Source organism: Microtus pennsylvanicus, chromosome 2, assembly GCF_037038515.1.
Source record: "Microtus pennsylvanicus isolate mMicPen1 chromosome 2, mMicPen1.hap1, whole genome shotgun sequence".
NCBI classification, from domain to species: domain Eukaryota; kingdom Metazoa; phylum Chordata; class Mammalia; order Rodentia; family Cricetidae; genus Microtus; species Microtus pennsylvanicus.
Window position 1 is genome coordinate 7712392 of NC_134580.1, and position 60948 is coordinate 7773339.

The 60948-nt window shown below is 52.3% G+C and overlaps 3 protein-coding genes across 4 annotated transcripts in view; all 3 read left to right on the forward strand.

Moving 5' to 3' along the window:
- Positions 1–340, forward strand: part of Cbx6 (chromobox 6) — a 9905-nt gene extending 9565 nt beyond the window's left edge. Inside the window, exon 5 of the mRNA XM_075959871.1 lies at positions 1–340. This exon is cut by the window's left edge and continues 4653 nt beyond it. The gene's annotated coding sequence lies outside the window, so the exon portion shown is untranslated.
- A 21266-nt stretch (positions 341–21606) lies between these two features.
- On the forward strand, positions 21607–39143 carry Nptxr (neuronal pentraxin receptor; the record flags this gene model as incomplete). Its single annotated transcript, XM_075959453.1, has 5 exons — positions 21607–22473; positions 31149–31368; positions 32879–33126; positions 34918–35097; positions 35462–39143. Coding segments are annotated over 5 exons (1740 nt in total), but the record flags the coding sequence as incomplete, so codon positions are not given.
- A 7449-nt stretch (positions 39144–46592) lies between these two features.
- Dnal4 (dynein axonemal light chain 4) lies at positions 46593–60595 on the forward strand. Of its 2 annotated transcripts, XM_075959872.1 has the most exons (4): positions 46593–46688; positions 56931–57119; positions 58386–58469; positions 59578–60595. In XM_075959872.1, exons 2-4 carry the CDS (start codon positions 57051–57053, stop codon positions 59740–59742), a joined length of 318 nt encoding a protein of 105 aa, XP_075815987.1. In that variant the 5' UTR covers positions 46593–46688; positions 56931–57050; the 3' UTR covers positions 59743–60595. The 2 variants fall into 2 exon arrangements, with proteins under 2 accessions (XP_075815987.1, XP_075815988.1); XM_075959873.1 differs by lacking the exon at positions 58386–58469.
- Positions 60596–60948: the final 353 nt, after the last annotated feature.

Consider the following 60948-nt stretch of genomic DNA (forward strand, 5'->3'; position numbering starts at 1 on the left):
AGGATGACGTGTCTTTGCCTTTGTCTGTGGTTCAACCATCCAGCTCCCAGCTGGCTAAACTTTGCCTCCAGTGGTTCATGGCAGGAATATGGTAAAGCTGGCCAATGGACGAAGGGGTGGGGCCCCAGTCTGCCCTGCCCCTCGGGGAGGACTTCCGGTGGGGAAGGTAGCTTCTTTTGGATGTGGTGTTCGGTAGATTCTGGGCCAGGGGAGGGCGGGCTCGTGCTGATCACTCTGTCTCGTTCGTTTCGTTCTGCTGCTCTTCAATATTGTATCGATGCCAGGAAAAGGGGGTGAGGCCTCTTTCGCCCCCAAATAAATTGTCACATTCCGAAGCTGATCCCAGTCCCCTGGAAGGGGTGTGTCTGCCTCATTTCTTCTGGTTCCCATGGCACTTGATTTCTTTCTTTGATGTAGTCTCTAACCCACACTGGCCTCGTACTCGTGGCAACCCTCCTGCCTCAGTCTCCTAAATTGGGATTATAGGCACATCAGATAAAGGCACTTGCCGTGAAACTTAGCAACCTGAGTTCAACCCCCGTAGAACCTAAAAGGGGAAGGTGAGTAACCAACTTCGCAAAGTTGTTATCTGGTCTCCACACTCAAGACATGACATGCTTTTCCCTTACATGTACTTTGTGCACACACATGTACATACTACGCATATAAATTGCACACACATAAATTAAGGGGCTGGAGATGGCTTAGAGGTTAAGAGCACATAATACTATTGCAGAGGACCCGAGTTTGATTCCCAGCACCCATGTAGGGTGACTTGCAATCGTCTGTAATTCCAACCTCAGGGGTATGAGCTGCCTCTGTCTCCAAGGGCACCTGCATTCAGTCACATGCACACATACATGCACATACATGTACCTTCTTTAAAAAACTGAATGACGGTAGAGAATCATCCATGAGGATGGTGTCGGGGCTGGTCAGTCCTCAACCCTCCTACTCCCCAGCCAGCATGAACTGTAGGCCTGCAGGGCACTTGGCTGGGAACACAGGTCTGCTGTGTTTGGAACTAGGGTTTTGACTGGTAGGCACGTGGTGAGGATGGAGGGCTGGGGACCAGCACTCACAGAAAGGAAGGGCCCCCTGGGGCTGTCATGTCATTCTAGAGCCTGAGGGAACACATGGCTGCCTTTGCTGCTGGTCCCCACATTTTGGCCCCATATGATCTGAGAGTGGGGTGTGGTCTTCCGCACTTCATGACCCTCCAGTGGGCTCCTCCTGTGGGCTCCATCCGGCAGCACGTTCCGTGAACATCTGTTGGTCAGGTGTGGGCACAATATCACTCCCTCTCCTCCCACCCCAACCCAGTGTCCCGATCTCCATGTCCAGTCTCCCATGCCTCCCCACCGAGCAGTCCTATGCTGCCTGCCCCGGTCCCTCTAGGAGCACCTTAGCCATGGGCTGCAGGTCTCTATTCTTGCCTGCATCCCCACAGGGGTCTGGAAATCTCTCTTCAAACTGCCATGGAGCTCAGTACCCTCTCCCTACCTCTTGTCACCCATTGACCAAGAGCCTAGCCATTCTACTTGACCCCCAGGCTCTGTCTTCGCTGCTCCTGGCATTGACCTAGGGTCTCTCCTGTCTTCTCCCATCTGCTGGTAGCTCTGAGAGCTCACCTGGTGCCCTGCAGACCCACCTCATCAAGCTCTGGAACTAACAGGACGGTATGTTCTGGAACAGCTGAGAGGCAGACCTGGGCTGGCTGTGTCTCCGTTTTGGTACTGCCAGTAACCTTGACTTGGGGCCAGCAAGACCAAGAGGACTGGCCCAAGACTGGCCGTGGAGGTGAGGGCTGCGGAAGGCAGGGGGATCACAGGAGTGTTGGCAGGAAGTGAGGGAGGAGTCCAGCCATGCAGGTGGTGCTGGGCCTTTGTGGCATTTGCTGGGTATCACTAACACCTGGTCACCATCTTGAGACCTGGCCTCACTGTTTCACTTCTGGGAAGCTCTCGACAGTGGAGTTTTTTTTTTTTGAAACAGTGTCGTGCAGCCCAGGTTAGTCTAGACTCACTAGGTACCTGAGGCTAGCCTTGAACTCCTGATCCTCCTGCTTCTGCTTCCCAATTGCAGGCATGCACCACTGTGCCTAGCAGTGGAACTCTGTTTAGAGCAGGCTGCCCTGAACTCGGAGACCCACCTGCCTCTGTCCCCTGAGTGCTGGGATTAAGGCATGTGCCACACTGCACCTTTAACCTCAGTACTTAGGCTCTTTTGTAACTCTTAGGAATTGCCTTAGCCTGAATCCCTTACGAGTGCCCAGACGTGGGAGTTGTATGCAGGGGCACATGAAGGGGCCAGTCAGTCCCTTTGCCTAAAAATTCCCACCTCTCTAGACCCATCATCCATTTGCACTGAGTTCCAAGCTGTCCTGGATAGAGGCCATAAAGCTGCCTTTTGGGGGAAGGGCAATAGTCGGTAGCTCTTGTCTCTTAACGCGCGCCTTGCCAGGCGCGCCTTGCTCAGAGGCTATGGTTGTTTATTGTTGGAGGATTAATGACTCCCTCATCTCTTGGGGAGGAAGGTCTGGTAGATCCCGGCACCATGAGCCAGCCGAGAGCAAGCCTACTCTAGGGCCTGATTTCCCGCCTTGTGTGCAGCAGGTGGGCAGCGTCCAGCCGGTCCCCATTCTCGTTCCTAAGTGCAGGGCCGCATCCCCAGGGTAAGTGAGGTCAGCACGTAGGTGAAACTCAGATTTGGGCTGGTAAGGAGTGGGAGTGGCCTGGGCTGAGAGTGACCGTTTGTTTGCAAGCCTGATTGGTTGATTCTGAGAAGCTGCAACATGGATGGTTTTTCAGTCTTTGTTGACATGTGTGAAGCAGGTGGTTAGAGAAACTACATAGAAATGTCATGTCCCACGGGGCTGTGGTGGCGCTCGCCTTTAATCCCAGCACTCAGGAGGCAGAGGCAGGCGGATCTCTGAATTAAAGGCCAGCCTGGTCTACAGAGTGAGTCCTAGGACAGCCAGGGCTACACAGAAAAACCCTGCCTAAAAAAAAAATAAAGGCACATCCCTTCTCCCAGTCGAGGTGAGGACCCTATGAAGCAATTCTTCATCCAGATGCTGGCTTCTGAAAAGACACACTTCAGAAGGTCCTTAGCCTGCAGAGGAATGGCCCACAGGCACCTGCTCTTCAATCGTGTGCCATAGAGGAAGTGACAGGAGAAAGGCTGAGTCCTGGCCTCCAGAGATCCCAGAAGAGTCCTGGTGTGTGACCAGTCACTGTAGGATGAGATGTGGATGACCTCTGTGGAGGTGATGAGGCCTGGCATGTGTGTGTGTGTGACCACAGTCACTGTAAGGTGGGAGATATGAGGCCTGGCCACCTAAGGCAACAGGACAAGAGGTAGCTAGATCCCAGGATGTTTGGAATGTGTGGGATTTGGTGCTATCTTTAGAGCTCTCTAGAAGAAACCTATAGAAAAGATAACTAGGTCACAAGGTATCGGTGACAAGGTAGGTGTTGGTGCTGCTCACAGGCAGAGAACCTGAGCCTACAGAAACCACTAGGTGCATGAGGTGTAGGCGAAGAGGTAGGTGTTGGCGATGCTCACAAGCGAAGAACCCAGTGAGGAGGGGACTGGGGAGATGACTTGGTGGGTAAAGCACTTGTTGCACAAGCAGAAGGACCTGAGTTCCAATTCCAGCACCCAGGCAGAAAGCCAGGTGTGGTTCTGTGCACCTGTGCTCCCAGGACAAAGGAGATGGAGCTAGGAGATCCACGGGGCTTGCCGGGTGGTCGGGCGGTCTGTCTGTCTAGGTCAGTCTCTGAGCTGGAGATTCAGTGAGACCCTGTCTCTAACACTGAGGTGGACAGCGGTAGGCAAACACATTTCGCCTCTACGAGGGGCATTTGGAGGAGATGGGTAGTATAGTTTGGGACACCTTGATAGGGAATTAGGCAGAGGGTACAGGGGGAGATTTATGAATGGATTTGGAGCTGAGCCAGTTTCTGATGGCCCGAGCACCGCTGAGAGAACCCTGAAGCTGTTCCTGATGCTCCTCAGCTATCTTGCGAAGACCACCGGGGATTTAGGCGTTTAATTCTAGAGGCTATGGGGAAACTACTTCAAGGGTAGTGTCAGCCCCTTGTCCTCCTTGTCCCCTTCCCAAGCTCACGCCTTCCATCACTGTGAACAGCCGGGTGAAGTGAGGTACATCAGACAAGGTGTATTGAGGGGCTCCCGAAATTTGTCCAGAGTGGTCTGAGGATGATGACTAGACCCCTCTGCAATCATACAAAATATCAGAGACACTAGGTAAGAAGTCACCTTTTTAAATACTCAGGCTTCTGAGAAAGTTTTTAAGAAAATCCCTGGAGATCAAAGAAAATAAAACATGCAAGCGGCAGGCAGACGCAGCCCTGCGGGCATGCTGTGGAGTGGCAGCTGTGAGGACAGAACTGAGGCAAAATGTTGGCCTCTGAGGACCTCGGCAGCTGAGGAACCTGAACTGTGCCTCTGTGTAGGGATGGGGCCCTGGGATGGGGCCAGGAGAGATTCGGAACCAGGACGCCTGAGCAGAACTGGGCCCAAGCCAGGGATCCACAACCCTGTGCAGAGAGAGGCAGTACCGGGGGACTCAGCTCATTCCTCGCTCTGCCAGAAACACACAAAAAGAACCATCTCTGGAGAAATGGTAACTCCAAACCTTTCCTGGCACGAAGTTAAAGTGCGAATTCGTGTTTCTCACACAGTCCCAGAACTCTCAAATTGAGAAATTAATTTAAAAAACCAAACAAACCCAGGATGGGTGACGCCATAGAACAAGTGGAATAGCAGACGAAAGTCTCTCTGTGCTGTGCCCACTGCACAGGACAAATGGGGTTCTCTCTGAGGAAAGCCCCCCAGAGCTATGAGGTCACAAGCCTGAATGACACTACATGGCAAAGGCACAAAGACAGACACAAAGGACAGTGGGTAAAGGGTTTGGGACCTAGTACTTCTGTGTGCAGGGCAGGGGGCTCCTGAGAGTCTGGGAAGTGCTCCGTCACTGAGCCACAGCCCTGGCCCAGTTTTGACACAGGGTCTCACGAAGATGCCCAGACCAGCCTTGAACTCACTCCGTAATGCTGGTGGGCTTTGCCGATGCTCCTCCCACCTCCCTGCCTGAATTTGAGACTATAGAGTCTACACTGCCATGCCTGGCTCCCAACATATTTTTAAGTATTCATTGAGAATTTCAAAAATTAGTATGTCTGTACCAAACAGAACATAAGGCAAATGCTGTGGGATAATCCTTCCGCACACTGTGAATATGTATTGTTCTCTTTGGTTAATAAAGAAGCTGCTTTGGCCCATAGTAAGACAGAATAAGGCCAGGCAGTAAAGTCAAACTGAAAATACAGAGAGGAGAGAGGTGGAGTGAGAGAGAGATGCAAGCCAGCCACCAGAGGAACAAGATGTGCTAGAGAACAGGTAAAGCCACAAAGCCATGTGGCAAAATACAGATTAATAGAAATGGGTTAATTTAAGTTGTAAGGGCTAGTTAATAATAGGCCTATGCTATAGACCAAATATTCTGTAATTGATATAAGCTTTTGTGTGTTTATTTGGGACTGGGCAATTGGAAAAGAAAAGCTCCACCTTCGTTTAAAAGCAAATCTGTTGTAATAGGAGCGGCGGGGCTGCGTCCCCAGCACCCTGGCGCGGGGCTGCGTCCCCAGCACCCTGGCCGCCTGCTAGCTTATGCCCCGAAATAACAACACACAAATTGTATTCTTTTAAACACTGCCTGGCCCATTAGTTTCAACCTCTTAACCCATTTCTAATAATCTATGTAGCACCACGAGGTGTGCTTACCAGGAAGATTCTAGCCTACGTCCATCGTGGGTCAGAGTTCATTGTGTCTGCCCGGGAGAGGGGAGCATGGCGTCTACTCCAGAGAGCAAAGCTGTCGAGTCTGAGCTCACTTCCTCTTCCTCCCAGCATTCTGTTCTGTTTACTCCACCCACCTATGTTTTAACCTATGAGAGCCAAGCAGTTTCTTTATTATAATTAACCAATGACCTTCCTCCATCACAAATCTCCATAAAAATTTTAAGAATTGGCATCACAGATAATATTATTGGATTAAAAGTCAATAGAAGTCAGTACCCAGGGCACTGTGGTATGAAGAGAGCCCAGACATAAGTGTTCATTTATAAGGTAAAATTATTTGTTTACAATTGTTTATTTATTGTGTGCCACGGGTGCTTGTGGAGGTCAGAGGACAACCTTTGGGAGTCAGTTCTCTCCTTCTGCCATGTGAGCCCTGGGGAACAAACAGGTCCTCAGACTTGCAAGACAAACACCTCTACTTCCTGAGCCACTGGTGAATCCTAGTCAAATGATTTCTTACCAAGGTGCCAAAACCAGTAAATGTCAAAAGAGCATTGTTTTCTCCTTTGAGACAGGCTGGCCTCAAACTTGCTGTGGAGCCAAAGATGACTGTGACCTCCTGCACCTACCACATCTGGTTTATGTGGCTCTGGGGATTGAACCCAAGGCTTCCTGCAAGGCAAGTGCCCTATCAGCTGAGCCACACCCCCAACCTTTTCAATGAATGAAACCGTGTGTTTGCAAAAGAATGAAATTGGATTTTTAAGAGGTAGACACATGGCACAGCAGGAAAGATTTTAGGGAGCTCCAGTGGTACAGTCAGCTAGTGCAGTGTTTAGATGAAATATTTAAAATCCTGGGAGCTGGAGAAATGGCTCAGCTGTTAAGGGTACTGGCTGCTTTTGAAGAGGACCTAGGTTCGGTTCCTAGTACCCACACGGTGGATCACAACCATCCAGAACTCTAGTTCCAGGGGATATGACGCCCTCTTCTGGCCTCTCAGAGCACTGCACACACATGGTTCACAGGCACACATGAAAGTAAAGCACTCTAACACATGGGCCTAAAAACTTAAAGTACTGTTGACAGTAAAATATCAACCCACATTTGGGCAATAAAAGGGGGGGAACCAAATATCTGATAAAAAAAAATTAATACCCAGAGCACACAGGAATGTCCTTTTTTAAAAATAATTCTTTTACTTTTATGTTATGTGCATTGTTGTTTTGCCCTCATGGATGTCTGTGTGAGGGTGTCGGATCCCCTGGAACTGGAGTTACAGATAATTGTGAGCTGCCATGTGGGTGCTGGGAACTGAACTCAAGACCTCTGGAAGAGCAGATAGTACTCTTAACTTCTGAGCCATACCTCCAGCCCCCCCCCTCAAATTCTTAAAACTTAATGACAAAACAAAATAATAATAAAATCTTGAATCAAAACTGGTCAAAAGTCAAGGTATGGTAGAATACAGCTGTAATCTCAATATTCCAGTGACTGAAGCAGAAAACGGAGAGCTGCAGGCCAGCCTGGGCTGTTTAGATATATTGTCTCCACAAAACAAACACAGATGAACAATATGGGCAAAGGACTTGAGCAGACAGTTCTCCAAAGAGCAAAAACTATGCAGAGGTCCATGAATCCCAGGATGGTCTGCACCGGGAGCCATTTAGGGAGATGCCAGGCACACCTGCAGCGAGGGGTGGGCCCGTGGTGCAGTGGGTAGAGTACTTTCCCAGTATAAATGACCCTGACATTGATCCCAGCACTCAGGGTGGAGGCAGGAGGACCAGAAGTTTCAGATCTTCCTAGGTTACCTATCAAGTTCCAGGCCAAGCCTGGGCTACAGGACACTCTGTCGAAAAAAGAGTATGTGTGTGTGCGGGGGAACCTCACTGAGACAAGTCCCACAAAGCAAAGCCCACACTTAGGCACTATGGGGCAGGAATATTAAATAGTGCAGTCACTTTAGAAAACACTATGAAGGATGCTTAAAAAGTTAAAACTAGCCCAGTGGTGGCGCACAGACCTTTAATCCCAGCACTGGAGAGGCAGAGGCAGGCAGATCTTTGGGAGTTGGAGGCCAACCTGGTCTACAGAGTGAGTTCCAGAACAGCAAGGGCTATACCATGAAACCCTGTCTCAAAAAACAAACAAAAACTTAAAACTAGAATTACCATAGGATCTGCAATCCCACTTCTGATTAACCTTAAAGCAGATCTTCAAGAGGTAAGTGTTTCCGACCAAGAGTGGCACAAATAGCCACAAGGGGCCATCAGTGGGTGGATGAAAATGTAAAATGTGATGTTACCTGCTACAGTAGACAGCTGTTCAGCCTTGATAAGGACAATTCTGACAGGAGCTACAACAGGGATGAAACCTTGAGGACCGGTTGCTACGGGAAGCAGGATGGTTACAGGGCAAAGTCTGTGTGGTTCCGCTTCTAATAAGGTAACTTTTGTAGTGTGGGGCCTGGCGGTCTTCAGGCAGGGAATGGAGGCAGTGTGAGAGCTCTGAAGGGGGTGGTGATAGGGCGTTATAAAAGCAGCCAAGTATGGTTGTGTACGCTAGGATCCCAGCACTTGGGAGGTAGCAGCAGGGGGAATCAGGAGTTCAAGGTCAGCCTTGGCTACTTAGAGAGTTCTAGGAAAGCCTGAGCTACTAAGGCCTCTAAGGCCTTGTCTTAAAGAAAACAAACAAAATCAAACCGGGGGCCTGAGGAGGTGGCTTAGGCAGGAAAGTGGGTGGTGTTTGAGCTTGAGAATCTGTTTCCACCCTCAGCCACTAGGTCAGTGACCCGACACTTGCAACTTCAGCTCTGGGAGTTGGAGACAGGAGAATCCCTGGAGTTCACTAAGTCAGTGAGCTTCCGGCTCAGTGGGAGACTTGTCTCAAAAGATCGGGCAGAGAACACAGCTGGAGAGATGGCTCAGAACCGTCCTTCCTGCTCTTCCAGAGGACCTGAGCTTGGTGTCCAGCACCCATATCAGGTGGCTCACACCACTTGTGACTCCAGAATACTCCTCTGGTCTCCACAGGTACCCACACACCTGTGACATACAGACACACACAGTGTTGGCAGAGGCTGCTTGTTTGTTTCCCGGCTGCCCAGACCCCAAATAATCACACAGAAACTGTATTAATTAAATCACTACTTGGCCAATAGCTTGGCCAACAGCTATTATCTTGTATTTTACCATGAGGCTCGTGGTTTACTGGTACTGGTGCACAGGTATCTTTCTCCTCCGGTGGATACATGGTGTCTCTTTGACTCCTCCTACTCTCTCTTTATATCTTTTTCAGCCTGGCTATATTCTGTTATCCCATTGGCCGAAAGCAGCTTCTTTATTAACCAATGACAATAAAACATATTTACAGTATACAGAGGGGAGCCCCACATCACACACATAAATAAAACAAACAAACTCTTTTCTAAAGGTTAAATAAGGTGAAGCACCAGTGAGATGACGCAGAGGGGAGGCGCTTGCTGCGCAAACCTGACCTCTTCTGAACCGCGTGAAGGGGAAGGAGAGAAGCCGTCCCTCAAAGTTGCCTTCTGACCACGCCATGGCGCTCGTGGCCCATCATGCATACGTCACACACACATACACAAAATGGGTGAAATATGGTATTTTAAAAATAAGGTATCTGACTGGACAGTGAAGGGACATACCTTTGGTCCCAGCCCTCGGGAGGCAGAGGCAGGAGGATCCCTGTGAGTTCGAGGCCAGCCTGGTAAAAAGAGTGAGTTCCAGGATGGCCAGAGCTGTTACACAGAGAAACCCTGTCTTAGAGGGGTGGGGGGAGGTAACAAATCATGGAAGAAGATGCCAAATGTCAATCTTTGGCCTCCACACATGCACACTCTCTAACATGTGTACACATACATAGGACACCAAATAGAAAACCCTCACAAAAGTCCTTCATACGGCTGAATCGCATTAGCGTAAGCAACATGGCCAATTTGTGTTGTGTATTTCCTACATTGGACCATTGGAAACAAAATCAATTCAAAAAGAGGACTGACAAGCACAGCTTCATCTATGCAGCCAGCCTGTCCCTGCTGTCCCTCACAGCCCTTGCTGCCTCCCCAGGTGTCTGTAATCTCGGTGGGGCAGTGAGATCTAAGGAGAGCCGTGACAAAGCCTGCCAGAAGGCAGTCACCCAGGAGGCCCACATCTGATTTGAGAGTTGAAGCTGGATAGGACCTGGTCCCCTCCTGTCCCTCAGCTGGAATGGAGCCTTCATTAGAGACACTTGGGACCAAAGTCTTTTCTGCCCTTTCTAAAGGCTTCGTGAGCTCAGAGAATGATAAAGGCCCGTGAGGGTCGGCAGTGGCCTTTATGAGTAAGTGGACCTGGGGTGCCATCTACAAACCAGAGGATCGGTAGAAGCAGGACAGGCTGGGTGGCAGGGGTTCTGTGTTCTGGGAAATAATGACATCCCCTGCCATGTCCTTTGGTCATCCTTGCTTTGTGGTCTAAGATGGAGCCATGAGCAACAGCCTTTGGGGGTGGACTTGGTGTCCCAGGCATTCTCTGGCACAGCAGAGGCTCCCGACTATTCTCAGGGAGCCAAGATGTACTCTGGAAAAGGCAAGCGAGCCTCTGTCTGATGGAGAGTCATAAGCTCCCTTGGAGACCTCTGTCGCACTCGGCTTGCCTTCTAGACAGTGGCCCCCCAGCAGGTGGCTTGCTGTGGTGAGTGCCTCTCGCTCATCACCGCCTGCTTTTTAAGCTTAGGGGCCATGAAGAGCTCTGTCCAAAACTCATGTGGCCTGGTGGGCAGCTGCTTGTCACCTCTCACCAGGCCTCCGTATTCCTTTACCTTGGAGGAGAACAGGTTGCCCTGGTAAGCTGGGTTGTCTGGGAGTGTGGAAAGGAGGTGGTGGCTAAAGAGGAGACATCTTCCAGGTCTGTGGTCAGATGTGGCAGCTCCTGGCGTCTGGCTCAGTGTCCCAGCTGCTTGGGACCAGCTGACATTGCCCAACACCACCACAAACAGCTTGAAGACAGTAAAAAGACAGGCTGGAGTCTCTGCCCTCAATCAGGCCAGTTACCCAGTCTGGGCTTCGTGCTTCACCCAGAAAACAGGGACAGGACTTGCCCTCATTAAGTCTGGTGAGCATGTGAGGAGTGGGGTCTGTGAGGGACGGCTCACTATGAACTGCCCAGCACACAGCTTCTTTAATGCCCAGAGAAGTACCAGGCCCTGCCAAGCAGGTTTCTGAGAGACAGCCCCAAGCCTGGGCCCCAAGCAATCCTGCTAACATTCACACCATCTTGGTACAACAGCATCATTGGAGCCAGACTGCCCAGCTGTACGGAATCCATGGAACGCTGTTGTGGGTTGTTGTTTTGGTTGTTTGGTCTGTTTGTTTGCTCTTTACTCTTTGGGAGGCACACCACCCAGCCCCCAAATAAACACACGAAGACTTATTAATACTTACAAATGTCTGGCCTTAGCTTGGCTTATTTCTTGACCACTTTTCTTAAATTAGATGATTCCATCTACCTTTTGCCTCTGTGTTTTTACCTTTTTCTATGTCTGTGTGTCTTTTTCTTTCCTTATCTGTGTCTTGATGTGTTGCTGTATCCTGGCCCCCTTGCTTCCTCCTCTCCTTTTCTCGCCCCTCCTTGAGCCTGGATTTTTCCTCCCATTTAGTCTCTCTGCCTGCCAGTCCCACCTATCCCTCTCCTGCCTAACTATTGCCTGTTCAGCTCTTTATTAGACCAATCAGGTGTTTTCGGCAGGCAAAGTAACACAGCTTCACAGAGTTAAACAAATGCAACATAAAAGAATACAACACATCTGTGCACCACTAAACAAATATTTCACAGCATAAAGGAATGTAATACATCTTAAATTAATATTGCTTGTCCTTTGACTATGCAAACAGCCCAGCTCTTGCCCGTCCAGTGCCTTGGTTTCCCTGTCTATATAAAATGGGGAAAGGGTCTGGAGAGATAGCTCGGTCTATAAAGTGCCTGCCTAGAAAGCATGTTGATCCCCACACTCACAAAAGGGCAGCCATGGTGACACATGAATGTAACCCCAGGGTTGACCTGGAGCAATGGCAGAGAGAGATAGGCCTTTGCAGATTATTGATCAGCCAGCCTAGATGATTTCGCAAGCTCCAGGGTCAGTGAGAGATCCTGTATCAAAAAATAAAAGTGGAGCAAGATGTCTCCGTGGGTTAAGGCATTTGTAGTCAACCCTAACTCCCTGAGTTTGATCCCCAGGGGTCTCCTGGCAGAAGAGAACCAACTCCTCCAGCTTGTCCTTTGACTATGCAAACATGAACACACACAAATAAATAGGTGTAACTTATAAACTAATAAATAAAAGTGGAGAGTGATTGAGGAGACGCCGACAGATGACATTTGGCCTCCGCATAATACACATACCTGACGCGTGTACCACACACACTAACATGTATACACCCCTATTCCCACATACAACCAAACAGGAAAGGATAGTGAGGGTCCATTCTTCACAGGGTTGCTGGGAGCCAGGCTCTGACTCTGCATTTGCGTCTTCCAGTAATTCCCAGGGTGTGGCCATTGAAGCTGAGAGAAAGGTGGAGCCACCTGCCCCGGCGACAGCATTAGTAAGTTGTACAGCTGGGACTGAAGCCAAAACACTTGACTTTAGGGTCCTCGCTCTCAAATTCCCCATTCTACCTCAATCACTCCTTAGGTCCCACATTCAAAACAGCTCCTGACCACATGCGGCCTCCCGAGGCTTTCTGACTCAGCCCCTTTCCCTAGGAAACCCAAATGCTATTCCTGCCTCTGACTCATTCTTTGCCAGCCAGACAGCAGTGTCTGTGACCGAGCAGACCCCTGTACGGAAATGTCACTCTGATCTATCTCTTCCTCCGCAACCTGCTGTCCCAGTCCAGACCTCGCTGTACCCACTTCAAAGTGTGGACTTGCACAGGGTCAGGGCAAAATGTGTTTACTTCTTATCCCTTGACCTCACGTGACCCCAGAGCTAGGGTGTTGTGCATGAGGTGGGAGGCTAGAGACCTGGGGTCTTCTTAGGGACAGTTGATGCCACTGTTTCCAAACCCTCCCACGTATCGCATCCTAGGAAGAACCGAGTGCGTGGCAGGTGTCGCAGGTGTGGATGCGAATTTGGAAGTGAGGAAGTTGGGGCCAGAGCTCAGGATCTGCCCCATGTCTGAAACATCCCATGAAGCAGGGATGGGAGCTCTTATGGGCTCAACCCAGACTCCCAGTGTTTAGGGGTCAGTAAGGAACATGTTTTTCAGGCCCCTGGATGAACCTTGGAAAATGTGGCTGATTTGAGGGCTATTTTTTTTTTAAGATTGGAGGCTGGAGAGATAACTGAGTGGTTAAGAGGTTTACTGCTCTTGCAGAGGACCTGGGTTCAGTTCCCAGCACCTACAGTGTAACTCAGAAAGGTCTATACCTCCCATTGTGGAGGCTCTGATGCCCTCTTCTGATCTCCAAGGACACTGCATGCTTGTACTTCACATACATTCACAAAGGCGCACATGTATACATACATAAAGACATTAAAAACTTTTAAATGTTTATTATAGCTGTGTGTATGTGTCATGTGTGGGTCACTGAAGGCTTGTGCATGCCATGGCATACATGTGGAGGTCAGAGGTCAGCTTTGTGGCATCAGGTTCCCTTCTTCCACTGTGAGCTCTGGGAACCCAGTTCAGGTCATCAGGCTTATGTGGCAGGCACTTCTACCTGCTGAGCCACCTCTCCAGTGACAAGAGCTATTTTGAAGTATGATCTGAGCTAGATGCTCCAGAGGATTGGGGGACCAGGAAAGGGACACATGTTCCCATTGAAGGAACTAAAATTAGATGGACTGCATACACACACACACACACACACACACACACACAAGCCCCATCTGGAGGCCAGTTGTGATGGGAACTCACTGTAAGCAGGCTGCAGCCAGAGGAAGTTTTGCCCAGCAGGGACTGCTGGCAGTATCCTCTCTGAAGACTCTACAGAAGCACCGTAACGAGGAGCCAGCTTCTGGCACCTTCCGGGACATCTAAACTCTGGAGAACCAAGCCAGGTGGGACTCCCCATCCACCCTCCCCAAACCCAAACTCCTGTGCTTGAGAGTGCAGTGGCATCTGGTGAAGGAAGGGCAGATTGGGTTGCAGTCTTTCTGCTTGCTTTGTTTTGCTTTGTTTTTCAAGACAAGGTTTCTCTGTGTACCCCTGGCTGTTCTGGAACTCTCAAAGTAGACCAGGCTGTAAAGCAGCCCTGAGCTCACACAAGACCCTCTTTCTCTCTCTCTCTCTCTCTCTCTCTCTCTCTCTCTCTCTCTCTCTCTCTCTCTGTCTCTCTCTCTCTCTGTCTCTCTCTCTCTCTCTGTCTCTCTCTCTCTCTGTGTCTCTCTCTCTCTCTCTCTCTCTCTCTCTCTCTGTCTCTCTCTCAATCTCTAATCCACACTGTAGCCAAGGACGACTAACCTGATACTCTTGCCTCAACCTCCCACGTGGCTTACAGCCAGGCACCACCATGCCCCTCTTATTCTGCGTGGAGACCAAACTCAGTCCTCATGCATGCTAAACGAGTGCTCTACTAAATGAGCTACTCGGCCTGCTTCAGCATCTGAAGATTCCAGTAAAGGAGCCTGGAGAGATGTCAGTTGGTAGCATGCCTGCCACACAAGCCTGAAGGCCTGAGTTTGGATTATAAAAACCCAGGCACTTGCCACTAACCCCGATGCTGGGGGCAGGGGAGCGGTTGGGCAGAGACAGGCAGATCCCTGAAACTCATTGGCCAACAAGCCCAGCCAAATCTACGAGTTTCACAGTCAGCAAGAATCTGTCTCCAAAGAAGGTGGGGGGGGGGTCAGAAGACACTTTACAGTTGACCTCTGGCCTCTCTGTGGATACATGGATGTACACACGCACCCCACACATGAGAGAGCCTAGTAAAACCCAGAGGTGACTGAACACATTGAGATGACATCAGAGGAGGGAAAGATGGGCGAACTGACTGGCTTAAAGAAGCAGCCGCTGGGCAAGAGTGAAGCCTTTGCTGCCTGAAGTGAGCCCAACACAGCTCTTCCTGAATCTCCGTGGACACCCTTGTTTCGTCTTGTGTTTTAGAGAAAAGATCTCACTAATGTAGCTCTGGCTCTCCTGGAACTCACTATGTAGACCAGGCTGGCCTCGAACTCAAAGAGATCCACCTGCTTGTGTCTCCCAAGTGCTGGCATTGAAGGCGTGTACCACTATGCCAGGCTTCTAAGGATATTTTTAACAGGCCTTTCATCCATGTCCTCAGATTCGGCCCCAGGTACTGGACTCAGGAGGACCAGATAAGACACAGCGTATTCCAGGAACTTGAGTTTCAGTGTGGGGATTTGAGCGAAAGCTCCTCAGATTAACCATGGAGCAACCTGGAGCCCCTTGCATAAGCTCTCTGCACTTCGTTATCAATGTCCGCAACACTGGAATGGTGGTGGCCACACTGGGTCCCCTTGGGGTTTTGTGAGGCCCTAATGAAGCACCTCAGAGCAGTTCCTAGTCCGGCAGTGCCATCTCACAAAGGCGTCCGTCCTTGTCACATGCCTCCTCCTGTTAGTCTTGCAGAAGTCCCTTCCCTCCATGATGCTTCCTGTTTTCAAGTTTGGAGGGAATAGCATCTGGGTGCAGCTGGCTGTGGCTGCAGTTACGGTGGGGATAAGTGGAGTTTAGATAGGAGATACCCACGGCTGGAGTCACCTGACTCGCTAGCTCAGGGACAGAAGCAGGAAGGGCCTGGCTCACAGGGCTTCTCACTTGCCCTGCCCTCCTGTGCTGTCTTATTTTCCTGCCAGAGAGCTTCCCTAACCTGGCCCCCGCTTTCAGATTCGCCCTGGATACAGGAGAAACCAGATGGCATTGGGAACTGCTGCCAGGCACATATGAAGGGCCACGCAGGCAAAGTCCCGGGGCCCTCCCTTGCTGTCGCCAAACCAGGACTGTTCAGACCCATTTCACTGACAAGAAGGGACGTCCCCAAAGCCCTAGGCTCTAAAGACAGCATCTGAAGAACCCCAGGGTCCCCCCCCCCCAAATTCCCTTTGAGTGGAAAGGAGATGTACCTGGAGCTGCCCAGGGACAAAAGACCCACATGTGGGAAACCAGCTCCTGGACCTCAAAAGTACATGCAGGGCTCAGTGGGTAAAGATCCTGCCATGAAGAGGGATGGTCTGAATTCAATCCCTGAGACCCACTGGCAGGGAGAGAGCCGACTCCTGCATCTTGTTCTCTGCCCCCCACATATGTTTACACTTCTGTCTCCCTCACCCTGAAATAATGTAAACAAATTAAATGTCCATATAAAGCATAGATTAGTGCAAGAGATGCTGCCGTGGGGCCACTAGCAGGAAGGGAGGGGCTCAGGGGATGAAGGAAGAGGCCCTTTCTCAGGACATCCACGTAGGACGGGGGGACAGGTGGTAGAGGGAGATAAAGAATGACAACTCCTGAACTCAAATGCCAGTGTGGGCACCCATTGGCCATGGGGCCCCAGGACAAACCCTGAGCCTGAGTTCAGCTTCCCCAGGTGTGGAATAACCACTGGATAGCATGTACCTGCAGTCTGGCTTTGGATGAGACCCCACGAGGCAAGACTCAGGAGGAGGAAGAGCCAGTGTCTGGGGGCTGCCGGGAACCCAGCCTGTCCCTCAGAGCAACAGATGGCAATCTTGCTGGCCCTGGTCCCACTGGCCTGGACTCTGCACAACTTGAATGGCCCTGCCAGCAGGATATACTCTTCCTCCTGCATTGGGGCTCCTCCAGAGCCTTTCTGCCCAAGCCTGTGGCTGGGTTAGCTTTCTAGATGCTTCCAGGAAGCAGAGAATCTGGGTGGAGATCTCTTGGCTTCCTCGGGAGGCATGCTGACACCCCACTGGCTTCTATCTGCCTCTCTATTGATTGGCTCTCCTCATCCCAGCACCCACTACAAATGTACAAACATTTGTTGGCCCCAGCAGGGTCTTGCTTCCCTCTGAAGAGGCTGGATTGTGTGGAGCCAAATTTATAAATGAGTTCTGGACTCAAGTCTTACAGCGGGCAAGAGAGCACCAAGGAAAGTAACACTGAGCATCTAATCCATGCTTAGGAACACACAAGGAAGCAGGGAACGTTTACCAGTCACCTTCTGAATGTTAGGCATTGTCTTGTGCCCTGGAAATTCAAAGCAGTGTGGTAAGAAATGAAGCCTGGAAGCTGGAAGATTGCTCAGTGGTTTGAGGTGCTTGCTACCAAGCCTGACCTGAGTTCAATATCTAGTACCCACATGGTAGAGGAAAAAGAAAACCAACTCCTGAAAATTGTTCTCTGTACAGGTATGTGTGCAGGCATAAACACATGAGATAGATGATAGATAGATAAATAATAGATAGATAGATGATAGATAGATATAAATAGATAGAGATAGATGATAGAGATAGATAGATAGATAGATAGATAGATAGATAGATAGATAGATAGATAGAATAAAACAGTAAACAGTAAAGAGAAAAGAAATGGTGCCTGCACCTACCCCTGGGGGAGAAGTCTATGCAATGTCTTTTACTCCTCATCCATCCTGTCTGTAGGTATCACTGACTCCACAGCTCTGATGAGGGAGATGAGATTGCCTAGCAGAGACCAGACAATGCACGGTCCTTACAATGGAAAGGCGACCTCTTTCCCCATGTCCTGGGAGGAAGGGGCTGCTTTGTTCACAGACACACCCTCTGAGGGAACATTGGCTCCAGTCACTGGGAGTGTGAGCACCCCGTGTAGCCGTGCTGGAGATAGGAGATGAGGCTGTGAGAGCTGGTCCCAGCCTGTGTGCAGGAAGAAGGCACCATGACGGTGCTGCAAGGGAGGGCACCCCGGGGCTGAAGGGACAGCACCCAGAGCTGAAGGGAGGGTACCCGGGGCTGAGGGGAGGGCACCCAGAGCTGAAGGGAGGGTACCTGGGGCTGCAAGGGAGGGCATCCAGAGCTGAAGGGAGGGTACCTGGGGCTGCAAGGGAGGGCACCCAGAGCTGAAGGGAGGGTACCCGGGGCTGAGGGGAGGGCACCCAGAGCTGAAGGGAGGGTACCTGGGGCTGCAAGGGAGGGCATCCAGAGCTGAAGGGAGGGTACCTGGGACTGCAAGGGAGGGCACCCAGAACTGAAGGGAAGGCAGCTGGGGCTGAAGGAAGGGCACCAAGATGGACCGTGACAGACCACTCCCTGCCAACATGGAGGAAGCATGGCAGAATGGCTTGGCTTTGGGGACCGAGGGGGTGCCACATTCATGGTTTGTCCAGGGCTGAGAGATTCCCGGGGTTTCAGGACACTCACCCCTAAAACTGGGGAAAAGCTCAGGCCATCTGGTGAGAGTCAGTGGCAGCCCTAAGCCCCACATTCAAATCCTGCCTCTGCTCTGTGCCTGCTGTGGAGACAACCGGTAACCTATCTAGCAACTGTTCATGTTTAAAATTTATTTATTGGAGGGGGCGCTTGTGTGGAGGTCAGAGACAACTTCCCAGAGTCCATTCTCTCCTTTTATCACATGGGTCCCAGGGATTGAACCCAGACTGCCAGGCTTGGCAGCAAGCACCTGTACCTGCTACGCCAGCCCTGTATCCTGTGTTTTAAAAGCCATGGAATTACATTTCTTGCACTCATTCCATCCTTTCCATGCTCACTCCTTTTAAATTAACCATAGTGTGATAATAAAAAATAATTGAGCAGAACTTTTATTTGTCTGTTTACTTTATTGTATTTGTGGCATAGGTGTGTGTAAGTGTTCATGCATGTTCAGGTGCACATTTATGTGTATGCTCACATGTGCAGAGGCCAGAAGTCAGCATTGGTTTCTTCTCATTTGCTCTCCATCTTTGAGATGGGATATCTCACTGCTCCCACCATTTTGGCTAGGCTAGCCAGCGAGCCCTTCGAGCTGCCCAGACCCCTATGGCAGACAGGTGCTACCGCACCCAGATTTCTGTCCTTAGATGGGGGTCTCACTATGTAACTCTAGCTGGCCTGAGACTCACTGCGTAGACCAGGTTGGTGTGGCAGTCACAGAGATTCCCCTGTCTCTGCTTCCCAAGTGCTAGGATTAAAGGTGTGCACTACCACATCCAGAAAAAAAAATTCCTAAAAAATGTTATTTTAAAAAAATTGTTATTTAAAAAAATTTGTTATTTATAACAAAATTTCCTTATCCTAGGGATGGAATGAAAATGAAGAAATAAAAGTCAAGGCTTTCTGGGGTGTATTCCAGTATAGAGCTCTTGCCTAACACGCACAGGGCCTGCATTCTGTGTCCAGCACCAGAAGAAGAGAAAACAAAAGAGATGTAGGACTTGTGATGGAAAATGGGGGTGCTATGACAGAAGGTTCCCCGAGAACACCCCTGACCATCCCTGCGGGAATTCATTGTTAGGAGAAAGGAAGTATGTCCCCAGAAAAGACAGGTCCAGCCTCAGCTCCTTGCCCATTGCATTTAGGGGAGCTACGAAGGCAAGTACTCTCTAAGAAGCAACTGAGCTTGGGGAAGGGGGCTTGTGCTGAGTGCCCCGGCTAGAGAGGAATGGAGGCGGTGACATTGCAGGCTGGGCTTCCATGGACCAGTGCAGAGTGGGAGGCATAGTGGTGCCTGGGGCATTTGCAGTTTGAGATTGTTGCAGGCAGCTGGCACAAGGATGGAAGGCCAAGTTATGCTCAGAGTAGCAACTCTCTCTCTCTCTCTCTCTCTCTCTCTCTCTCTCTCTCTCTCTCTCTCTCACACACACACACACACACACACACACACACACACTAAGCTCTCATGAAGCTCACGATGACCTGGTACCACACCTTGGCGTTACGTGGTACTGGGGCTTCATGCCTGCTAGCCAAGCCCTCTGCCAGCTGAACTACATCCCCAGCCCAGTCAGGAGGTTTTTTTTTTTTTTGTATACTCTCACAATTCCTCATTTTATAGAGGGGCAACACAGAGGATGTCAAAAATGGTGAAAGGCCTGGGCTTCATCTCACCTGCAAACTGGCAAGTTAGGGCCAGCTGTGATGGTGCTCATCTCTGTGAGTTTGAGGCCAACCTGGTCTATGTAGAAAGTTCCAAGCTAGTGAGGGCTACATAGGAGGACCTTGTCTCAAAAACAAAAGAGCAAAATAAATGTGACTCCTACCATTGCCTTAATAGTCATGCTAAACCATTAATAGACCAGATTAAACAAGATTCAATACCAGCCCCTGTACTCATCTGTTCAACTGTCTCCAAACTCTCGGGGTGGCTAATGACACCCAGTCACAGGTGACTGTGCCTCTCTTCGTAGTGGCTTCCTCTAGGCCTCTCCTGGCTTTCCTTCCATCTGGAAGAACATTTTCCCCTGGGGCTATTGCCTACCTGTCTGTCTTCATGGACATATTAGATTCGCTGGGGTGTTGTCTTCTGCATCCCGTAAGGCTGAAGGGGGCCCAAACTGTTGCCCTCAGAGATCTGAGGCTAGCTCTCCAGTTGAAGGAGCTTCCTCTAAGCCATCCTGCTTGGGCTGATTTTTAGGTTACTAACTTGCATGCACTCATACCCGGCTCTGGGGGTTCACGATGAGCAGGTTCGGCATTGGCTGGGTTCCCGTGCTTCTTACCACTCAGGTCTGGACAACAATCCCTGACTCTAGGAGGTGGGTGAGCAGAGGGGACATAATCCGCATTAGCGTGGAGGGGAGGGAGTTAGAACACATGCCCATGGACCACCCACAGGGTGCCAGAAGTCAGGGAGGGACCCCCAGGTTCATGGAGGCTAATGCCCCCTCAGGAACATCCTGGTCCCCTCCCAGTCATGCCCACACTGGCATTTGTGGGGCAGAGACTTTGAGATGGCCTTCCCATCAGGTCAAGGCTTGGCTCAGGTCTTAGTGAGCAATTCCCACCAGCCCCAGGCTGCAACAGAAACGATCATGGCCTCCCAGAGTTCTTTCAGCCCAGAAATCCACCCCAGACAGAGCCAGCCTGCAGAAGGATAGCACTGGGACTGGACTGGAAAGGGTGGCAAGGTTTTTAAAATATTTAGTTGCGAAGTTAATTTTCAACAGAGTATATATAGACATTTTAGACACGATCAAATAAAACCTACACGCACACACAGCCCACTCCTGCCTGGTCTTGGCGCCCACCAGCTTGCTTTCCACCTGCCATGCTGATGGAGGCTGCAGCGAACTAGGGGCTTCTTTTCTGGGAACCTTGAAACTTGCAGGCCCAAGGACTCAGATGGGGGTGCTTCTGATAGTTCCTGCCATCCCAGAGATGAAGAAAAGTGAACCCTCTTCTGCTAGGAAGTTTGAAGGTGGCAGGTGACACAAATCGCCTCGCTTCCTCACACCAGGGCGTTCTCTTTTCTCTCCCAACTTTCACCCTACTAGTTTTGACCAGGTAGACGTGGCTGGCCTCAAATGCTGCTCCAAATGACCCACTAGCTGTGTGACCTTGGGTTGCCACCTGGGCTCCAGGGTCTCAGTTTCCTCTTTGTATCAAGAGCTTGTTCACTCTGCGGCTGAACTACAACGGAGCCTGCATCATGCCAAGCCCAGAGCCCTCAGTTTCCTCATTTGTATGATGAGAATGTTCACGCTGAGTATTAACTGCAACCGAGTCTGCAGAGCCCAGAGCCCCGCAGGGGCTCAAATGTCCGCATTCTGGGGGACCCGGAGAAGACCAGAGCCCAGACAAGCAGGGTCGCCCTGGAACCCAGCCGCCAGCTGCCGCACAGCCACCCAGTCACCACCCTCCGTGTGAAATGAAGTCCTGGGCGTGGCGCACACACCCCGGCTCCTGGCACAGAACGGGTGCGGGGCTGGGCCTCAGCCGGCCCCGGGGGAGCGAGTGGGGCGGGGCCGCCGCGCCCGCCTTCTCCTCCTCCCGCCGCGCGGGCTCAGAGCGGCGGCAGCAGCGGCCGCAGCGACATCTTCGGCACCCGCTCCGGCTCCCACGCTCCCGGGCCCCGCGCCCCGACCCCGCCGCCGCTCCTGCCGGGGGCCTCGCGCGCCCCCTCCGCGCTTCACGCTGAAGTTCCTGGCCGTGCTGCTGGCCGCGGGCATGCTGGCGTTCCTCGGTGCCGTCATCTGCATCATCGCCAGCGTGCCCCTGGCGGCCAGCCCCGCTCGCGCGCTGCCCGGCGGCACCGACAACGCCTCGGCCGCCGGCGCCCCGGGCCCGCACCGTAGCCTGAGCGCTCTGCACGGCGCTGGCGGCTCGGCCGGGCCCTCGGCATTGCCCGGGGAGCCTGCTGCCAGCGTCTTCCCGCCGCCACCCGGGCCGCTGCTCAGCCGCTTCCTCTGCACGCCGCTAGCCGCTGCCTGCCCGTCGGGGGCCGAACAGGGGGACGCGGCGGGCGAGCGCGCGGAGCTGCTGCTACTGCAGAGCACGGCGGAGCAGCTGCGCCAGACGGCGCTGCAGCAGGAGGCGCGCATCCGCGCAGATCGGGACACCATCCGCGAGCTCACCGGCAAGCTGGGCCGCTGCGAGAGCGGCCTGCCGCGCGGCCTCCAGGACGCCGAGCCGCGCCGCGACACCATGGCCGACGGCGCCTGGGACTCACCAGCGTTGCTCCTGGAGCTGGAAGACGCGGTGCGCGCGCTGCGGGACCGCATCGAGCGCATCGAGGTGAGCAGCGCGCCGTCGGGGCCACGGGGTGTGGGAGGCGCTGCCCTGCCAGCGACGCGCGGGTCCCGGATCCCCAGGGCGGTCACCCGGAGCACGCTCCTGGCTGGCACTACAGGAGAGTCCTGGTTCGGATCCCAGGTGGGAGCCTGCCATGGTGACCGAGACACGCGAGTGGGAGAACGTGTCCACTTGTAGTGGAAATTGATTGAGAGGCAGGTGTGGCATGTTTGGCACATAGGAGGCTCTCCTTAGATGTCCTTCTACAGGAACTCGGAGCAGCACCCGCCCCACACTCACTACCGTTAGGAAGTATGCCCCTCATGCCCAAGAGTGCCCTATTAACACCAACCTACGCTCTTGCACCACCTCCCACCCTCCGGCCACGCCCAGCTTTATATACCTGAAGCTCTGGACTCCTGGGGGGGGAGTCAGCGGATGACTCTCCAATAGGGACCAACTTAGCTCCCTCCTCCTGCTTTTCCAGGTCAGATACAGGAAGCCTGGGCACTAGGGACCCTACTCTTGAGTTGTGTGTGATGCTAAGCCCATTGGTTGATTATACTTATGGTCCCCTTTCTCCCTGTTACAAATTCCCAGCCTGGGGATGTAGAGGTGAAACAAACAGATTGGGCAGTCCAAACAGCCAGGAAGTCTTGGCCATTCCCAGACATGGACTGATTCCCAGACACAATAGGCAGTTAGATCGGGGACAAATGCATATGGCTCCATGCTCAGTCTGGGGGTGCAAGAGGAGAAACCTGTGGGAAAGTTGTAGGCCGTATCCCAGAAGACCACCAGGAAGTCAGCTGCTCACACCCCCACTTCAAGGCGTCTGGACCACAGCCTCCCCACATCACCCCCAAGGCTTTTACTCCTCTTGTGGAAGTGAGAAAATCCAGCTCAAACCTCCTGAGCTGAGTGGCAGAGGGGGAGGCCAGCCAGGCCAGCACCTTCTTCCCTGCCCAGGGGTGAAGTTCCAAAAACCAAGAGTAGGAAAAAGACCAAGTCTGCAGGGAAGGGCAGCCTCAGTCTCCTTACCTGTACAATGGGCATCGTGACATCTATATCCCACCAAAGACTCCAAGTCCAAAGACACAAACATAATTGGGAGCAGACTCTCCCCTTACAAAGATTGTCCTAATGTGAAAATCATTTGTTTGGTTTTTTTCCCTTCTGCCCCAGCCCGGGCATCACAGATGGCACAGGTGGCTCCTCCCACGTCTGTGACTGGTGGAGCTGGGATGACCCTGGCCCTGCTCCCTGGCACCTGCCTCTTGGCAAGGTGGGCTTCCCTATGGTGGGCCTGCTGAGGCAGAGGGATCCTGGCGCCTGGGATTTGGCAGCGGGTCAGCCTCCCAGGCTTGGGGAGCCCCGGCTTCCCCACATTCTCCTTCCTGTGTTTGCTGACTGCAGCGGACATGGGTCTGGTTTCCGAGCCTGGCAGCAGCTAGAGTCAGTCTCCTGGGGTCCACGCTGCCACTCTCGGTGGGGACTCATGCGTCCCTAGGCCACTGACATCCGGATTTACAGGGTCTGCCGTCACCAAGGGTAGTCCTCCCGAATCCACTCTAGCTAATGTCCCCAGAGGTCATGACCTGAAGGGGCTTTCCAATCTCTGCCTACTGACTCCTTTTAGACCCATGACTCCTTCCCTTTCTGGCTCCCCGCCCCCTCTCACTGGACCACCGCATCTGTCTGCTTCAAGACTCTCCTTGGCTCTCCTCTCACGTCCCCTGAGTGGTTGAGCCACACCCAGGGGCTTCCAGTGCTCACTCCACAGGATCCACAGATCCTGCCTGCATCTGTGTATCCACTCCCAGCAGCCTCTTGGCTGGTCCCTTGCCTCCAGGCACATCTGGGAGTGTTCCTACCTTGGGGTTCCTTCGTGGGGAGCACACTTCTCAGCCTGAAGCCACCTGCTTGAATCTCATCTGGCTCCTCAGCTTTCTCTTGGGTCACCCCCCTCCCCCCCACACAAGCACCAGCTCTAGACTCCTTCCTCCCAGAGGCCTTCCCTGGCCACACCATGACCATCCCCCTCTCCCATCACCACCCACCTCTGCACCTCTGGGTCACCCCTGCACCTTCCAGCCAGACCTGACTCCAATAGGTGGAGACATCAGACTGACCTCCTCCTCTTATCCACCTCAGGTGGGGGCCAGCCGAGCCTGAGGACTTTAGAAAGAGCATTGGTTTGATGGTTTGTTTTAGTTTTTATTGTTCACTGGAAAAAGCCAACATGTTTGGGGAGAAATTTCTCAGTCTGACAATTCTCTTCCCCTTTTGCAGCTCCCTGATACTACTCCAGCAGCAGGCATCCTCACAGGCCAGGGCAGAGTTACCGTTTTCCCATCATCCCTAGCCTCTGTGCCCGGGAAGGAGCGCAAGTTGCCTCTGATTTCCTCCCTCCTGCAAGCTATGGCAAGGTTGTTTGCTTCCTCTTTAGTTTGTTGAATGGAGCCTTTAGCTGAAGTCCCTGGGGTGCCATTCCCAGATCAGAGGATGTGGCCTTCTCCTGACTATGGCCAAAAACCACCTTTCGATGGAGCTGGTCCACTTAGGCGGCATCCGGCCATGCCGGTGTGTCCCAGAGTTCCATTTTTGTGCTAACGTATGTGTAGGGTGAAGGTTCAGGATTGGTTTAGGCAGAATTTCCTTGTCATACGCTCCATCCTCCACCGCCCTGCCCCCATTCTGGAGCAGAGCCATGATGAGGAGCATCCTGATGAGAGAGAGTCCCAGCGGGTGCTGGGTTCAGGGAAGCCACTCTTTCTGATATACTAACAGTGATCGTCTGTATTACTAAGCACTTACTCTGCTTCGGGAACTTCATATCAACCCATTTAACCCTCCCTCCACTCTATGGAGGAGACCTTATGCCTCTTTCCCAAACAAACCAGACTCAGAGGTTAAAACACTGGCCCTAGGTCGCCCAGCATCAGAGCCTGGATCTGCCCTCTCAGTATCTAGCTCCAGGGTCCTGTCTGGTTCTTCATGGACCCTACGCCCAGGAATCAGACAGTGAGAGAATACAAGGGAGGGCAGTGCTCACCTTCGTCTTGGGTACGGGCAGTGTGATGGTGCTGGACAAGTCTGAGAGGTTGACCCTGCCAGTGTGGAGGTTCCCCTGGGCTGCCAGGAGCAGCTGGCCCCTTTTAGGTATGTATTATACATTGACTCTTTCAGCCTCTGTGACGTGAAATAGGCCATGTACATTTCTGTCCTGGGGGGAGGGGACCCGGAGGCTCAGAGTCTGAGGGATGCAACCCGGCAGACCTCTGCCCCTTGCCCCTGTCAGGGTTTCCATTTGCAAAGAGTCTGTAGGGAGGGCCTGGGATGGCGTTCCATCGGTAGAACGCTTGCCAAGCATGCACAGAGCCCTGGGTGCAATGCCTAGCACAAACTAAGTGGGGCTTACGGTACAGGTACACCTGTAATCCTAACCTTACGGTACACACCTGAAATCCTAACTTTTAGAAACAAAAGGATGAGACTTTGAAAGTCACCCTCAGCTACACGGAGAGTTCAAGGCCAGCCTGGGCTACATGCAACTCCATCTCAAAACACCTAACAAGCCTACAGCAGACCAGATGTTTCCTAGATACCCTACCAGCTCTAAATGGCCCCAGGTGGGCCAATTATATGGGACTTACTGCTTGGAATGCTCTTTCCAGACCTCAGTTTTCATGTCTGTAAAATGGGTGAGCTGGGCTGTGACAAGCCCTTCACTGAGCCTGTAAGTGGTAGACCTTCATCCTAGCAAGAAGCCTGGCTTTGTAAACCCTGGATCTGCTACCCTCATGCTGTAACCTCAGACCCTCCTGTGTCTGATCCTCAATGATCCCATCTGTTGAATGGGAAGGGACACCCCAAGTCCTTTGAAGAAGTCTCTTGTCCTCCCAGAAAGAGAGGCCCTTTTTTATTTCTGTGGCTTACCATACATCCATGGTCTGTCAGGGTTCACGCCTCATTTATAAAGGGCCCAAATTCCGAGTGAACAGGTCTGGTCAGGATATGTGGGCACTCCCAAGATAACGATTGCAGCCTTCTCGGGTCCTGAAGGCTCCCTTGGGACTCCCAAAGTCACTGGGGTCCCCCCATTCTGACTATGGTCACTATTAATGAGGTTTGTGTGTGTGTGTTCTTGGTTTTTTGAGACAGGGTTTCTCGTGTAGCCCTGGCTGTCCTAGAACTCACAGTTGGAGATCCACCTGCCGTGGCCTCCCCCGTGCTGGGGTTAATGGTGTGTGCTACCATACCCGACCCAGTAATGAGTTTTGCTTGTATTTGAACCTTGCACGGCTTTGTGCCAGTGCCATTACGTCAGGTGCCTGCGGCAGTGGCCACTTGTCACTGTTTGGAGGCACCATCACACGCTAGCCTGTTCGAGGATGGACCTTCGAGTTCTGTTTAATTCTAGCTTGAAGCTGCTGTAAACACTCTGTGGTCTCTTCGGGTGGCCGTCAGCCCTCCTTTCTGCTGGCCCTGTCCCCGGCAGTGGGCTGCCTGGGTGCCGGCAGGGACGTATATTTAGCATATGTAGGTACTGTGACACATTTTCCCAAAGTGGCTGTAAGCAGCTCCACACCCACCCGGGAGCAAGCCTCGCCTCCAGGCTTGGTCAACTGCAAGCTTCCCTGAGCAGGTGGGTGTAAAGGACTCAGGACTCTCATGGTTTAAATGTGTATGTTTCTGCTAATCCATGGCATCAGGCACTGCGCCACCCCAGAAATCTTTGCCCATGGTGGGATGAGGTCAATGGTTAGGCTGCTCACAAAGGAATGAACTTAACAGGGCGGCCCCAGGATGGTTTGAGTGTCTTATCTCTGTTGAAGTCCGAGGACAACTGATGAGCGTCCTCCATAGCTCTACCTAAGGGGACTAGGATCAGAGAGGGCAAGGCATTTGTCCAAGGCCCACAGCACAGTGGAGCTGAGCGAAGACTATTGCCGGGATTTCTGAGTAAAATGATCTGGGATAGGGAGTCCCTGTCTTTGCGGAGGACACCAGGGGAGGCTCAGCATGATCAGGACTGTGCACGGCTGTCTCCGCTGGCTTTTTGATCAAGTCACCCAGCTCCATTTCTCCCTCAGTAAAGATAACAGTAACAGTAACAACTGCTTGCGGGCCACACGGGACACGTCACCTTAGATCCCGCCTTACATCTGATCGCTTGCACCCCAAATGTAGGAAGTATTAACATACAGCCTGACTTTCATAGATGACCACCACGAGGGTCAGAGTGGTCAGGCAGCTTGCTCGAGGCCACAGATCCCGTCTGTGAGGAATCCAACAGCTGTGCAGACTGCTCGGCTAAGAGTTGGTGACAGTCAGTCAGGCACCGCGTTGCCAGGGCACACCGTGGCTGAACAAGTGAATGAGGGCTCAGAAGCCATGACAGCACTTGGAACTCCAATCTCTTCTCAGAGCATCTTGGCTTGGGCTTGAGGGAAGCTGCCATCTGGGAGAGCAGAAGCTCTCTCGGGTTAGGGTGGGGAGGGCCGGGAAGAGTATTCCTGGCAGAAGGAACAGCAGGTGCTGGAGTCTCAGGGTGAGATGGATTTAGGGTGTTGGGGCACGGGCACCTCATGCTGAATCAACCATCTCACCCTTGCCTTCTGCCTGAGCCGCCTCCTCCCCCAGGTGCCTGATGTCTGGCAGTGCTGACTGCTGACCGTTCTGTGCCTAGTTTTCTCTCAATGTAATAATTTGACAAATGATTTCAGGGTTGGGTATGGAAAATGTGGATCCTTTCAAAGCATTTATTTACTTATTTTTGAGATGGGTTCTCAGGTAGCCCAGGCTGGCCTTGAACTCAATGTGTAGCCAAGGATAACCTTAAACTTCTCACCCTCCTGATTTCATCTCCTGAGGGCTGGGGTCCCAGGGTGTTCACCACCTCACACGGTTTGTGCAGTGCTGGGGCCCTCTGCCAACTGAGCTGAGTCTCCAGCCCCTTTAAGACGTAGTGAGGTAGTGTTGGTGGCAGTGACCATAGCCAGCACTCCACCCAGCTCCCAGGCCTGCTCGGAGATAATACTGCCCTTGTACCAACAAACGAGTTTCTCTGTAGCTTTGGAGCCTGGTGTAGACCAGGCTGGCCTCGAACTCACAGAGATCCACCTGCCTCTGCCTCCCGAGTGTTGGGATTAAAGGCGTGTACCGCCACCACCACCTGGCAAGGCGCAGCATCTTTTGATAACCAGCCCCTCAGCTGATGGAGTAGGGGGGGGTGAGCTGGCAGGACTCACAAGATATTGGCACAGCTGAGTGGAGGGTTCTGCACCACTGTCCCCAGAACCAGCCTGAGCAGGCAGGGGTGGGCTGCTAGGACCCTGATGTCAGGCCTTTCCTCTACTCCTGTCACAGAGGAAGTAGCCATTTGCATGAAGCCAAGGCTTCTTTCCCAGTTCTTTCGACACCTCAGCCGTGTCTCACTAGCAGGATTATCCTGTGGGGCCCTCTATGAGCCTGACTTTCTCATGTCCACTGAGACCATTCCTAGCAGCCAGGGCAATGTTACATACCCACTTTGCAGAAGAACAAACTGAGACTCAGATGTGAGGGTTGGTACCAGGAGTGGGCACAGGATTGCTGTGTGACGTTAGGCAGGTAGCCCACCCTCTCTGAGCCTCAACACCCTGGTCTCTAACTTAGTCCTCAGGAGGTAGGAGCAACTGAGAAGTGTTTGTCTCATGTCTGGTATCAGCAACGCTGCTGCCCTTGGCATTCCCTGTTGAGTACTAAGGAGCCTCCCACCCCACCTCCATCCCCATTAGCTCATAATGGCTGGGCTGGACCTAGAACCCTGGGATTTGGCTCTAGGCCCAGATAGAATAAAGTTTACCACAGACTCTCAGCATCCCACCTGGAGTCTGGCCCTCTCTTCCTGCCCTATCAGGCACTGAGTGGGGGATAGTGTGACATCATCTCCGCTTGTCCCCCTACCATCTCAGGCTGGGGCCCACTTGGCACGAGGCCCGGAGCCCACGCCGCACAGCCTGCGCCTGTGGCAGATGGAAGCAGGGTGGGGGCGTCATGTTTCTCTGATTCACATGCTGGGGTGGGAGAGATGCTGCCTCCTAGCCTCTGAGCCCCCTCCTCCCTGGCCTCCTGGTGCCACCATACAGGAGCTTCAACAGAGGACAGTTTGTACGCTTACCCCCTCTAAGGAAACAGCAAACCCTGCAGTGTCCTGGTCACTCGGGAGGGGAAGGAGGAGGGAGGGAGGACACCACCCAGCTAGAGATAGGACAGTGTCTCTCAGCATCCCTCGAGCACCTTCAAGGCACTGGCCCTGCTCCTGGGGACAACTTAGGGACCCTTTCAGCCTAGGTGACCCAGCCCTGGCCTTGGTGGTCATTAAGAGTCATTGAACATGCCTCTTAGCCTTTCCTGTGATAGGGCACAGGTGTGTTCCCTGTGTGGATGTGCTCTGTGGCACAGGAGCTGCTGTGGTCACCAGTGGTGTGACCTCCAGGCTGAGGAGGTGCAGGGCCTCACCCTCACCACAGCTGCTGTCCCTCAGGAACAGAGTCGTAGGATGATGGTCCCCACGTGAGGACTGTGGTCAGGACTGTGGTACACAGGGAGAGAGGCCTGTAGCCTGGCTGGGGTGGGTGTCAGCCACAGGGCTTGGGGTGCAGTGGGACACAAGCCACACCCATCCTGTGGATCTGTCACAGCAGGGAAGCTCGGTGGGAGTCACACAGAGCCTGCAGTCACCTATGTGGCCATAGTCACAGGGAGCCTGCATTCAGGTTCAAACAACTCTCCATCCTGCTCACCACCAGCCGCAGGCTCCTGTCAGCATCGTGGCATCAATCCCCCTGGGGAGCCCTGCACCCTCCGTGTCCTGTCTGTTGCCAGCTCCGACGAGTGGCTCCCAATCTGGTCGTTGGTCAGTCCCGAATGAGGACCTGGTATACCCCACAAGCACCCACTGTGTGCATGAGCACCTACTGTGCGCACCAGAGAGTGAATGCCCTTTTCGGTCCAAACCTGTGGCCTGGCCTGCCTGCCTCAATTATGCCCACCAGGGTGTGAGACAGGACAAAGAGGGACTGTGCACACTGTCCTCATCCTGCGGTTGGATAGTGTCAAAGCCTGCCTTGGGATACCCTGAGCGAGATGGACTTTGGTGCCAGCTCTGTTTATTGGCATTGGCCACATAATCCTCCCCAGGACAGTTCCAAGATGACAGTACAATTGTCTCATGAGGAAATAAGTCCAGAACAGGCAATAGGTTTTCCCTTCATCATACAGGCGGTTAGTTCCCAAGCTGGGTTTGAGTCCTTAACTGTCACTTGAGTCTGGGATTCTTACCACAATTCCAAGATGATGATACCAGAGTCCCATCCAGAGGACCAGGCTGCAGGCATGTCCTGGGAGGTCACAAATGTCCTCCCTCCACTGCGTCCCAGCCCTTGCAGGGGGATTCGTGTCATAGGGCCCAACCACAGGAGGCTCTAGAAGCCTCCGGTGTGGTCCTTTTCCGCTATGAAACTGTGCTTGTTTGAGTTCACTCCTGCTGCCTACGGGCTCTGTGCGTAGGCTGCCTGCCTTTGCCTCACTCTCCCAGCTTTGCTCACTGGAAGCCAGGCTCACCTGTGGTGGCCGGCAGAGTGGTGGCATCTCCGTGTGACATCACGATCCTTTCTTTTCCTCTGGAGCAGCAGGAGCTCCCAGCCCGTGGGAACCTCTCCTCGGCATCGGCCCCAGCCGTGCCCAACTCCCTGCACTCCAAGATGGACGAGCTAGAAGGGCAGCTGCTGGCAAAGGTGCTAGCACTGGAGAAGGAACGCGCTGCCCTCAGTCACGGCAGCCACCAGCAGCGACAGGAGGTGGAGAAAGAGCTGGATGCCCTGCAGGGCCGCGTGGCAGAGCTGGAGCATGGTAGGTCCTAGAGTGCAGATAACCGAGCTGCAGAGCCCTGGTTTCTGGCTGCGACTTCCAAAGGCTGTGGAGCGGGAGAGGAAGGGCCCGCTTGGGGGATCGTTGTCACTCTCAAAGCCACTGCTAACAGATGATTGTTGTCTTCTGGTTCTGCTGGGTCCAGGAGCTGGCTGTTCAGTGACACGCTGGCTAACTTAATCGCCACAACTGCAGGGTTTTTCACAGGTAATGACGGTGAGTTTGAGAGAGGTCAAGGGACTTGTCAAAGGTCACACAGCCAGGAAGCAGGTGTCTAGACCCATGACTGGATCCTTCAGACTCCTGACCATGTGTTTAGCCGTCCACAACTCACACCTTTTGCTAATCTTCCAGCCTTCTGGCATTCATTTAACCCCCAGGCCTGGTGCTGCCGGGGGTCCAAGAATTGTAACAGACAGTGTGTAGGTGCCAGTTACCAGGACTCCTGGATTCCAAGGCTGTCACAGAATCGCTCTGTGACCTTTCAAGGTCATTTTCTTTCCTCAGGCCTCAAGGTTTTCACTTGAGAGATGGAGAGTGAGATTAGGGATGTATGAGCTCCCATGGCCCTTGTGAGGGGAAGTTGGGGAGACAGGGGAAGCTGGGGGTGGCACACGTGTCTTCCTGGAAGAGGGGTCTTAAGTCAAGTGGCCATGCTGGGTTCAGGTGTAGGGGAACAGTGGGCCTGGGGGGGGGCTCCAGGAAGGCACCCAGTTGAGTACTTGAACTGTGGCAGTGGCTTCTGTCCCTACTCAATCCAGCTCCTACCACCCACATACCAACACCCTGAGGACCAGGGGAAGTGCCTCCTTCTAACTTCTAAAGTCCTGGTGGCTCCCCTCCCCACTCCTCCTACCCAGCCCCCAGCCACACATCACCTCCCGTCCTGGGAGCTCTATGCCTATTTCTCTCTATACTGAGTTGAGTCTTTGACTCTTTGTTCAAATCCCAGCCCTGCCGCTTTCTTTCTGTGTGACCTTGAGAAAATGACCTCTGTGTGCCAAGGTATACCTGAAAAATGAGGGCTGTAGCAGTGCCTGCCTTGAGCGCTTGTGAGGAAGTGATGTGCAGAAGGCACTTAGACTCTGCCTATCACAGAGCACCACATAACGCTTAAGTTAGCACCAACTCTAAATAGCCATTATTATAGCTGGTATTTGATAAGCCTACCATGGGCCCACCAACCCTCACTGTGGAATGAAGAACGTGTCATTAGCCCATTTCACTGAAGAAATGGAGGCCGGAGGAGGTTGCATTTATCTCGTTGAGACTCATAGGTCAGAAAGTAGTAAAGGCTAGATTTGAACTCAGGACATCTGAAGTCCAGAGCCCCTAGGCCTAGTTTAGTCATACCTCTCAGCCCAGAAGCAAAATTAGAGGAGTTGAAATTCCTTGGCATTCCCACCCCGGTGCGCACACCTGCGCCCTAGTGGCCTGGAGCCATCATTCATTGTCGTTGCGCAGTGTCCAGACCTTGCCCTGTCCCTTCCAGGGTCCTCGGCCTACAGTCCCCCAGATGCCTTCAAGGTCAGCATTCCCATCCGCAACAACTACATGTATGCCCGCATTCGCAAGGCGCTCCCGGAACTCTACGCCTTCACTGCCTGCATGTGGCTACGCTCCCGGTCGGGTGGCACCGGCCAGGGCACCCCTTTCTCCTACTCGGTGCCTGGGCAAGCCAATGAGATCGTGCTGCTAGAGGCCGGCCCTGAGCCAATGGAACTGCTGATCAATGACAAGGTGGGCGGAGTCTAGGGCATGGGCGGGGCTTAGGGCTCAGGGGCTGGGGACGGGTGGGCTCTGCTTCCCAAAAAAATTTCCCCCCACTACCTCGGTGCTAAATGTGGGTTGACACTTTCCTTCTCCTGTTCACCATACTCAGCACACATTAAATACCTACTGTGTGTCAAGTTCGGTTCTGGCAATACAGACAATCCAGCTGCGGGCGGGGCTGACTAATGAAGGGGAAACAGGCTGACTTCCAGGTCATGTGGCTAGAGCCCAGCTTACAGGCATCTGCACCCCGAGCCCTGTGCATTCTCCTGAATAGAGAGAGAGGGGAAACGAACTATTAAAGGGCTTGTCTGGCGAGAGGCGGGGGCTGCTGGTGATCCCCAAAGCATATACCACAGGTCACACTCGCCTGGCATCAGCCCACAGGCTATACATCTGGAAGGTCCACTGAGCGTCCAGGAGACTGGATATAGTGACCCAGGAGGTCATTGTGTTGCCTTGAGGTCCTGAGATCACAGGAGTGACCAGATTCCACTTGAGAGGGCTGTCCTGACCCCTTCATCTTGGCCTGCCTCTGCCAGTTGGTAGAGGGCAGCACTAGGCTCCGGAGATGGAGAATTCAGCACCTTGGACAGGGCACAGCACAGTCATCTTTCTTCCTGGCTGCGGCTCTTCCCTCCTCTAGCCTGTTTCTTTATTCTGCTGGAAGCGCTAGATTTGCCGTCCCATAGCCGAGTCCATGTCTTTCTATGGGACTTTTGTCTTGGCCCACAGTGTGGGGTATACAGTCGGCCTTGGGAAATCAGGACAGCAGGAGCAGCGCTAGCTGTGAGGGCCCCAGTGTGAGGTGGCTGATCACATTACATCCACAGTCGGGAAGCAGAAGAAGATGAATGGGGTTCTCTGCTGGCTTCTTCCCTTTTATTCAGTCTGGGAACTGCGGCCCAGCAGCCACATTTGGCCTTCCTCCTACCAGATCCTTCTAGAAACACTCCCTCATGAGCGGTAATGCCCAGAGGCGCGTCTCCTGGGTGATTCCAAATCCAGCCAAGCTGAGACTGGAGGTGAACAGTCACGGGCAATGTTGTCCCTGAAGCCCGGCTGTCCTGTGCAGGTGCGCTTTGTCCACCCTCAGAGTCTGGAATGGGGCCTGGCACCCAGCAGGCACCAGAGACTGCCTTATGAAGTCGTGATCATGGAGCTTTTGTGAGACAAAGCCACAGATAAGTGGCGTTCACCTCACAGACCAGCGCCAAGCCATCAACAGAGGCTTCCAAAGCACCATGAGCAAGAGACCCACGCTGCTTCTAGGCTCATGATTGATGAACCATGTCTGCCTTGGGGGCAGGAAGAGGCAGCAACTGTGTATGCTGTCTTCCACTTTATAGATGAGGCATTGGAAGAAAAGAACAGCCTCCTCAAGGTCACATAGGGGCTGGTGGCAGATCCAGGGCCAGACAGTGGGACCCAGCCTCTGAGTCCAAGGCTCATTCTGGCATAATGGGCCCCACTGTGTGCTAGGCACTGATTTAGGTGTATAAGGGAAATGGGTTTGCGGACACTGTCCCTACCATGTGTGACCTCGAGGCCCTGAAAACCACAAAGATAGTCCCTGTGACCTGAAGGAAACTGCTTAGTGGGGTCATTGGAAGAGGGGGAACCGGGACAAGAAAGACAATGGATAGAACCCAAGTCAAGCCTTGGGTTCTGTCCCTAGAGCAAAGCTGAGGCTAGCTGCAGAGCCATGCCACTTCTCCAGCCTTGGGCCTCTCACCTGGGTTTGCGTCCTATGTCCAGGTGGCCCAGCTTCCTCTGAGCCTGAAGGACAGCAATTGGCACCATATCTGCATTGCCTGGACTACCAGGGATGGCCTGTGGTCTGCATACCAGGATGGTGAACTGCGGGGCTCTGGTGAGAACCTGGCAGCCTGGCACCCCATCAAGCCACACGGTATCCTTATCCTGGGCCAAGAACAGGTAAGGCTCAGGTGGCGTGTACCCCCAAGTCTCTACTGCACCCACTCTGGGGCCCCTGCCAAGGAAACCAGAGGAACTGAAGCAGAAGCTAGCATCTTGTCTGACCCACCAGTTTGCAGATGGGCAGCGGATAGCTAAAGAAACAGGTGGAGCTGAAACCTGGGAGGAGGCTGGAACCTTGGAGTGGTGTTAGGGAAGGGCATGAACCTTGGGAGTGAGGCTGGAGCCTTGGGAGGTGGCTTCCTTAGGTGGGGCTAGAACCTTGGGAACCTAGCTTTGGCAGGTACGGACCAGGTTGGATTGCCTCTGCCCTTCTTCTCTCACCCCATGTCTCTCTCCTTTCTTTGTTTCTCTCTTGGCCCAGGATACCTTGGGGGGCCGATTTGATGCCACCCAGGCCTTCGTTGGTGACATTGCACAGTTCAACCTGTGGGACCACGCCCTGACACCTGCCCAGGTCCTAGGCATGGCCAACTGCACTGGACCACTGATGGGCAATGTCCTCCCCTGGGAGGATAAGCTGGTGGAGGCCTTTGGAGGTGCGAAGAAGGCCTCCTTTGATGTCTGCAAGGGGAGGGCCAAGGCATGAGGGGCCTCCTTGCTCAGGGCCCCTCCCTTCCTGTCACTTTGGGGACCTCCTCAGCCTGTCCATGTGCTGGCCTTCCCTCCTACCACATTCCTGGCCATACCTTCCTCTTCCCATCACTTCCCACACCTCCAAAATGCCCTGCCCTGGATGGATGACCCCTCAGCCACCTGGGTAGGGACCAGTATCTCAAGTCATTTGATCTAGCCCAGGGGAGTTGCAGTCCCGCCTCCTGGCAATGTTTTGGCTCAGTCTCTCCTCTCACACCCTCAGCCTCCCACCAGTCACATCAGACCCCACTAATTCCAACATTCCCTGAGGGGTTATGGGTAGGGGTGGCCTTTGACCCTCTCAACTCACGCTTCAGGCCTACACCAGGCCATAGAAGAGATGCCAAGATGTATGAGATCAGACCCTCCTCGTCTGTCTTCCTCAGTTGCCCACCCACAGGGGCTATGGGATCATCGCCTCCACAGCCCCCTCCCCCGCCCTCTTTGCACCCGTTCCTTTGTGTGTTGTGGTTTGAATGTTGGTTTCATGTCAGTTCAAACCCCACCTCAATTTCCAGGATGTTCCCTTCCCAGCTTCCACCTAACAGCCAGGGACCAAGACCTTGGAGGCCAAAGGGCTGTAATTACTCCCTGTACCTCCTGGCAACTTTGCCTACCAGCATGGTTGACCACCCCACCCTCATGCCTATGACAGGACCTGGGTCATTCTAGCCTAGCCTGAGAGCATCCAAAGCAGAGGCACTGTAACCCAGGAGACATTTTCCTGCCAGAGCCCAATGGCTTAGCCACCATATGAATTCCTTCTGCCTGGCCCTGGAAAGACCGGAGGATACTGAGAGGACGGACCCTGCTGCTGACTTGCTGTGTGACCTTCTGTAAGAACCTACCCTTTCTGGTCCTGGCTTTTCTCCTTTGTGAGCTGAGGACATAATGTTGGTCGCATCTGAGAAGGCCGCATTTAGAACATGCGGTGAGTCATGATACCTGGTGGACAGAGCAGGCAAAGACAGCACTGAAGGCCCAGTGGCTTTAGCACAGAAGGTTCTGGACCTGGATAGCAGATGGGATCAAGCTAGGCCGGGGTTAGGATCACAGCGGGCTCAAAGGGTCAGGATCAAGGATAAGGTTCAAGGCAGACCAGACACACATAAGCATTAGCTCCCATTGGCTCCTTCATCCTTGCTCTTCTGAGAGTGTCTCAGCTAGTGGCTTCCTGGTCTCTGTCTATAAGCGAGTCCTTCTCAGCTCCCCCAGGAGCCCAGAAGAATGTCAGTGCTGAGAAAGGCCACCAAACGTGAGCTCCTGCTTGTGGAAGATGCGGAAGAGCAGAGAGGGCAATGAACTTGTCCATGATCATACAGCCCAGGACTTCTGAATCCTCCTCCATGTTCCTCCCTGTGTACCATACTGCCTGTCCTTAAGGGTCTTTGAGCCCAGCTTATCCCTGTGCAGGGAGGCATTTGAGAGGACACAAAATGCTTTTCAGAAGGGCACTGGGACATCTCAATGGGCCGGCCATCCAGCCTCGGGAGGTGAGGGAAAGAGCCAGGACAGACGGATGCCTGAGGATACAGTGCCCTCCTGGTCTTCTCCCAGGCACTGAAGCAGTAGCAGGTTGACTGAATCGGTGGGCACTGGTGCCCCCCACCTCTGCCTCTACCAACTTTGTCCCTGTCTGTGCTCCCCATGGCCATTCAGCCTGAGATATGACTCAGGAGTGGGAGGTTGCAGTCTATGCCCGGGAAGTGTGTCCAAGACTTGCCGCTGGCCTGCAGATCTGTTTCCATTTTGAGAGCAACTACACGGCTCAGTACCTCCATCCCCATCCCCTGAAGATAGTTGCAGCTGCTTCACCCAGACCTGCTGAGATCCCCGTTGCCCAGTAACAGCCAATGACATCAGCCCCAGTGCTGGGTCAAGTGTCTGTCGTTCAAGTTGTTGCTGGGTGACAGCTGGATTCAGAACTTAGACCTCAGGGACTCTGAGCCTCATCTGGCTTTTGCTATTGTTCTAGAAGAGGTAGCTTTAAGAAGACCTTGGGAGGACAGAGTCTTAGGAAGAATGTGACAGAAACTGCCAGGTCATTTGAGCCCACCAGACACACCATCCTGATCCTTTCTGCTTTGTCACAGTGGCAATGAGAAATGACACCTCAGCCACATTCTCGTGCTGGGTCGCCCTGGTTCAACTCCAACCACCCACCACCCACCCCACCCCCACCCCCCGCGCCAGGAGAAAGAAATGGAGGCATCGGGGCATGTCTCTCTCTGAGTGTGGATCACTAGGGAAAGGGCCGGCTCTCTATTTCCAGAGCCCCCACCTGCCCTCGCCTATTGTGTTAGAAACATTCCCTGAGCATGTAGACCCCTGTTTTGATGCCTTCTGCTGCTCCCGACAAGACAGCTATGACCCTGAACTGCCCCTGGGTCTGATGAAGATGGAGCTGGGCTTGTTAGGTAGCCTTAGACACTGGAAATCCAATCGGGCACTGTGTCTGCACTATCTGGTTTGTCCTCAAAGCACAGTTATGAGGTAAGGCTGGTCTTAGCCCATGATGTAGGAGAGAAGGGCACACTCTGAGGGTAAAGTAACTTGCCCAGACTCGGCCAACTGGTAACAGTGCAGTTTCTATTTGGAGGCAGGTTATGTGCTCAGAGGACAGTGCCACCTCCTTTAGGGTACAGGAGCAGCAGGGGTGTGAAGGGTCTCTCACGCTCAGGCCTCAGCCTCTACCTGGGCTGCAGTTTGCAGGGTGGGAAAGGAGAAAGGCAGGGCAAAGGTGGCTCCTCCTCAGCCTCCTGTTCTGGACAAGGCCTGTACCAGGTGCTCTAAGCTGATCCCTGCCAGCTTCCCCACCTCTGAGGCATGTAGTACCATTTCCCACATCCTAAGACATCACCTCGCTATGGTTAAACATGATTGGGGACCACAAACGGGCTGAGGATCTGTGGGAGGGAACTCAACCCTTGGCTTGCAGATGGGGAAGCCGAATCCTGGCTGGGGAGCTCACATGACCCTTGACCCCTCTGACTGAGCTTCATCTTCTCCATTTTCCCCCAAAACTGGGTCCCACCTACCCATAAGTCCCAGCACCCTTGACCTGAAAAAATTGGAGAAGTGTCTCCTCCCAGATAAGGGCCTCCTCTCCTCACCCTTTCACTCCAGCTATCTGCTACCCCCAGGCCCCCGCCTCCCAGGCTATCCCCTGCCCCTGCTGGGTGGGGAACCAGCTCCTTCCCAGACTGAGCAGCTAGCATGTGAAGTTGTCGTCAGACACTGAGATGAGTGCCCTCCACTGCCCTCCCTCCTCACTCTGCTCTATTTTGTATATAAATGACATGAGATATTTTGTGTGTGTGAGTGTGTGTGTGTGATTTGTGTCATGGTTTTGTTACCATTTTTGTTTTTGTAAATTTGAACGTTCTAAATAAACATGTGGTTTACTCGGAGGAGGCTCTTTTGTAATGTGGGAGTTGGGGGTACCCTGACCCCCCAACAGAGCAACAGCTGCCCCAAAGCCTCACCCATCTGTATCTGCCCCACACCTGGCCTGGCTAGTTCCGCTGAGCTAGGCTCAGACATACAATTTCCCAGGATTTCTAAGAAAGGCTACATAGAAGCGAGTCCCACGTGGAAAGTGCCCCAGTTCTAACTCGGCTTTGGCCTCATTCCCAACACCACTTCCCCACCTGTGCCCCAGTTCCAGAATCCGGGTCCCTGGTGTTGCTTAGGACCCAATCTTCCTAAGTCACATGCCCAGACCCCAAGAGATCTGCATCTCTTTGGGGGCCTTGGGAGGTGGTACAAGAAGGAAAAGACTATGGTGTCATAGCCCCTCTGCTTCCCGCTTGCCTCTTTCCTTCCCTCCCCAGGTTTTGTCTAGGCTTGACTGGTGCCTCTGATCTCTAGATTGGACTCAGACTAGCACTAAGTAGGATCCAGACCATCTTAGGCAGAACTTACCAGCATGGCATTATTCCCTGATGAACTTGACCTCAAGTGGTGACCTTTAGAAAATCAGGGTAGAGGGGCAGGGTTGACAGAGCTTCCCAAACTCCCAAGAGTGCATTTAGCCTTGGCAGACACACCTCACACGGGTAAACCACGTTTGGCACTACTGAGGCCTCTGAGCATCTCTGAGATTCCAGGTTTGTATTTAAAATACAATCACAGGGAGCTGTAGACAGATAGACCTGAAGACTGAGCTGCCGGCCAATGCGCCTTGTTTATCCCATCTTACACCACTTTCCTTGTGGACACCCTCTCTCCCTTTGTCCCACTGAGCTGGCAATGTCCTACCCACCCGGGGAAATCCCCTTCCACCTGTTCCACACCTGCTCAGACAAATGTAGCAGGCAAACCTGGGGCCCTGTGAACATTAACCACACAAATCCACAGCCAGAAATGGCCCAGGAACACCTATCCATCCCCTCCTGCCTCTGCTCGAGGTCTCGCTTTCCCAAACAGCAATATTATATCCTTTCTGTCCTCAGCCTACAACCCTCCTCCCCAGCCCTGCATGCCGGAGGGATCGAACGATGGGCCAGTCTTCCCTGGGTACCATCCCCAGGCCTGACGATGAACTGTGTCAGCCTTGTTCTCAGCTCCCTCCTGCCACTCCAAATGAACTATGTCTGCTTCTCTCAAGATCTGGACCCATCATCTGACCTTCCCAAGAACCTGCCTCCTGGATTACCGACTCCTTCCTTGTCATTGGCTCTGTCATTCCTGTGGGCGTGCAGGTGACCAAGTGTCTCCTCCCTTAAATAGGCCTTGTTTGGGCTTTTAGTTGCTGAGGTTTCCAATCCGTGGTCAGCTGGCTTCATTTCTGGGTGGTGGCTGAAGCAGAGCATCATGGTAGAAAGGTGTAGAGGAACAAAGTTGCTCCCTCTTGGGGGCCAGGAAGCACGCCAATCATTCAGAAAAACATCCCCACGGCTAACTCCTCCAAACAGGTCCCACCCCCAATAGTCCTAAGTGCAGTGAATGGTGGAGTCAGAGTCCTCCGAGCCAATCACCTCTCAAGAGCATCATCCGCGAGAGATCACCCATGAATCTCTCAGGAGGATACTTCAGACACCCACAACATCCGCTTGAGCCAATACCCTCTTTGGATCATTCCTTGTGTTTCTGTTCCTTCTGTTACCAAACTTCCTGGAAAAGTAGGCATGTCACTAGAGTGCCTGCCTAGCGTTTGCAAAGCCCCGGGTTCCGTCCCCAACTATAAACCAAGGGTGGTATTAGATCTGCAGGCCCTGGAGGAGCAGGGAGCTGGCCTTGGCTCTAGGAGTATCATCTGTGGGACCCAGGTATGCAGCAGGTGTTGGGCGGCACTAGCCCCAGCTGTCTGCTCCCACTCAACAGAGCTGGTTCAGCCAGCTTAGCTAGTCCAAGGTCAAGGGGCTCGCTGACAGCCTCAGAGCTGCAGTGAGGGGCAGTATCCCCTCTTCTGAGAAGCCTAGGACAAGGACTTGACCTCTGACCTCCCATTTCTCACCTGTAGGACAGAACACCTGCCATGCTGCCGAAAAGGGGCAGAAGGCAAAGCTGGAGACAAGGAGGGTTTAGAGGTGTCTGTCTCGGCACAGTCTCCAGGATGCCGTGCATAGGTTGTGCTGCTGAAGGTGATGTTTTAGCCTCTGTGTGTGGGGGTGTGTGTGTGTTATGGTTTAGACAGGGTCTCTCTATGTAGCCCTAGCTGTCCTGGAACTCACTTTGTAGATCAGGTTAGCTTCAAACTCACAGAGATCCACCTGCCTCTGCCTCCCAAGTGCTGGGATTAAAAGCGTGTGCCACCACTGCCTGGCTTGTGTTCCTTTTTAAGAGTCGGTTTCACTGTGTAATTCTGGCTGAAACTCTCTGTGATTAAAGGCATATTCCTTGGGGCTCAGCTGCCGCAGTATATTTAGCCTGCAGTCCAGACTTCCTCCATCTTCCCAGCCCTACAACTTCTCAGGCCTCACTCAGTGTCTCCCTTTGCTCATCACAATCTGGACATGCTGGGCATCCCGCTGGTCCCCAACATGTGCCAGACAGGAAATGCACACATGCATCTCTTTGGGTCTGAACTGCTCCTTCTCCTCGTTTCCCCACAGACTCACCTTAGCTTGCCACTTAAATCTCATTTGTTACACAACACTCACAGAAATCTTGCTGACCACTGGGCTGATTGGTTACCTGGCCATTCTGTCTTTGGCCTGCCATTTCATGTATCAGATCTAGGAACTTTCCACTCAGCCTGGAGCTAAATGTGCACCTGCTCAGGGGTCCTCTTTCCTGGTGGCCTCGTCATGTACCTCTCTTTGTAAACACCTTATTGTGGGCCACCCAGAGTGCCCTACTGAATGTGCATCTCCTCCAGAGCAAAGAAACTGGATTTACCTTTTTCGCTGTTATATATACACCTCACTTGGAGCAGATGAGGTGCTTACTAACACACATTAACTGGACACTAGCAACTGATAAACGCCGAGTGCTCGCTCTGTGCCAAGCGCTCGCTGCTCTCAGCACTTGGCATATATTAGCTTATTCTACCCAACAAGGTAGAATTCTAGACGGGACACACCCTTTAGTCAACCTCTGACACTGGAATTAACCACCTGAGATAATCCACTTCCAAAAAGATAGGGTTTGTTTTGCCTCTCGGAAGTCCTAGTCCATGGATTGGCTCCACTGTTTCAAATCCAGGGTGGCACATGATGGCAGGAGTGTGTGAGAAATAAAACCACTCACCTCATGGCCAGGGAGGAAGAGGAAAAGGACAGGCCCCACAGTTCCTTTTAAGGATATGTCACCGATGACCTAAGGGCCTCCTATTAAGGCCCTACCAGTCAAAAGTTCCACAGTCTCCCAATAGTGCCAAGCTGGGATCACACCTTAAACACACGGGCCTCTGGGAGACATTCATCTTCTAAACACACAAACGCTGCATGAGGTAGTGTGTGTGTGTGTGTGTGTGTGTGTGTGTGTGTGTGTGTGTGTGACTTAAGGCTCCCTTTGTTCCTTCAGGGACATCAAAACACATGTTGAAGAAACCAAGACAGGACATCCTTTGTAGACTCTCACTAAGAAAATGCAGAGACATCAAACACACATCACCCAGTAAGGCACCAGGCCAAAGTTGATAAAGGTCCCAGAGGGACACTGATAAAGAAGCATATGGGATTGCTCTATCTTTTAAGGTTTATTTTTATTTTTTATTTATGTATATTTGGGGGTGTGGAGATGTGTGGAGGGGTGTGTGCATGTGCACGATTCCCTGGAGTTGAAGTTGCAGGCAGTTGTGAGCCACCGTGTGGGTACCGGGAATTGAATTTGGGTCCTCTGGGAGAGCAGCCATCTTTCCAGCTTTGCCTTTTTATTTTTTATTTTTTTCTGAGACGGGGTTTCTCTGTGTAACTGGCTGTTTTAGAACTCACTTTGTAGACCAGGCTGGCCTGGAACTTGCAGAGATCCACCTGTCTCTGCCTCCTGAGTGCTGGGATTAAAGGTGTGCACCCCCATGCCCAGCATGTTGTTTTTTACAACTGATTGGGAAAAGGAAGGGAAACAGCCTCCCCTGAGACCTAAAAGGAATGCAGCCCTAGGGACACCTTGGTTTTAACCCCGTGAGAACCATTTCGGACCTCCAGAGCTAGCGATGATAGATTTGTGCTCTCAAGTCCCCAAACTCGTCGTAATTTGTTACAGTGGCAGCAGAAAAGTAATTAATATACTAATTCATAATATGCTCAGACAAAAAGCCAGTCTCAAAGACTCCAGAAACTCATACTGAGAATGAAAGCAGAGCTATAAATGATTACAAATGCTTGTAAACGATGCGATACACTTTCTGATTTTTCTTTTTTTATATTTGAGTCAGGGTCTTACTTTGTAGCTGCTGATAGGTTTTCTGTACCTTGATAACAGGAGGTTGCTCTGCCAGTGCAGTAAATCAGATCAAGTCAAATTTTAAAAAGTTTAAGAATAGGTTTAGTTGAGTAAAGTAACTCCCCAGGTGAGTTCTCCAGTCCCAGAGATCAAGACTGGAGAAGCCACAAGCCTGAACTAAAAGCAGGGAGATTATATAGCCTGTAGGTGAGGGGTGGTGACGTGCCTGCCACAAGCTAGGTTTGTGCCCAAGTGTGGTCAAACACTGGAATACCTAGGCAGGGGCGTGGGCTGCTGGCGCTGACAGGGGAGGAAAGTAAAAGATAAGAACAATCAAGAGCTAGGACAAGGGTGAAGGGAACTGTGGGCGTGGCTAAGAGCCCCTCAGTCCTAAAAGAGCCCTTCTCAACGGGGGCTCATATCAGGAGCGCTGCTTCCTGGAAGGACATTTTCAGGGTACACATTGCCCACTTACAATCCCAGGAAGTACTGGAATTACAACCCCAGGAAGTACTGGAACTACAACCCCAGGAAGTACTGGAACTACAATCCCAGGAAGTACTGGAACTCTGCTCAATGTGGAAGCAGTGAGAGAGCATTGAAGTGTGATTGTTGTCAGTGTGACTAAATACGGGCAGAAGCAGTTTAAGGAAGGAAGTGCAGCCCAGCACTGTGGCCCAAGTCTTTAATCCCAGCACTCGGGAGGCAGAGACACAGAAAAACCCTGTCTCACTGGGCAGTGGGGGCGCAAGTTTTTAATCCCAGCATTAGGGAGACAGAGACAGGAGGATCTCTGCAAGTTCGAGGTCAGCCTAGCTCTGTAGACCAGGCTAGTTCCAGGAAAACCAGGGCTGTTACATAGAGAAATCCTGTCTCACCCCGCCCCCCCAAAAAAAGAAAAAAGGAAAAAAGAAAAGAAAAGAAAAACCCTGACTCCAAAAGAAAGGAAGGGAGGGAGGGAGGGAGGAAGGAGTGTCTCTTCTAGCTCATCATCTGGAAGTATAGTCCATTATGATAGGGAAAACATGGCTCCCTTACATCTTGGTGACTCCTATAGCAGAGAGGAGAACCGGAAGCAGGGCAGGGCTATAACCCTCAGGCCTGCTCCCCAGCTGCCTGCCAGCTAGGTCTGATATCCCAAAATTCTACAACCGAACAGTGCTACCATCTGGAGATCAAAGGCAAAAACCACAAGCCTATGGGGGCATTTCACATCCAAACCGTAACAGCTTGTCAGAAGCACAGTTAAGTTAAGGAGCAAGGCAAGAGCCTAAGACAGAAGCCAAATTAATTGGAGACCTGGGGGACACAAGAGTGTGAGGTGCCCTGGTAGCCAGTGGCTCTCACTGTTAGTGTGTACAGGGCACACTAAGCAATGCTCCTGCCTCTCCCCATCCCATTGCAGGAGACCCTGGAGCCTGCATTGCAAAGCGATCTTCTGTGGTGGAGAATTGTGTGAGGATTCTTGTGGTTGGTGCGGCCAGCAGGGAAGATGGGTCCCTGTGAAACAGAGACTAAGAAAGTCTACCGGTTTCCGCTTCTCAGAAGGTCACTGCTAACCACAAGAGAGGAAATTTCCGCGGCATTGTGGGAGTGGAAGCCAGATTGCGGTGGGCAGAAGAATGAAAGGGAGGTGAGAGAGAGAAGATGGCAAACACGGACCCCTTTTGGGAGACGTTTGTATGGGAGACAGAAAGAGCATCCTCCCCCTCAAAGGCTGCCCGTCGTCTCAAGAGAAAGTTAGAAAAGAGAATGAAGGAAATTTGGAGGCTGAGTAAGACTTTCCACAGATCCTCAGAACTTTTCAGGAAGACAAGCTGGGGCTGGCACAAGCAGCAGAATCCACACTGTCAAGTCTCAAAACAGTCCTGGTGTGTCTGCTCTCAGCCTACAAGGTCAGGTTAGGGTTAGTGCAGCGTTCCAGATCAAAACTTGCTATCGCCTTCCTGGAAGCTTCCCACCAATGACGGTGCTCCATGTTAACCTCACACCAGGAGGCGGTTATGTATCAAACCCCTCCGTCTACTACCCTACTTCCCTCTGTGTCTTCACACACCACATTGGCTCTGCACCCAGGCCTCCTAGAGCCACTGCCTATTCCCAGGCAACTTATTGTCCCACTCTCATGAGCCTTCTGGTCATCTTGGGCTCTGCCCACTTAGGTGCCACACTTAGAAGAGCCAGTATCCTGCCCTCCATCTATGCTATAGAAGCGTGTGGAATAGAAGATTCTATATCCATTTCTTCTCGTGGTTCTCTTCCTGCTGGACTGTGGCTTCCCCGGAATCAGCACCTTCTAGCCAGGGCTGAGCCTCCTGTAAATGACCGGAGACCTTACAGTGGAGCTTCACTAATGAGCACGTTAAAGTGTAGAGTAAATGTTTAAATTATGGGGTATCCCGCTGACCCTTTAATCCATTCTTCTTCCTCGTCACCTTCCTCTCACCCAGCTGCACTAACACTTTTTGGTCATTTCCTCCCTAGAAGAATCAGAAGCAGTCACAGCTGCATCTGATGATCCAGACCCTAGGGCAAGATGACTCTGGAGGGTGTGCCCAAGGGAAGGAAAGAGGACCTGGGATCCTTCTTCGGGGCTATTCCTTGATTCTCTCCTTCCGTTTCTCAAGTTCTACGTATCAGTTCAGACAGGATTACGGATGCTGTTACCTGAAACTACTTTGTTGAGCCTCAATGAGGCAGTTCCTGAAAAGCATTATATAAATTCTGGTTGTTATCAGGTTCTTGAGGTCCTTGTAAAATAGAAGATCAGCGTCACGACACCAACAAACTGCATTTGTCATTTCCAATGACGAAAACTCACAGGGCAATATAGCTTTGCGAAACCTGTTTCTTTCCAAGGACAGCTCCGGCATACTTAAGACGACTATAAGCGAGGCCCCGCCTCCCCGGCCTCTAAGCCACGCCCCTCGAGTGAGCGCCGGTCTCCTAGGGCCCTCCGGAGTTAATTGGCACTTCTCTACACCAATAATAAGTGAAATTACTGTCAACGTCCGGCGAGGGGATGGGACTTCCGTGCTGGTTGCTAAGACACTCTTGTTCGCTCCTTGACAACCCTGGCGGGGGTGCGCTGGCAGCGGCCTCGGCTCCGGCCCCCGCGGGAGCAGGTGAGGCCGCCAGAGTGCGACGGGCAGCGCGGTGGGGAGGGCTGACCCGGAGGGATGGAGGGAGGACGCGCCGGGCGGACGAGGCCTGGCCCAGCGCGAGGCCCTGCCTTGATCCCCAGCCTGCGGTTCCCGGCCCAGGACCTCCCCTTGTCCCACATAGAGGACCGCGGAGCTCGACAGTGACATTGTGCCCTCCCACCCTCACTGTGCAGGCCGCTTCTGCTCACCCACCCTGGGCCCTGTCTAGCTCCGTGCCCTCGTATCCGTCCTGTTCTGGCTCCCGTAGCGCCTTGTCCTCGCGCCACCCCGCGGCTGGCTGGTGGTCACAAGCGCCTTGTCCTAGATCACTTGGTTTGGAGATTTGGCGACGTCCTGGGACTCTGGGCTGACTATTGCCCGTTGGTGGGCGGGACTCAGTTTCCCCATCTATGAAGGAGACATTAGGTTGAGTCGTCGCAAAGGCCTTTTGGACTCGGACTTCCTGAGATGATGTTCTTGGACTCAAGTGTCAACTCCCCGGAGGATGTGTTCTCCCCTTTTGTGTAATGCAAAGAACTTGGCAAACCGAAGTTGGATTCCCACTTGTACGAATCCTGGCAAGTTACCTGAGATCACTCTGGGCGCCAGTCGATAGATCTGTAATCTAAAGCTGTTGTTATTCCAAAGCCCATCTCCTTTGTACAAAGGGCCCAGTCAGTGCAGATTCAGTACTTGCTAGCTTTCTTTTCTTCTGTGTTCCTGTGTGTACACATTCATGTGAAGGCCAGGGGTGAACACTTGGTGTCTTACTCAGTCACTCTCCACCTTATATAATTTTTTCTTTCTTTTTGTTTGTTTGTTTTCGGGATCGGGTTTCTCTGTGTAACAGCCCTGGCTGTCCTGGAACTCACTTTGTAGACCAGGCTGGCCTTGAACTCACAGACATCCGTCTGCCCCTGCCTGCAGTGCTGGAATTAAAGTGTGTGCACCACAGCCACCTGCCTCTCTCCACCTTATTTTTTGAGGCAGGGTCTCTCATTGATACTCAGTATTGGGCTAGACAGCTAATGGTCTCTAAGGATCCTTCCAGTTGCCTCTCCAATGCTGGGATCATAGGCACGGTTGCCACACGCAGCTTTTACACAGTGCTGGGAAGAGAACCCAGGCATTCCTGTAGCAAGCGTTTTACAAACGGACCCATCTTCCCAGCCCCCCAGTTTCCTTCCTTTGTCTCTTACTACCTCACACTTTCCCTCCTGGGAGGAACCCAGAGAGATTTCCTGGGGAACCACTGAGTACCCACGGTCTGCAGATGAACTTCACATATGCTCTCCAGCTTTGATCTCTTCCCTGCACTCTGTGGCTGGAGATTCTTGGCAGGGGCGGAGAAAACTGGAAGAGGTTGATGTGGCGATGTGAGAGTTGGACTCATAGCTTCCCTTTCCCAACCATCCTTGATTCCGTCATCTCGTACTCCTGATCAGATGTCTCCATTTACATTTTGCCAGCTGCTAAAATCAAGCTGGTCTGCTTCTCTGCCTGTCCATCTGGTCTACCTGGCTTTCTCCATGCTCTGCCAGGCCTGCTTAACTTAGTTGAACTGAGTTATCAAATTGTCTTGATTCTGTCTCCATGGGGATTTCACATCCTTTCTGTTCCCGAGGCTGCCATCCTGGTCTAGGTCTTTAATACCTGTCATAGGGGTTATCGCTGTAGCTTCCTAACTGCTGCCCCTAACAACCCAAGTCACCACTGTGCGACCAGCCTCTAGGAAAGCTCCACGAAGCTAGGCACTACAGTAGTGCATCCTGCAGTCCTAGTGTTTGGGAGGCCTCAGCAGTTCAAGGTCATCCTCGGTTGCTCAGTGAGTTCAAAGCCAGCCTGTGTTACGTGAAAGCCCATCTCAATAAACAAAACCCACACTTTTTATGCCTGGGTTTTAGGGCCCTCTGCACTTCCACAGCCCAGACTAGCCCTTTTGTTCCCTTCTCAACTGTGCTCTGTCACCAGTCCCAGGAAACCTTGAACTTTCTCTAGAAACCTGTGCATTGCCTCTCTGCCTGGAGAGCCTCCCCATGCCTGCTTGGCCGGATTCTCTCTCGCCAGTGCTAATGTCTGTGCTGCCCTTCACTCTGAGCTCCTCTGTGCTCCCCTTCACTCTGAGCTCCTCTGTGCTCCCCTTCACTCTGAGCTCCTCTGTGCTCCCCTTCACTCTGAGCTCCTCTGTGTTGCCCTTCACTCTGAGCTCCTCTGTGCTCCCCTTCACTCTGAGCTCCTCTGTGCTCCCCTTCACTCTGAGCTCCTCTGTGCTCCCCTTCACTCTGAGCTCCTCTCAATGCCCTCCCTTCCCCCTCCCAGTTCTCTTCCTCCTCTTTCATGTCTTTCTGCCGTGGATCATAACTCCTGGGTCAGTTTTCACATGTGCTGGAAACCCATGATGGCCGTGCTGCTTCTTGCTTAGTTGTGGAGGTGTCAAAAAGCATAGTCTTGAAGTCGTGTGTACTTGGGGTGAGACCGGGTGGGACCCAGCCCTCACCTCTCAGCTGGGTGGAAAGTCACTCTGCTTTGCTCAGGCCATATGCTCATTGGTAACAGGGGGAATAGTACCTGTCTGACAGGGTTTTTTTTGGGTGGGGTATGAATTTTTGAGAGCCTGTACGTAGAATTTCTCTCTTGGTCTCTGGCTGAAGATGAGTAATAAGTAAATATATGTTTTCAAAATGTTGTGCGGGTGTATACAGGTTCATGTTTGGGAGTGCCTGTTTGTACATGTATATGGAGGCCAGAGATGGATGACATGTATTTTTCTCAATCACTCTCCACCTGGATTGCAGGCACACAACAGAGCATCCAGCCACCTCTGGGTGTGTGCACTTGTGAGTGAGGGGAAAGAGGGTGTGCGCATGCACATGCACCCCCAGTGTGGTGTGGAAGTCAAAGGACAATTTTTGGGAGCTGTGTCTCTTTCCACTCGGGTTCCGAGGATTTCACTCAAGTTGCCAGGACTGATTAGCAAGCACCTTTACCCATGGAGCATCCCTGCAGCGTTGCCAGCTTTTCCTGTAGGTGCTGGGGCTCTGAACACAAGTCCTCAAGCTGCTGCAGCAGACCACGCTGAGCCGTCCCAGCTCCAGTGTTGAGTATTATTGGATGGCTGTGAAAGGACCTCTCCCCTCCCATAGGGGGGGAAACATAATTTAATTCCATTTTGGTTATTTTTTGGACTTGTGCCGTGTGCCCGACTGCTCATTCTGGGACAGCAAAGGAGACTGAAGTCCCTGAGCTCAGGGTCTCTGGACTCACGACACATGGTGGAGTCGTGATCACTTGTAAGGTGTAAAGGCTGATTAGCAATTGTCAGTGGTTTCCTAGGAGATAAACCAGAGCTGCCTGTAATTCGAGCCTGTGATAATGTCACTTTTAATTCCTTACACTCAAATCTGTTGTGCTGAGTGCGGAAGAAGTGGGGAGGGAGCCTACGTAACCCGTGCTGTGGGCAGCTGTCCTCATGCTGTGGCTACCATGATTATGACTTTTCATTACTTGTCTCTTAACAAAAATGTTTGGGATTGCCTCTAAAATTGGGTATGTCCATGGGGGTGTACTATGTGAGTCACTGTCGTTTAGCACGAGGTATTGGACAAAGAAAATGTTGAGTCGCCTAGCTCAACAAGTCAACAGATGTCTCTCTTAATTCCACCTCACCCCCTCTCCATGATCAAAGCATAAAGAAGTTTTTGCTGGACTTCAGTGTAATTGAGAATAAGCAAAGACCTTTTAAAGCAAACGAGACAGCTTCTGTACGTGTAGTCCTCTTTTTTTATTTATTTATTTTTTTATTTTTTGGTTTTTCGAGACAGGGTTTCTCTGTGGCTTTGGAGCCTGTCCTGGAACTAGCTCTGTAGACCAGGCTGGTCTCGAACTCACAGAGATCCGCCTGCCTCTGCCTCCCGAGTGCTGGGATTAAAGGCGTGCGCCACCACCGCCCGGCTGTGTAGTCCTCTTTTTAAGGACTGCAGTTATCCCAGCTAACTGTCAACCCATCTCTTATGTAGAGCAGATGATGGCCTGCCTACCTCCATCCCTCGCCCCTTCCTTCCTTCCTTCTTTCCTTCCTTCCTTCCTTCCTTCCTTCCTTCCTTCCTTTTTTTCTTAAGTGAACATTTCTTAAGACGAAGTCTCATGCTAGCCAGTGGTGGTGGCAGTGGCAGCACACACCTTTAATCCTAGAAGATAGAGGCAGAGGCAGGTGGATCTCTATGAGTTTAAGGCCAGCCTAGTCTACAGAGTGAGTTCCAGAACAGCCAATGTTACTCAGAAAAAACCCTGTCTTGGATAAAACCAAGGGGTTGGGGGCAGGGAAAGACAAGGTCTCACTCTGTTGCCTTGTTTGATCTGAAACCCATTGTGCAGGCCAGACTGGCTTCTAAGTGCTGGGATTACAGGCATGTGCCACTACACCCAGCAAGATGATGGATTTCTGATGCCCTTACAGTCAAATTGGAGAATGGCAGCCCTGGGTTTGTTTTCACTCTAGCCTGACCTGGGTAACACAGGCCTTTAGGGAACCCGATCTCACTGCTCGTGTCCCTGAACCCTTCTCCTCCTCATCTTGTCAGCTTTGTTGTTTGTTTCCAGAGGCAGAGGGTCAACATGTCAAAAACAGGGATGTGATGACCAAGGTACACAGTGCATGTCCCATGTCCCTGGTGTGGCTGTATGGGAGGCACAGAGAAACCACAGGTTTACCAAACAGAGCTACTTGTAGGTATTTCTTGTGCAAGCATAAACCTGATTGCCCACAATTTAAAGCATATGTTGTTTTTAATGTGTCAGATTTTCTCACTATCAATGGTCAAATTAATAATCTGCATAAAGAGATAAATAAAATCTCAAGTGACCTTTGAATAGCCGTCCTGGTTAAAATGACTTTCCCCTTTCTTTGGTCCTCTGTGAGCTGTTCTTACAATTCTCTTATACTTGCTGTACTAGAAGAGCAATGCAGGCAAGGTGTTCAACCTTGGCCTCTAGTACAGACACAATTTTCTCCTTAAAACCTAAAAGAGGAGGAGATGTGGGAAGCACAGAGGTCTTCGTGCTCACAAATGAGCATAAGGGGAAACTGGGATTTTAAACACACAGGGTTGCTTCTTCAAAGAAAGGGATGCAAACTTAGTATCCTACCCAAAAGGCTGGGAGCAGATGTGGCTAATAGCCTGGGGACCTTCACGCTATCTGTGTGGCAGAGACCACACTGCATCCTCCCCAAGACACTTATCATGAGCTTGTCTTTCTGGAAGACATCCCATGTGCTTTGCAGAGAGTTTTGATATAGTCATGTCTTAAGCTTTGTTGTACACATGGGATTGAGTTAAATTATGACCAGGAAAATCTCACTGTCTGTGCTGTCCTCAAATATACCTAAAATATACCACTTCAGGTCAGACTCGAGAAGTTTGAACCAACACCCGGTACTTAGTTATATTGAACCTAAGTACTTTCTTACCTCCTGCAGATCATTACTCTGCTGGCCGGGGTGCTTGCAGAGACCCCCAAATGGGGAGAGGCAGGAGGCAGGCACAGATAGGTGACTGAGCTGATGCCAATATTGAAATTATTTCTTCCAAGGAATAAAGCATGATAAAGTCGAGAGGATGGATCTGGACTCAGATCCTGGCTCTGCAAATGCTGGCTGTTCACTCTTGGGCCAGCTACCAAGCCTTCCTGAGCACTAGGTGCCTGATTCTCCCCCTCCCCTAAGAGCTGGAAGCCAGTTCACTGGGGAGCTCCTTTAGTGTTGAGATGAAGCAATGAATATGAAGGTGAAGGTAGAATGTAGTCACGCCCCGACCACCATTGGCCAACCCAGGTTTCGCTGATGTCCTCGTGACTCTCTTCCTCCAGTGCTGAAGTCGAGGCTGACCCGCAGTGCGAATGGGGAAACGATAGTGTGTGACCCAGATGCTTAAATACATGATTGGCTCCTATGAAGAAAGATAGCAAAGTTCCTCTTCCTGACACCCCAGAAACAGGTGCTGATCCTTACTGGGAGGTAGAGCCTGCTCGGCCCACTTCCAGATTCAAAGTTGAGGCTTAGGGGCAGGAGTAGTAGCCAGGATCAGAACAGATGTGAATTCAGACCCACCCGAAGAGTGTCTTTGGAAAGACCATGACACACTCCAAAAGGGTCCTGCAGTCTCTTGGTTATGTAGTGGGTTATAAGACTAAGGGCCAAACATGTTCCAAGATTAAGTGTCAGCACATAAGCACATGCACACAGGTACATATATGCATGTGTGCTCATTCACGCGCACACGCACAACCTCCCCCCCCCATACATACATAGGCATGCTCATACACAGTTGGTAGATGCTTTTGACTTTACTTCCCAGAGACCATGTATTTTCCCCAAACCTCCCCCACACTCTAACCCTCTTAAAGATTCTCCTCAAATACTTAAGAAACAAAGTAACAACAACAACAAAAAGAAACAAAGAAACAAAGTACCAAACGGTGACTTGTTCTCCTTTCACAGCGAGCAAGACCTTCCAGACAGGCACACTGGCTTTGAAAGGCAATGGGGCAGCCCTGTGTGTACCTTTTGAATGGGGCTATGAAGAGCACTAAAGGAATTCTAGAGGGAGAGCCAGTTCATGCTGGGCCAGGTGCTGACCGTGGCACACTTACATTATTAAAAAGTGTGGTTTGGTCGGAGGAGCCTCTCTCAGGCACATGCTCATTCACATGGGAGATTGGTAAAGTTATTAGAGCCCCAGTTGTGCTATTTTAGGTAGCACCCGTTTAGCAGGGTGCGCTAATCATGGCCGAATGAGTGCAGCTGCACCAGAATGATACGGGGTCATAAAACTGCCTTCCCTTTCTGTGTGGAAGCCGCCATCTACAACACTTCCTCTTCCACTCTAAGTCTTCCCTGTTTGGGACTGCTGGGAGAACAGGAGGGGATCAGGAACGCTCGTGTGTTCGTGGACCATGGTCCAGAGCATACGTGGTTGAATAACGCTGGCTGGGTCCTGGCCGGAGGGACCGCACTCCTAAAGAACAGAACATCGGGAAGTACAGGGCACTGGGGCTCATACCACTCAGACAATGCTGTGTTAGTCTGCCAAGAATGAGGAAGCCATCTTCAAGAAGCCCAGGCCTGGCTGTGACCCCTTATTCATGGCTCCAAAGCCGAGGAAGTAGGCAGAAGTCTGTTGTAATGTAGAAAAGCAGTGTGCGAGAGAAATGTCATGCGACAGAGATCAGGTGGAGGGGTTTTTTATTGGGGGAAAGTGAATGGGAAATGAGGGGAGGGGAGAGGGGAGACTGGCCTCTGGGGACAGGAGTGGCAGAAGAAAGAGAAAGAGACAGGCAGACAGAGAAAGGGGGGAGATGAGAGGTGGGCAGGGCCCTTTTATTGTTTTTGTTTTTGTTTTTTTGTTTGTTTGTTTGTTTGTTTTTTGAGACAGGGTTTCTCTGTGGTTTTGGAGCCTGTCCTGGAACTAGCTCTTGTAGACCAGGCTGGTCTCGAACTCAGCGATCTGCCTGCCTCTGCCTCCCAAGTGCTGGGATTAAAGGTGTGCGCCACCACCGCCCGGCTTGCAGGGCCCTTTTAAAGGGGAACGTGGTGAATGTGCACAGGAGGTGCTCTTAGTGGCTACAGCTGAGGATGTATACCCCAAGGTCAGGCCAGCACAGATGCCTGAATACTAAGAAATGTTACCTACCCCTGGCATCTAGACCTCAGTGTTTCATTGATTTGTTGACTTATGTATCCATTTTGCAGCTTTAGGGACAGAACTCAAGACCTTGCACCTGCTAAGCAAGTGCTTTTTCCCTTAGTCGCCCCTGCAGCGCCTGTCTGACTTGGCATCCTCCACTCCATGCGCGGCTCCCTGGAACTATCCTAGGCCTTTCTCCCTCTTCATTCCTGAAGAGCAACTCTGGTAGCCTATCAAGTTCTGTGACCTCCCACAGATTCTGTTTTGAGGCCAATATAGATATGATTGCCTTGAGGTTGGTGTGCACCACGGGTTCTGTGTTCCCTCCTGTCCCCTCCTGGCAGCCTTTCTTAACTCTAAAGATGAATCAACTTGAGTTGAAACACTTAAGTGGAAGATGCTGGAGCAGCTGCTTCCACACTTTAAGTCGTTCCCACTTGGGATTCTCGGAGGTAAACAAAGTGGAAAGCCCTGGCACCCCCTGCCATACCGCCTTGGTGAAGGTGGCTGAGGAGGCAATAGCATGGTGTTACTAAAGCTAAGAACACAGGATGGGCTGGGCGACAGGCTTTCGCACTAGTGAGCAGAGATGAATGGCCCTTTGGATTTTGAGGAACAAGAAACCTGACCAGAAAGTGCAGTGAGACTGTGCTTGGTAAACAGCCAGCACATATGTAGAGACAAACAAAACCCGCTGAAACCCAAGTTGTACAAATGCCCAGACTTAGAAGATAAGTGGAGCCATCTGTCCTCTGGGGAATCAGAAAACACCAGTTTCGTGGAGTGGTGGAGTCCGTGCCAAGCTTTGAGCCTTGCCTGAGGATGCCCACCAATGGTGTGGCCCTGGGGTGGCTGCAGCATCAGGGAGGGTGTGATCTAGGAGCACAGTGCAGCCTGGAAAGAGTATCCAGAAAGCTCAGTGCTCAGCCAGGCCAGATGGCAGTCACCCTCGGACGATGAGCACTGGGAGGGGAGGTGCCACACTTGTCAAGTGTGCAGCAAGGGCCCATGTGTGTGCATGAAGTGAGGGAGTGGCTCTAGGGCAATGCTGTAGCCAGTGGCTCTCCTCTCTGCTGAGCTGAGTGACCTCGGGCCAGAGGTTGCAGCTCTTCTGCCACCACACCCAGGCTCTAACTTCTGCCACCATCACCTAAAGTTCTGCATAAAGACTAAGTGCAGGGAATGGGGGCTGGTGCATGGCAGTTAATCCGTATCACCTCCTTTACCACCCGTTGGCCAGGTGCCCTATTCCCAGCTATTTGTAGACTGAAGCAGGAGGATCATTTGAGACCAGAAACTCCAAGCAGGCTTGGAAAACCACTGTCTCATAATCTACATACCTCTTGGTTACTATGCTGACCATCTTGGGGTTCAGTGGCCATGCAGTGAAATTAAGTTTATTATAAATTTAAGAAATGTGGCTGAACCAGGCAGTGGTAGCACACCTTTAATCCCAGCACTCAGGAGGCAGAGGCTGACAGATCTCTGTGAGTTCAAAGCCAGCTTGGTCTACAGAACAAGTTCCTGGACAGCCAGAGTGCTTACACAGAGAAACCCTGTCTTGAAAAACAAAACAAAAAAAAGGAACAACAACAACAAAAAATTCTGCTGTGATGTGTGACCTCATTTGTCAGTGTAAATTGCAGAAAGATTGTCATCACAGTGATTTATACTCATGCATGTCAGGGCCTCTGAGAGAAAGCCCTTTGATTTCATTCTTGGGTGCATGAAACTGGGGTAAAGAAGCATCGTGACTTCTGCAGGGCTGGTGGTCATTTAGGGTGTAGTCCATCTGTTTGTGAAAAGCTCTGCCTGTCATTAGTTGCCTAGATCTGGTGGGAAGGGGCTTGTGTGTATTTAAGAGTCTAGAAACCCCGTCTCAAAAAAACCCTGTCTCATTGAGTCCCCTGTGAGCCAGAGGAAGGAGAGACAGCCACTGACCAGGTAACACCCCACATGCCTGGCTCTGTATGCTGGTCCACATGCCTTGTTTCGTTGAGCTCCCTGCCACGGATGTGGCTCCAGTCACTCATGAGAACTCCTGAACCAGTGCCTGGACCTCCCAGCTCCTGGACCAGCTAGACAGGATCTGGTAGCTCTGGGGAGAGTAGGCAGGGACTATCAAGGCACCTAGTGTGCCACGAAAGCTACCACGCAACATTGTTCCTATTCTGCAGATCAGGGTCCTGCAGAAGGGACCCCTCCCTTGGTGACAGGCCCAAATTGTCAGTGGTCACCTGTGCATTTGGCTTCCTTAGTACCAGACAGACTGTCATGGCACTCAGAAACTGTCCTTGCTAATTGGTAGCTGTCGGCTCCATCCCTGGCCTGGCCCACAATCAGTATCTGTCTTGACAATGACAGTGTGTTCTTGCAGCATCTCGGGTTGACTCACCCTCCGTCTGCAGACTTGCTGGCCATTTGGGAAAGGAGGCAGAGGCGTTGAGATGGGGAGGTGTCAGATTGTCACTGAGACATTTCTAATTTGTGATGTGTGGTTTTGAAGCCAACTCTTCCCTCCTGCTTTTCCTGTTCTTTGCAGCACCCCTTGGGGAAAGACATTTTCTGCTCCTGCTAAGTTGGCAAGGCCTGCTTCCCGAGCCTCCTGAGCAGCGTGACTGAACGTCCCACCCTCTCCTCCTGAGGGCACACTGGGAGAATCATGGGAGAGACAGAAGGGAAGAAAGAGGAGGCTGACTATAAGCGGCTGCAGACTTTCCCCCTGGTCAGGGTAAGCCTGGGGAGGGAAGAAAGTGGCCACTAGACCCCACAGTCTGCAAGGGGGTGGAGCTTGCAGTCTGCAGGAAGAGGGCTCTGCTGGCTCCAACCCAAACATCCTACAGTCACAGTGATTCATTCTTTCATCCATTCATTCATTCACCAAGTTAGTTCAGGCCACCTGCTGTCTGCCAAGCATGGTCTAGACACTGTGGAGATGATGGCAAACAAGGCCATGACGGTCCAGCCTGTGCAAAAGGACACAGCAGCAGGCTTTAAGTGCTGCAGAGAAGAGCTGCCACCGAGGCCCGCTCCTGCAAGAAATCAGTTCAGTGACCCTCATCAAGTGAGGTGGTAGGCCTTGCAGGAACCCGAGGAAAGACCTGCCCCTCAGAGAAGCAGGAGGCACAGGAGACTTAGTGGGACAAGTTTGGCATCATCAACTTGGCTGGCTTGAGCCCCTGAGGAGTGGCAGATGGGGGGGGGTCAGAGCGAGGGTGGGGCTAGTCTGTGCAGGCCTGGCTGGCAGCTGTGAGAGAAACCTGGTGAGGAATGTGGATTCTGTCCAGAGGTTCAGAGAGCCGTGAGGGGCAGAAGTTGTAGGTGACATTGTCTGTGTCCTTAGCTAATCACTTTCACTGTAGTTAGGAGAGCCAACCCAGAGGGAGTGCTAAGCCTGCCGGCGCCCGGTGATAGGAGTGGAGGCCAAGCTGCTCACTGGGGATGGGATCTGGGTGGGCCAGAGTCAAGAAAAAGTCCTTGTTCCCAAGAAGAGCAGGTTTGAGGGGAAACTGGGAGATGTTTGAGAAAACCAAGTGCGGTTCACCGGGCGGTGGGACCTGGGAGTCTAGAGCCCCAGGAGGGCGAGAAGATATGGAGCCCTCTCTCCCCTTTGGAAGGCACAGCTGTTGGAAGGACTTGGCTGGAGAGGGAGAGGATGAAGACAGGCCCGAGCGTCCATATGGGAGGAGGAGAAACCTGGCTAACTGCCTGAGAAAAGAACCAAGAGTGGCCCTGCTCTGAAGGAGAGCCCACTTCTCATGCTGGGCTCCTCCCACACATGTTCCTTGGTGGGAACATGGACCCTTGTGCAGAGGGGCAGGGGCCCCAGACCACGCAGTCATACAACACACGCGCTCCGCTCGATAAACCACTACCCAGGACTGGGCAAGGGAAGCCACCTAGTGTCTGTGCCTTAAGCTTAAGACCGAGAGGCTGGCCAGAAAGGCCAGGTCGCGGGCTAAGCCTCTCTCTGTTTGTCACCCTGCCCTGTCTCTAGCACTCGGACATGCCAGAGGAGATGCGAGTGGAGACCATGGAGCTTTGTGTCACAGCCTGTGAGAAATTCTCCAACAACAACGAGGTATTGCCATCAGTGCAGGCGGCCCTCGTGCCTCTGGTGACCCTGTGTGTGATAGAGGGGCTCCAGAGCCCTGTAGCCAGCTCCAGAGTCCTGCCAGGACAAAGCTAGAGCCTTGCTTGGGAGTGGTCACTGTTCTGGAAGGCCAGTGAGAGAAGAGGTCGGTTCTAGCCAGGGTACCAAGGGCCACACCAGCCCCAGAGGGAGGGAAGCCAGCAGGGTCTCATACCACCTCTGTCCCCAGACTCAAGTGGGTTATTGGCTAGGGCATCTTTCTGGGCTCCATCCCAGCCATGAGCAGAGGTCTGCCAGGCATTCATCCATGAATTCATCCATCCATTCCGAAAGGGTGGAGTCCCAGCTCAGCCACAGGTGTTGCTGCGGGTCTTGGGAATATGGCCCCAGGTATCAGCCCAGCAGTGCCATTCATGAGGCTGTGGTGTGCAAGGAAGCAGTGGTATGGCCATATCCAGTCTGCCCCTTCCCTCGCTGTGTTCTCAAGACAAGCCGTTTCTTAGCTCTGAACATGGAGCCCTAGTCTGTAGGCTAGGGGTGGTGGTGCCTCTTTCCTGAGCCACTGAGGTGATGGGGACACGGTGCTCAGTGTTCCTAAACCTCTTCATGCTGAAGGAAGCTTTGGAAAGAGCCTCCATGGGCAGTGGAATGCCATTGCTGTGACTGGGGTCTTCCTGGGACCTGCCACACTTGCTGATCACAGCGTCCCTCAGGGCACCCCTCAGGGCCCATGTTGTACCCTCGCACTTTGTTTTTTCCTCTGGTCTCTACAACAGCCCTGTGCCCTGTTTTACGGGTTCACAGCTGAGGATGTTGGTGCTGGTCTGGAACCCAGAGTGATACAGCCAGCCCTCAGCCCAGGCTTCCTCAAGCCTCCATTTCTTCCTGCTGTCCCCAGTTCCTTCCTGATGAGGTGTCCAGGTGCTGTTCCCATGTCATAGCCCTGCAGGAGGTGCTGCCCAGAGCCATCTGTGCTGATGCTGCAGGCGGGGGCAGCAGCCATTTTCTGCGTAGAGCTCAGAGCCAGGCTTCTCCTTCCTGGTGTGGGAACTGGCTTGTACCTATCACTGCCCCTGACTGGCACCTTTCCTTCCAGAGCGCTGCAAAGATGATCAAGGAGACAATGGACAAGAAGTTTGGCTCCTCCTGGCATGTGGTGATCGGCGAGGGCTTTGGGTTCGAGATCACCCATGAGGTGAAGAACCTCCTGTACCTGTACTTCGGGGGAACCCTGGCTGTGTGTGTGTGGAAGTGCTCCTGACAGCACCTGCAGCTCTCCTGCCTCTCCCCTGGGCTGGGGAGCAGCCCTAGGCAGAGCCTGGCTCCTGCAAGGAGAGTACAGAGTTTTCTTTTGCCCTTGTGTACCAGTTTCCTGAGCCACATCCAGGTGTGAATTTTGTGACATCTCCACTCCCAGGCTCTCCATTGTCTCCCTCTGAGTCCTGACCTGTGGACAGGCTTCTCTGCGTGCATGAGGGGTGGGATTGTGTGACGGGTGAAGGGGGTGAGGTCATGGGATTTTTCTCCTTGGAATGGACTGGTCCCACCCTCCATCCCAGGAGCCCAAAGCCCTTCTGCCCCCAGGACTGCTGGGAAGTATCTCCTCTCATGAGACACAGGACACTTCTCTCCTTGTCATTGGGGAAGAGATTCCCTCTCCCTTCCCCAGCCTAACCCGGAGCTGAACAAACCACCATTTCTTACTGGACCAGCAGTTCATAGCCCTGGCTTTGGCATGAGGATCACACAGTCTTCCTGTCCCCTTCTTTCTCCCAGCCCGGGCCACACATCCATAGCACCTCCATCATATCAGCCGCATGGCTGAGAGCTGGGCCATGGTGCAGAGCGAGTTCTCAAGCTGTTGCTGAACTCCGGTGAGACACCTGGGCCAGGAGTGCGCTCACCATGAGGCCCCCTTAGCAGGGAACCTGGCCTGCCAGGACTTCATCAGGGACCGCATGCTCTTTGTACTTCTTACCTTGCTGGCTTTTCTAGATTCTTTTTGAGTGTGGGGAGAAGGGTTTTAGTAGAAGGGTGAACCATATTTTACACAGCGGTCTTATTTATATAAACGTCTTGGTTTTTACAATTAAAATGACTAAAAGCTAAACTTAGTCTATGGTGTACTGAAGTATCCTGGAAGAAGGGCTCTGGGCTGCGTGTTCAGTTGTAACCGATTTCTATTAGATCCCCTGGACAGTGGTGCAACAAAGACCAGTGCTCCTGGGGGGGGGGGGTTGCTTGTGTGTGTATGTGCACATGTGTGCACACATGCGCAGGCCTGGAGAAGCGGCACCAAAGCCATCTGGGCAGATGTGAGGAGTAGGAACTAGCCCTCCTGGATTAGGTGGGAGAGTTCCTTGGCCCCATTGGGGTTGCTGCCAGAGAGATGGGCAACCCTGTGCATGGGACTGGAAGGGGTGACCAGGTGCGGTGGTGCAGGAGGCATTGAGGGGCTCCAGCCTGG

Coding starts and splice junctions, on each gene's coding strand:
- Dnal4 (XM_075959872.1), top strand. CDS start 57,051: ATGGGAGAGACAGAAGGGAAGAAAGAGGAGGCTGACTATAAGCGGCTG. Junction 57,120..58,385: donor AGACTTTCCCCCTGGTCAGG/GTAAGCCTGGGG, acceptor CCCTGTCTCTAG/CACTCGGACATGCCAGAGGA. Junction 58,470..59,577: donor AATTCTCCAACAACAACGAG/GTATTGCCATCA, acceptor CTTTCCTTCCAG/AGCGCTGCAAAGATGATCAA.